The 68,787-nt window shown below is 44.9% G+C and overlaps 3 protein-coding genes and 1 long non-coding RNA gene across 10 annotated transcripts in view; 2 read left to right on the forward strand and 2 right to left on the reverse strand.

The window, feature by feature from the left end:
* Window positions 1-7,770: 7,770 nt before the first annotated feature.
* Window positions 7,771-12,069, forward strand: TRIR (telomerase RNA component interacting RNase). Of its 2 annotated transcripts, XM_085847905.1 has the most exons (3): window positions 7,773-8,474; window positions 9,550-9,624; window positions 10,809-12,069. In XM_085847905.1, the coding sequence occupies exons 1-3, from the start codon at window positions 8,019-8,021 to the stop codon at window positions 10,917-10,919; spliced, it is 642 nt and encodes a 213-aa protein (XP_085704031.1). In that variant the 5' UTR covers window positions 7,773-8,018; the 3' UTR covers window positions 10,920-12,069. The 2 variants fall into 2 exon arrangements, with proteins under 2 accessions (XP_085704033.1, XP_085704031.1); XM_085847907.1 differs by lacking the exon at window positions 9,550-9,624 and having other exon boundaries at window positions 7,771-8,474.
* Window positions 8,654-9,563, reverse strand: LOC147016727 (uncharacterized). Its single transcript, XR_015049657.1, has 2 exons — window positions 9,232-9,563; window positions 8,654-9,171 (listed from the first exon to the last, which is right to left on the reverse strand). It is a non-coding gene; the product is annotated as an uncharacterized LOC147016727 (long non-coding RNA).
* A 2,845-nt stretch (window positions 12,070-14,914) lies between the features above and the next one.
* Window positions 14,915-46,198, forward strand: UROD (uroporphyrinogen decarboxylase). Of its 2 annotated transcripts, XM_085847901.1 has the most exons (11): window positions 14,916-15,268; window positions 26,495-26,607; window positions 29,430-29,588; window positions 30,760-30,839; window positions 32,551-32,613; window positions 32,807-33,004; window positions 38,135-38,296; window positions 43,356-43,493; window positions 43,639-43,739; window positions 43,917-43,983; window positions 45,720-46,198. In XM_085847901.1, exons 3-11 carry the CDS (start codon window positions 29,525-29,527, stop codon window positions 45,885-45,887), a joined length of 1,041 nt encoding a protein of 346 aa, XP_085704027.1. In that variant the 5' UTR covers window positions 14,916-15,268; window positions 26,495-26,607; window positions 29,430-29,524; the 3' UTR covers window positions 45,888-46,198. The 2 variants fall into 2 exon arrangements, with proteins under 2 accessions (XP_085704026.1, XP_085704027.1); XM_085847900.1 differs by lacking the exon at window positions 29,430-29,588 and having other exon boundaries at window positions 14,915-15,268.
* A 14,780-nt stretch (window positions 46,199-60,978) lies between these two features.
* Window positions 60,979-68,787, reverse strand: part of LOC147016729 (3',5'-cyclic-AMP phosphodiesterase 4C-like) — a 171,456-nt gene continuing 163,647 nt past the window's right edge. For all 5 annotated transcript variants that reach the window (XM_085847863.1, XM_085847861.1, XM_085847860.1 and 2 more), the window contains one exon: window positions 60,979-62,800. In XM_085847863.1, coding sequence (XP_085703989.1) covers window positions 61,862-62,800 — 939 coding nt within the window. In that variant the 3' untranslated portion in view covers window positions 60,979-61,861. The remainder of the gene's footprint in view (window positions 62,801-68,787) is intronic.

Consider the following 68,787-nt stretch of genomic DNA (forward strand, 5'->3'; position numbering starts at 1 on the left):
ATATGGACTTCATCACTTCTGAGACCAAGCGATAACTGGAAGAAGGTATTATAGAACCGAGCGATTCGCCATGGCGCGCGCAGGTGTTGGTGACCAGCAGCCAGAACCATAAGAAACGAATGGTTGTCGATTACTCTCAAACGGTCAATCGCTTCACCCATCTCGATGCTTACCCTTTGCCGCGCGTAGACGAGATGGTCGAACGCGTGGCCAATTACAAAATATTCAGCACCATCGATTTGCGAAGCGCCAATCATCAAATTCCCATCCGAGAGGAAGACAAACCTTACACCGCGTTCGAGGCAGGTAGACGCCTCTATCAATTTAGGAGGATTCCGTTCGGTGTCACTAATGGAGTAGCTTGCTTCCAACGAGTTATGGACGACTCCAGTAAAAACGGTTGAGAGCAAGTCCAAAACTGAGTGCCCCGTTAACGTCTTCACCAAATCGGTGGGAGTCCAGACTGAGATGAAAGATATAGAATGCCAAACCGAGAGAGCAACCACCGACGTGGCCATGAGTTCTACTAAAGAGGGATTCATTGGCTTCATCACTGACATAGTAAATTGTACAGCTCAAGGAGGGAGCAGATCCGAAAAAATCCACATCATCTCTCTTGCAGCCTTCAAACATCTGGGCTGGGAGGAGTTTACTTTCAAGACGATCAACGAAATCATCAGTCCCTCTCTATCGAGTGCAGCCAGTGGCTGCTGGTTGCATCATTGGTTGGGACATGGCTATGCCGCTGATGCAGTGTCCCCCTTACCAGTACACTGGTGCTCATTTTGCCGACCTCGGAAGGATGACAGGTTGAGTGAACCTCCTGGTGTATTTTAATTCAGTGGCCAACGGGGCTTGAACTCAGGACCCAAGGATCCCAAGCCACCACCCTAACCACTGAGCCAACACCAGGCACCCACTCAGGACCCTAGGATCCAAGCCGCCACCCTAACCACCGAGCCAACACCAGGCACCCACTCAGGACCTTAGGATCCCAAGCCACCACCCTAACCACTAGGCCAACACCAGGCACCCACTCAGGACCCTAGGATCCCAAGCCGCCACCCTAATCACTAGGCCAACACCAGGCACCCACTCAGGACCCTAGGATCCCAAGCCGCCACCCTAACCACTAAGCCAACACCAGGCACCCACTCAGGACCCTAGGATCCCAAGCCACCACCCTAACCACTAAGCCAACACCAGGCACCCACTCAGGACCCGAGGATCCCAAGCCGCCACCCTAACCACTAAGCCAACACCAGGATTAATCATCAGTCAATGGACCCATAAATGCAGAGGGGTGGGCTCCAGGCAGTCCCAGGATTCCCTTGCTGATTCATGTAAATCATCCAATGATTAAGACGAAGTGTAGTACAGGGCGGACAGTGACGTCAGCTTCACCAAGGCCCCTCCCCGCTGAGGGAGATCTATAAATTACGAAGCAACCCTGGGAGTAAAGAGCGTTGGTGTAAAGAGCGTTGGTGTAAAGAGCGTTGTAGTGAGGAGCGTTGGAGTAAAGAGCGTTGGAGTAAAGAGCGTTGGAGTAAAGAGCGTTGGAGTGAAGAGCGTTGGAGTAAAGAGCGTTGGAGTAAAGAGCGTTGGACTGAGGAGCGTTGGAGTAAAGAGCATTGGAGTGTAGAGCATTGAAGAGAGAGACAGTTCGTCGGCTGGTAGCGAAAGAAAGGAGGAAGGTCGTAGAGTGGTTGCGCTCTTTGGGGTCATTCGTTTTGAGTGTGAGAGAGCTAGCAAGACCTCGACCCGACCTTGACCGGGTCTCTCGTTGGGTCCTGTCTGCAGCCCTGATCCCCGCCTCGGACTCCGCTCTACTCGACCCGGGCTCCTTCGCAGGCACGGTGTCCACGCGTGCGGCCGTGGACCGAGCCGCACGACCATTGAGGGGTGCCGCACCATGGAGCATCCCTTCCCTCCAACATTCAAGTACCCGAAAGAATTGCGACCTCAGCTCACCTCCCTCTCTGGCCGCGGGGGTCCTTTGCCATACATCTGGGTTTAATTTTGTCTGAGTGCGCGTCTGAGTGTGTGGTGCCGTCTTTAAGTTGAATTGCATGTTTTTATTTGATCATTGTAAATCTTGCCTGTTTTATTCCCTAATAAGTCTGCTCTGTGTCCTTCTTTTGTAAGTTGATTGTAAATAAATTATTGCAGAAATGTTCCCAGTTCGTTCTTGTCTTTTCCATCATTGGTCCAGCGTGGTTCGGATCTGAGTTTAGCCGGGTCTTTATGCCGGATAATGTGTTCATTCTAGCCGGTACGTCCTTGGTAGTTCCGCTCGGCTGCATCCGATCTGGAGTTGGTAGTTGGTACTCTACCGTAGTTGGTAGAGTGATCCGGTTCGGGAAAGGTGTACCGAGGGCGTGGTTCTCCAGTAGTCGAACCGCGTGGTTAATTAGGTAAATTGATTCGAGACAAAAAGACCCTACGCCACGAGGTTGAGTTATTGGCATCCACGGTCGGTTAAGCGACCCGCTGCCTCACGGAATTACCCGTGAGCGACAGCCTACAATTCTGGGAGTCTGGTGGGAGACGATGTAACTTCCCCACCGAGTGGTCGTTCTCGCCATCAGACCCTGGCCCGCAACAGTATTATCTGAAGCGTACCAAATACACTTTGCTAACTGAGCCAGATGTACCTTCGATTCTTTAAATTTGTCTGAAAATTAAAAACGGAAATGAAAATTCAAAATGTGAATGGCGCCGCAGTGTGAATTGAGGAAGGAATTCAGGCTTTTTAGGTTAGCGGAGGGCGGAGAAACTATAAAGGAAGGAACGGATGAAGTAATTGGGATGAGTAAGGCCAGGCAGGAAAATATAATTTCAGGAAGGGAAAAGTTAAACATATTCCATATCAATGCCAGAAGTTTAAATAATAAGATGGAAGAGCTTGAAGCCAAAGTAGATGGCAAGGAGTATCATTCGGTTGCAGTGAGTGAGAGATGGTTTAAGGAGGAGAGTAACTGCAGGACGGGATTAGAAGGCTACAAAGTGTATCGGTGTGATAGGAAGGAGAGAATAGGAGGAGTAGCAATCTGGGTGAAGGACAGCATTGTATCAAGAGAAAGGGGTGACATTTAGGAAGGAATAAATGTTGAAGATTCTGTGTGGGTAGAGATTAGAGATTTTATAAACAGTAAGATACTGGGAGGATGCTTTTATAGGGCTCCGGGTTGGAAGGAAGAGGAGGAAGAAGGAGTACATGAAGAATTCAAAAGGACATGTGGTAAGGGAAGAGTATTGATTATGGGGGATTTTAACTTGCCAGGGATAGATTGGGTCCAGGAACAGGGAAAGGGCAGAGCGGATGAGGATTTCCGAGTTTTAGTCCAGGATTGTTTTTTAACCCAGTTTGTAGATAAGTCCAAGAGGGGGGAGTGCAGTGTTGAACTTCCTTTTAAGTAACGATTCCAATATGGTGGAGGAGGTGGAGGTTTGGGAGCATTTTGGAGCAAGTGACCATAACATTGTGTGTGCAAAGATTCTGTTGAGGGTTAGAGTTCAGGATAGTAGGGTAAGGCTATTAGATTTCAGGAAGGCAAACCTTGAGGGTATGAGGAGAGAGTTGGGTGATGTAGCTTGGGAGACTCTAACAACAGGACAATCAGCATCAGAGAAATGGGAAACCTTTCAGGACCAAATGTGTAGAGTGCAGAGTAAGTACATTCCAATGAGGTGTAAAACTATAAGTAGAAAGAGACCAGGGTGGTTGAGCAGTGAGATAAGGAATGCTATAAAGGAGAAGCAGAAGGTATTTATTGGGTTTAAAATAACAGGACTGGAGTTAGATTTATATCACTATCGGAGTAAACAGAGGCAAGTTAAGAAAATAACTTGGCAAGTCAAAAGAGAGTATGAGAAGGACATGGCTAAGAATATTAAATATAATAGCAAGGCTTTCTTTAAGTATATCAGGGGAAAGGAACAGGTTAGGACCAGTGTGGACCTATTGAGGAATAGCACCGGGAGAGTGGTTAGTGATGAAGGTGAGATGGCAGGCTTATTAAACAGGTACTTTGCTTCAACTTTTACACAAGAACAGTCAGGAGAATTACCAATAGCTGAGAGTATCTATCAAGGAGGTGAGGAAGGGCTTTTACAGAAGATCCAAGGTGGAGTGGAGGAAGTAAAGGAACAGCTCGGTAATCTAAGAGGAGATAAGGCTCCAGGTCCAGATAATGTGCACCCGAGAGTATTGATGGAGGTGGATGAGCAAGTAAGCAGGATGTTAACGGAAATTTTCAACAGCTCACTGGAGTCAGGACAGGTACCGGAGGATTGGAGAGTAGTAAATGTAACACCATTACTTAAGAAAGGATCCAGAGAAGAATTGGGAAACCGTAGACCTGTTAGTGTGACTTCAGTTGTGGGGAAGGTATTGGAGACATTAATTAGGGACCAGATGAGGAGCCATTTAAACAAATACAAACTGATTAAAGGTAGTCAGCATGGGTTTACCAAAGGTAGTTCCTGTTTAACAAATCTTTCAGAGTTCTATGAAGCAGTGTCTGATTTGGTGAATGAGGGAGAGGCCAATGGACATCGTATATCGAGACTTTAAGAAGGCATTTGATGAGGTACCACATCGGAGGTTGTTAGCCAAAGTAAGGGCTTGTGGAGTGGCTGATCAGGTAGTTAATTGGATTGAAACCGGCTTCGTGGTAGGAAGTAAAGAGTGGCTGTGAGAGGGAGGATGTCTTGCTGGGAGGATGTAAGTAGCAAGGTATCTCAGGTATCAGTACTCGGACCATTACTATTCATTATTTACATCAACGATTTGGATAATGGGGTGAAGAGTAAGCTTTCCAAATTTGCAGATGACACAAAGCTTGGAGGTAAGGTGGATAGTGGAGGGGGTGGTGATCAGATCCAGGAAAGTATTGATACTTGCATAGATTGGGAAAAATATTGGCAGATGGAATTTAACCTGAGCAAGTGTAAGGTGTTGGGGATGGGAAAGAACAATGAAAATAGAGATTACAAGATGCAAAGAGTAATTTTTGAGCATGTCACACAGGAGAAGGATCTGGGGGTGGTAATAGATATGGGAGGTAAGGAGGCAGCACAGTGCCAGGCAGCTAAAGGTAAAACAAATAGTGTTTTAGGTTGTATTTGGAAGAGGATCATTTATAAACCAAAATAGGTGGTGTGAACATTGTACAGGAATTTAGTGAGGGCCACATCTAGAATAGTCTGCAGTTTTGGTCACCTCAACTCAGGAAGGACAGAGATGCCAGAGAGGGTTCAGCGCAGGATGACGAGATTGATTCCGGGCCTCGCTCGACTCAGCTATGAGGAGCGGCTGAAGGAGACGGGGCTTTATTCACTAGAAAGGAGGCAGCTGCGAGGAGATATGATGGAGATGTTTTAGATAATGAAAGGTATAGATAAAGTAAGTGCAGATTAATTATTCAGCAGAGTAGACAGTGGTAGTGTTACGAATCTGGAACCCATCGCACACAACAGCCAGGGTCCCTATAGAGCAGTTATATCGGTAAGTGTGTGTTTATAGTTAGGGCCCCCTACCTGTGTCTAACGGGAATTACGTGTGTGCGCTGCGGAGATTCATTTACAACAACACGCATTCACCTCGCTTCCTTACACCGACGCCATTGTCTACGTGCGTTCGACCACGTACGTGGGTAGAGTTTCCTCGGCCACCAGAGCTCCGACTCTGCCCCAGAGAGATGGAATGTTCCCTGCGACCAATGAGAGGTGAGATGTCTCAGACATCGACTTTCTCATGAACGCCGGACCAATGGGAGGCGAGACGTCTCAGACGGCAAACTTTCCCACAGCCTCTCGACCAATGGGAGGTGTGAGTCATTTCAGACACCGATGTTCCCACGAACCCCGGACCAATGGGAGGAGAGACGTCTCAGACGGCGAATTTTCCCACAGCCTCTCGACCAATGAGAGGCGACACGTCTCAGACGGCGATCCTTCCCACGACACCCCAGCCCACAGGAGAAATGCAATATAAGGAACGCCAGGGCCTTGGAAACAGCGCCAGGGTTGGGCGATCGGGTCTGAGGTGCCGGAGATCGACTCGTCTGGTCTGGTCGGCTTGGCAGCGATCGGGCTCGAGGTGCCGGAGATCGACTCATCTGGTCTGGTCAGCTTGGCAGTGGTTGGGTCGTCTCTCGTCTCTCGTCCACCTGGCGTCCGACGTTTTTCCTCCATCCTTGGTGCTTGTAGGGGCATCGTGTTGTGGGTTCAAGTCCCGTCGAGCCGGGTCGTTGAAGACCACATGAGGTGGACAGGTCCAAGCGCAGGCTCTGGTCTCCAGCTCCCTTTCCTCGAGCTGGAAGACTTCAATAAAGACCATTGGGGTCCATTTCTGTGTGTGGGCCTGTCTATAAGTAGCAACTGTTAAGTGCTTTTTGCTTGTACATTGACTGCATTTCTTATAGTCGGATAACTCTGCCCTTACATGCTCCCCTCATTTCCCTATTGTTTAATAAATGTCCCCATTTGTGAAATGTATCAGCTCGTTCGTGTCCTTTCCTCCACTGGCTTAGCATGCTGCATGTTGGAAAATTAGCAAGGCCGTTGTGCCGCCATAAGGGGACATTTGGACCAACGGATCTCGGTGACCATCCGCTCGGGTCACACACGGTTCGAGTACCCTCGCGGCTCGTTCCGTACGGGTGCTGTCGAGCGTGTGAAGACTCGGTAAATCGCCACGTGGATCTCTCGGTATTTTGAAAATTGGTAAATAACCCTGTACCATGTGGTATAAATATTGATGCTTCACGGTCCGATAAGGGACCCCTCCTTTTCGGAGTTTTCCGAAAAGATCCGATCTAAATTCCGGGTGATCGGCGGAGCCCACTATACTGCTGCACTTGGTGGTCGTGCTCGTCGTCGACGCCCGGCCCGCAACAATAGAACCAGGGGCCACAGCTTGAGAGTAAAGAGGAGAGTTAAGATGGTAGTCATGAAGGGGACTTTCATTCAGAGAGTAGTTAATGCATGGAATGGTCTCCCTGGAAAGGTAGTGGCAGCAGAAAAAGTAGATCAGTTTAAATTAGAATTAGATAGATACCTGGAAGTTATGGAGATAGAGGGGTATGGGGATGTTGGCAGGACTTTTAGGTAGTTTGAGTATTGATGGGTGATTGTGTACGGAGTGCTGTCGGTGGGGGTCTTGTCAAGGGGGGTTGTGTGGTTGATGTTATGTGTTTTAAACCAAGTCCATGCCCCTCCCCCGAGGAGAAGAAAAATAATAATAATAATAATAATAATAATAATAATAATAATAATAAAATAACATAATTTCATTAATTAAAAACTTTTTTTTTTTTACATTTTCTTCCTTGGATCTTGTGTGGATGGGTTGGTGTGGTGTTCGCGCAGGTACGATGGGCTGAATGGCCTCCACCTGTGTTGGATTTCCTTGTTATTCCTGGTTGAAATCGGGTGGACAGTATTTATAAAGTTGTTATTGTTATTATTATTATTATTTTTATTTTCTATTCTTTACTTCCATTTAATCAATACGTTTTCCGTTTTTGGTTGTAACCTTGAGTTTGGGTGCGTGGCATTTACAGAGCCTTGCGGCTCTGACAACACCAATAAACAACAAAATGAAAGAAGAAGAAGAAGAAGTCGACGATATGAATAGGAAGAAGGAAACGAAGAAGAAGAAGAAGAAGAAGTCGACGATATGAATAGGAAGAAGGGAACGAAGAAGAAGAAGACCATGTGAAGAAGAAGAAGGATAAGAAGAAGAAGAAGAAGAAGCGTTTCTTTTCCTGACGCGTTCACGTGACGTAACGATATCTCAGATTTTTTTTCAGAGGCTCTGTGCGTCAGGTGTGGCTGAAGAAAAGCTTACATGGTCTCGTTATTATTTATTTTTGGAGGCAGTTTGTTTGGAATCAGTGATTTTTAATCGCTCCGTTTGTCCGGAAGGACGGCAGGGTTATTCGAGGTGCTGTGTGCGATACAACGATTGAGTCGTTACTGAGAGGAAAGCAGTAAGCAAGAGAAAAGAGAAAATGGCGGAACGTACATCGAGGCCTAGACTCGACAGACGTTACGAATTCGATGAAAACAGCAATAATAGTAGTAGCAGTAGCAGTGGTGGTAGTCGAAGCCACAGTCATCACAGCCATGGTCATGGTCATAGCTATAGTCATGGTAGCAGTAGTCGGCGACGCACTGGTGGTGGTGGAAGTAGTAGCAGCAGCAGTAGTAGTAGCAGCGGTAGTCGTCGTCGTAGCGGTCGCAGCGCCAGTAGTAGGAGTAGCAGCAGCAGCGAAGACGGAGGCGGGAATGGAGGCATGAATGGCGCCGCAATGGGCCTTGTGAACGCCTTCGCAAATGACGGCAGCTTCATGGAGCTCTTCAAACAGCGAATGGCGCAGGAGGCGATCGCCGCGGACGCTGCGACTCCGGGAGTGGCCAAAGAAGCCGAGTCGACAGACAAGAGCCGACAGCCCTTTGCGAGCCTTGTAAGGGCCCCAGGGAATGTGCAGTTTGTGGAGCCTTGTTCCGTGGCGGTGGAGCCTTATCGCGCTCGTAATAATTGGTGGCGCGGGTTGTTGCCTCTCGATGATGGGACTGAAAAGTAAAGTGATGCTGGGGCTCTCAGATCGGGGAAATTACTTTTATTTGCAAGGCAGCGTCTCGGCGAGGTTTGTGTTTCGCCTTTGGGGGTTAAAGTGCTCTGATGTGATCCGAGTGTGACGTAATATTCTGATTGTATGTAAGTAAACAAGGAGGAAGCAGGAAATTCGGCGCGAGGGCAAGCGGCCATTCGGGCCCACCGTGCCTGTGCCACATTGCCGACTTGATTCCTGTTGTCGAGATCCGGAACCTATTGTATTGTAGTGATGTAACTTTCCATTTGGAATTATCTCGGCGGAAAACGCTTGGGTGCACACAGTCGCTTTGACCGTGCAGTGTAAACGGGCTTCAGAGGGGTACCTGGCGAGAATTTAAACCGATGGGTACCTGGCGAGAATTTGGAACCGATGGGTACCTGGCAAGAATTTAAACCGATGGGTACCTGGCGAGAATTTGGAACCGATGGGTACCTGGCGAGAATTTGGAACCGATGGGTACCTGGCGAGAATTTGTAACCGATGGGTACCTGGCGAGAATTTGTAACCGATGGGTACCTGGCGAGAATTTGGAACCGATGGGTACCTGGCGAGAATTTTTAACCAATGGGTACCTGGCGAGAATTTGGAACCGATGGGTTGGTACCTGGCGAGAATTTTGAACCGATGGGTTGGTACCTGGCGAAATTTGGAACTTGCGGTTCTCAACTTGAAATCAGACTTATTCGTAAACTATTGACATAACTTTTTGTCTTTTATATGCTTGTAAACACCAAAACGGTTTTGTTCTGTGTGTCTATAGTTACATACATATATTATGATGCAGTAGAAACGGACAGGTGTAGTTCATTTTACTACTTCCTCACCAGCTGTGAAGGTGCATCGGTTTGCAGGTAAGTTGACAGGTATGTATCTCGGTGTTTGCGCTTTCGGCGCTAATAGGGAAAGTGTCTTCCTCGGCCAGGTGGGCCGGCGAAGGGGAGCCAAGCTCGTACTAAAGACGGGCGTGGTGGCCAAGAAACTACGTGTGGATGAAGAGGTGAGACCGTCGTTGACTTTAGCGTGGGACAACCTCCAAAGCTTTCTTCCATTTCCCTTCATTACCTCCACCACCGATGGTGGATGGAGGTTGTTTTCGCCCCTGTCTGTCTCTGTCTGTCTCTGTCTATGAGCAGGCTATATCGTTGTGGGTGGATTCGGACTAAATTTTGTGGACAGATTGGGTGTGTGACAAGGACAAAATGATGTTTTGGTGGATCTGAATGCTAGAATTAAAAAAAATTTATTGAAGTGATTCTTCACCCTTGAGAGATGGGTTGGAAAATGATATAACATGATGTTTCAAAAAGTTGTGGACAGATTATAATAAGACTCAAAACTTGGTGGATGAGTTGGTAGGTGATGAGAACAAGCCAATTTGATTTTTGGGTCCGGATACAGATCCAGCCTATCAGTGGAATACCCAACGTAAACTGTTTTGCTTGGTGGGGGTATGCACTCTACCAAGTGCTGTGCTAGTTTGGACTTTGCTTTATGCTCTCAGGCTGGTTTGCCCAATACCAAATTTGAACAAAATTCAGTGATGACTGATTCTTCTCATTCAACTTCTGCAAGTACTTGTGGGTTGTTCTACCCTTGGTTTTTTTCAGAAAGGTGAGTTTGGTGACGGTAGCAACACGTGCAAGAGAGTAGATGGAATTGGTATTGCATATGAATGAAGTGAGCAATGGGGTGTGCTTAAAGTGAACAAGCTTGGGGAAATGTTTGAATTTTGATTACCCAAAAGACACACCTGACTGGTCTCATGGTTAGAATGTGAACCCTGAGTCTGGGAGGTTTGTGGTTCAAACCTTCCTTTCTTGATGCCCAGTATTTAAAAGGATAGAGCATGGAAGAAGGATGGGAAGGCAATGGTAAACCACCCAGTAAAACCCTTGCTAAGAAACTGCTTTGGCAACACGAACACTCTGTAAAGAGTATGATACAGGTGTTTTTTTTTTATCGAAAGAGAAAATATGGGGGGGGGGATGACGAAAACAGTGGGGATTATGAGCTTTTGGGGATTGGGGAAGGGTGAGAGGGGTGCTAAAACAGTTGGAAGCAATTTGTGCTGTTATGGGGTGAGTGTGGTAAGTTGAGGCTATGGAGTGTGTTTGGAAAAAAAAAAAAAAGAAGAAGTTAAATGGACTTGGGTGAGTAGGTAGAGTGTGTGTGTTCCAACAGGCAGCGGCGGCCCAGAAGGGTGATGCTTGGGCCAAGTACATGGCCGAAGTGAAGAAGTACAAGGCGCATCAGTGTGGGGATGATGATAAAACACACCCGCTGGTGAAATAACCCTTTCCCTGGCTCCATTGCTGGCTTGTCCTTCCTCGAGTCTTTTGCGCTCATTACACAACCGTTGTATTTAGTGGACTCTCCTCACGTGCCATTTTTTTTTTTCCCCCCTTTTCTCACCCTCTCACTTCCTCACACTTCCTGTCATACCTTTCCTCATACGTTAGTTTTCACCCCCCTCCCTTTCATCCCCACGTCCTGCCTCATGATTGAGTGAAATATTCACATGTACCAAAATGTTGTCTCATCTTGCTCTTTCCATGATTCATTCTTTGTCTTTCTGTAGCCTGTCTTGCATAAATTTAAATTATTCGAAAAAAGTGACATTAAGGCATGATCCTGATGCTCAGCTGCCAACAACAAAATGGTTGTTTGACAGTGAGCAATGGTACTGTATTTTGATATCTGGCAATGCATGACTGCTCTTTTGAGTCTCTTTGATCCTGAAAATCCACCCCACTCTTGGTTCTTCATCATCCATCAATTTGGGCTTGGTGGAAGTTTAACTTTTTTTTTTTCTCCATAAAGTAACATTATTATCTGAAAAACAAATGCCTGGTTGTGATGATTATAAAAGAAACTAATCGACACTCACGCATTCTGCTGCAAACCTTGTAAGTAGCTTATTTGCATGTCTGCTTTTTATTATTATTTTCTATAAAGTCTCTTCATTCATTTGTGCTTTGCACAACCATTGTGGTTTGTTTTCTCATGTCTGAGCTTGTTCATTTTTTGGGGTCTTATAATTTTTTTTTTTTTGGTGGAGGTGGGGGGGGGGTGTTGCCCTTTTTCAATAAACAAGGTCCACAACCAGAACTGCAGTAGTAAAGGTAACTGAATTTGTAGTGTGCTTGTTTGACCCTCGTAGTGACAGTCCGGTTTTACAAGGTATTGTGTCGTAAATGGTAATTGGATTACTTTTGGGGAGCGAAGGGGTTTAGTTGATTTGAAACCAATTTGTTTGACCCATTTTTGTTTTGCGGCTCCACTCCACACCTTGCACTTGAATTTTGGTTCTTTGTGATTGAGTTCTTGCTTTGGAAAATAACTGTCACTTTAGTTTTAAATCACTTTGAGATCTTCCATTGGTGTTGGTTTTCACATCCCCTTTCGTATAGGTTTATTAAAAATAAAGAAATTATTGATGTAATCAGCAATTTATTTCTTCAATGCAATGTTCTGAGAGCCTATCGTATGTTTGTAGCCTAGTTGCTTAACTACGATGACATATGTTGTTTGACAATTTGAATCTTTTAAAATAATTAACCCATCCCCCCTCCCAACCTCTGATGCCAGGAGTCACTGATTACTCTGTAACATGTTGCAGATCTGCATCATAATACATTCTCCGTTTGATTATTTAAATTGTTGCATGTTTGCCGATATCAGGAGCTGTACATCCCGTCAACCACCATAAGTTGATGGACGTTAAAGATGCCAAGGTGTCCTTCATGAACAGTAGGCGAGTTATCGCCAGCACCATGAACAAGTTAAAAATTCTTGCTGCAACTTACAAAGGGCACTGGAGCAGTGCAATACCCATGCTCTGACCAATGATCTTAAGAGAGGCCACTGACATATTTAGGGAGGTGAGAAATATCAGCTGAGCCATAATTTACGCTGTAAATATCACCCAATTTACGGACTTTGTTTTAATGGATGGTTTTATAGATGCTTCGATCATTTCAGCACCGTTTGCTCAAATTTACCACAGGGACATTTCAAATTGAGATTGTTGATTGAAGTGAACCATTTATCAAATTCCTTCAAAATGACCTTTGGCCTTTATGCTCATTAAAAAAATGCATTAAAGTATTTTGTGCTTCTTATTTGTAAAAGGGCTCTCTATGACAATTAGATTCCAAAAAAACAATAGCCACTTAATGTGTGTCCAGTTAAAGTAAACGTCACATTGTGCATGTGGATCAGACATTCTCTTTGCTTCTCACAACCTCAGCAGACCCCATTACTCCCATCATGGGCGGTTGGCCGTGGGGAACTCTTCTGTCCTAGGTCGTTCTGCAACTGCCTGGATGGGTTTGACGTTCGACTGGCTGAAATTCCTTCCGAATGCCGATGATAGCTCGCCGACTCTTCACGAAGAACACCGTGGGCTGACAAGACGTGACGCTCGTTTAACATGCATCCGAAGGATGGCATGATAAATCACCCTGCCTGTGAAACACAAAATCGCCAGTTTATAGCTGTGTCGGGTCCACGCTAAACACTTGTTTATGGGGGGGCACTTTTGCCAATAAGACATCAGTGTGAGAGCCTCCCACGTCGCTTGCAGGGACGTCCCACATCCTGAGAGCCTCCCACGTCCCACATCCTGCCACCGTATCCTGATCGTGGTTGTGTTACTCTCATGCTTCGCGTTGGAACACTCATTTGAAACCATTGGGTCAATTTGATACCATTTATGGTGGATTATAATGGCGCATTTTCACATTTGTGTATTATCGGCCACACACACACACACACGTCAGGGTGGCCAGTAGCTTTAGGCTGCCAGTAGCTCGTGGGCCTTGCAATGAAGAACAGGGCTTTAAACAAACATGAACAACAAAAGCGATTTATCTGGGATAGCACACAGGTTACGACGAGAGAACCTTTTTTTTTTTACTTGCGAAGTTTATGCTCGATAAATAGTTGTACCAACTGTTAGATCGACCAACTATTTGGAGATGGCCGACAGTCTTTCACTACACTTTCACTACGACAGTCTTTCACTTGGAACTTTTTCCAAGTACTATGTGGAAACGTACACAAAGTACGTACTTTATGTACGTGTACCAATGCCAAAACGAAGGCCAAAATGGATGATTTCCGGAAGAGCGAGAAACAGAAAACAAATGGACGTGGCGTAAAATGATTGAAAAAGCCTTGGCCTAAGAGCGTTGACGGATTCGGTTGAGAAATGAAAATTTCAGGGAAAAATAAATGTGCAGATGCGGTTAAGTATGCACGAAAGGATGATATAAAATCAAGATTGAAGAGAAATCGTTTTTTTTTTTAATCTCAGTGTGGGGCCGATATAAAACAAGGACAAATGTGTCCACAAGCAACGTCCTCAAGATTTTGTCGGTTAAAATAAAAAAAAAACTTCCGATATTTCGTCACGTGCCTTGTTTAAGCCAATAGCAAAACGCGTCATAATGTATTTACGTATTTACGATATATCGTGTATTTACAAAATAAATAATGTATTTACGAAATTACAATACGATAGATGGAATAATCTTTAAATAGCAACGTGAACTTTTCGAAACTTTAAAGCAAATGTCCGAATATATTTAAAAGTTCATGATAGACGCTCTCAAAAGGCACCGTCTATGTGAGGATGTGTACATGTGCTCAGTATTTAAGGAGATCCGGATGTTGTATATACAAGAGCCGAGTCTTCGAGATTAAGGTTTTGTCTGAAGAAGAAGAAGAAGAAGAACAAGAACAAGAACAAGAACAAGAACAAGAACAAGAAGAAGAACAAGAACAAGAACAAGAACAAGAAGAAGAACAAGAAGAAGAAGAAGAAGAACAACAACAACAACAACAACAACGCCAAGCTCGTAGTCAAGATAAGATCACGAGGTCAATGAATTTGAAAATGAAGGACAGATGCAACGTTGCCCGCACTGAGGTCGTGACGTCATAAAGCGCAGCATTATTTATTTATTTTACACATTATTTTTGCGACGATCCGAAGACGCACACTCATGGAAATCATTTAAATAAACAATCAATGGCATGAGTCATGAACGGACACGGCAAATTTCACGTAAACCTGCAACGTCTGACGTCACGCCTAATGTTTGAAGTCTCGTCGCAGTGAATGACTGGTCAATAAATATCGCGAGATTACGATAATGGTCGATTTATACTTATTGTTTGCCTCATTGAACGTGTCTTAATTTTACAACTCTGAGAAAATTAATAGTGATAACAGCTTTATATTTTTAGATGAGAAACACACGCCTGAAAATAAACCCGACGTTCGAGCTTTTACCCGTCCGCCACGTTCTTGTGGTGTTTGATGTGGATCACGGGCCTACATGATTTTTTGGTCCAAAGAGGTCGATATAAACCGTCGGGCTGTTGTTCACAGACAACACGATTAGCTGGACGTCTCCTTGAAAGCGTTACAGCCGATAGTGCGCCATCGAAGTGTTACTTAACGAGTCCCTTACCCAACACTGGAGTATGTCCCAATAACGAGCCGATATAACACGTGCGCGTGCGACTTGACGAGGGCAGTTTTCGCTTTGAAAGGCCGAACACCGTTTCGTGTTGGGTTACATGACGGAACAAGCGGACATGTCGACGTGCGGCCAGCACGGAAATCCCGATGTGTGAGTGGAAGGGAAAATTATTCAAAGAACTTTTAATGGCCGTCGTTTTACTAATGTCTTGTTTGTATTCCGCTCCGCTCGTCTTGTTTTCATTCTCTTTTCAGACGACATTCGAAGACGATACCTCTTTATATTTGGTTGGAATGTAAAATATATTAAATCGAACGAGGCAGATTAAAAAAAATACTTTGTCCTCATAAGTATGTAATAACACCAAGGAATACCAGATGTGTCTGAGGCCAAGTCCCGAGCCAATTCTCGAGTGTCTGAGGCCAAGTCCCGAGTGTCTGAGGCCGTCTCAAGTGTCTGAGGCCAAGTCCCGAGTGTCTGAGGCCAAGTCCCGAGTGTCTGAGGCCAAGTCCCGAGTGTCTGAGGACAAGTCCCGAGTGTCTGAGGCCAATTCTCGAGTGTCTGAGGCCAAGTCCTGAGTGTCTGAGGCCAAGTCCCGAGTGTCTGAGGACAAGTCCCGAGTGTCTGAGGCCAATTCTCGAGTGTCTGAGGCCAAGTCCTGAGTGTCTGAGGCCAAGTCCCGAGTGTCTGAGGCCAAGTCCCGAGTGTCTGAGGCCAAGTCCCGAGTGTCTGAGGCCAAGTCCCGAGTGTCTGAGGCCAAGTCCCGAGTGTCTGAGGCCAAGTCCCGAGTGTCTGAGGCCAAGGCCCGAGTGTCTGAGGCCAAGTCCCGAGTGTCTGAAGCCAATTCTCGAGCCAAGTCCCGAGTGTCTGAGGCCAAGTCCCGAGTGTCTGAGGCCAAGTCCCGAGCCAATTCTCGAGTGTCTGAGGCCAAGTCCCAAGCCAAGTCTCGAGTGTCTGAGGCCAAGTCTCGAGTGTCTGAGGCCAAGTCCCGAGTGTCTGAGGCCAAGTCCCGAGTGTCTGAGGCCAAGTCCCGAGCCAATTCTCGAGTGTCTGAGGCCAAGTCCCGAGCCAATTCTCGAGTGTCTGAGGCCTAGTCCCGAGCCAATTCTCGAGTGTCTGAGGCCAAGTCCCGAGCCAATTCTCGAGTGTCTGAGGCCAAGTCCCGAGCCAATTCTCGAGTGTCTGAGGCCAATTCTCGAGTGTCTGAGGCCAAGTCCCGAGTGTCTGAGGCCAAGTCCCGAGTGTCTGAGGCCAAGTCCCGAGTGTCTGAGGCCAAGTCCCGAGTGTCTGAGGCCAAGTCCCGAGTGTCTGAGGCCAAGTCCCGAGTGTCTGAGGCCAAGTCCCGAGTGTCTGAGGCCAAGTCTCAAGTGTCTGAGGCCAAGTCTCGAGTGTCTGAGGCCAAGTCCCGAGCCAATTCTTGAGTGTCTGAGGCCAAGTCCCAAGCCAAGTCTCAAGTGTCTGAGGCCAATTCTCGAGTGTCTGAGGCCAAGTCCCGAGCCAATTCTCGAGTGTCTGAGGCCAAGTCCCGAGCCAATTCTCGAGTGTCTGAGGCCAAGTCCCGAGCCAAGTCCCGACTGTCTGAGACCAAGTCCCGACTGTCTGAGGCCAAGTCCCGACTGTCTGAGGCCAAGTCCCGAGTGTCTGAGGCCAATTCTCGAGTGTCTGAGGCCAAGTCCTGAGTGTCTGAGGCCAAGTCCCGAGTGTCTGAGGCCAAGGCCCGAGTGTCTGAGGCCAAGGCCCGAGTGTCTGAGGCCAAGGCCCGAGTGTCTGAGGCCAAGTCCCGAGTGTCTGAGGCCAAGTCCCGAGTGTCTGAGGCCAAGTCCCGAGTGTCTGAGGCCAAGTCCCGAGTGTCTGAGGCCAAGTCCCGAGTGTCTGAGGCCAAGTCTCAAGTGTCTGAGGCCAAGTCTCGAGTGTCTGAGGCCAAGTCCCGAGCCAATTCTTGAGTGTCTGAGGCCAAGTCCCAAGCCAAGTCTCAAGTGTCTGAGGCCAATTCTCGAGTGTCTGAGGCCAAGTCCCGAGCCAATTCTCGAGTGTCTGAGGCCAAGTCCCGAGCCAATTCTCGAGTGTCTGAGGCCAAGTCCCGAGCCAAGTCCCGACTGTCTGAGACCAAGTCCCGACTGTCTGAGGCCAAGTCCCGACTGTCTGAGGCCAAGTCCCGAGTGTCTGAGGCCAAGGCCCGAGTGTCTGAGGCCAAGGCCCGAGTGTCTGAGGCCAAGGCCCGAGTGTCTGAGGCCAAGGCCCGAGTGTCTGAGGCCAAGTCCCGAGCCAAGTCCCGAGTGTCTGAGGCCAAGTCCCGAGTGTCTGAGGCCAAGTCCCGAGTGTCTGAGGCCAAGTCTTGAGTGTCTGAGGCCAAGTCCCGAGTGTCTGAGGCCAAGTCCCGAGTGTCTGAGGCCAAGTCCCGAGTGTCTGAGGCCAAGTCCCGAGTGTCTGAGGCCAAGTCCCGAGTGTCTGAGGCCAAGTCCCGAGTGTCTGAGGCCAATTCTCGAGTGTCTGAGGCCAATTCTCGAGTGTCTGAGGCCAATTCTCGAGTGTCTGAGGCCAAGGCCCGAGTGTCTGAGGCCAAGGCCCGAGTGTCTGAGGCCAAGGCCCGAGTGTCTGAGGCCAAGGCCCGAGTGTCTGAGGCCAAGGCCCGAGTGTCTGAGGCCAAGGCCCGAGTGTCTGAAGCCAATTCTCGAGCCAAGTCCCTAGTGTCTGAGGCCAAGTCCCGAGTGTCTGAGGCCAAGTCCCGAGTGTCTGAGGCCAAGTCCCGAGTGTCTGAGGCCAAGTCTCGAGTGTCTGAGGCCAAGTCCCGAGCCAATTCTTGAGTGTCTGAGGCCAAGTCCCAAGCCAAGTCTCAAGTGTCTGAGGCCAATTCTTGAGTGTCTGAGGCCAAGTCCCGAGCCAATTCTTGAGTGTCTGAGGCCAAGTCCCAAGCCAAGTCTCAAGTGTCTGAGGCCAAGTCCCGAGTGTCTGAGGCCAAGTCCCGAGTGTCTGAGGCCAAGTCTCGAGTGTCTGAGGCCAAGTCTCGAGTGTCTGAGGCCAAGTCTCAAGTGTCTGAGGTCAAGTCCCGAGCCAAGTCTCGAGTGTCTGAGGCCAAGTCCCGAGCCAGTTCTCGAGTGTCTGAGGCCAAGTCCCGAGTGTCTGAGGCCAAGTCCCGAGTGTCTGAGACCAAGTCCCGAGTGTCTGAGGCCAAGTCCCGAGTGTCTGAGGCCAAGTCCCGAGTGTCTGAGGCCAAGTCCCGAGTGTCTGAGGCCAAGTCCCGAGTGTCTGAGGCCAAGTCCCGAGTGTCTGAGGCCAAGTCCCGAGTGTCTGAGGCCAAGTCCCGAGTGTCTGAGGCCAATTCCCGAGTGTCTGAGGCCAATTCCCGAGTGTCTGAGGCCAAGGCCCGAGTGTCTGAGGCCAAGGCCCGAGTGTCTGAGGCCAAGTCCCGAGTGTCTGAGGCCAAGTCCCGAGTGTCTGAGGCCAAGTCCCGAGTGTCTGAGGCCAAGTCCCGAGTGTCTGAGGCCAAGTCTCGAGTGTCTGAGGCCAAGTCCCGAGCCAATTCTTGAGTGTCTGAGGCCAAGTCCCAAGCCAAGTCTCAAGTGTCTGAGGCCAATTCTTGAGTGTCTGAGGCCAAGTCCCGAGCCAATTCTTGAGTGTCTGAGGCCAAGTCCCAAGCCAAGTCCCGAGTGTCTGAGGCCAAGTCCCGAGTGTCTGAGGCCAAGTCCCGAGTGTCTGAGGCCAAGTCCCGAGCCAATTCTCGAGTGTCTGAGGCCAAGTCCCGAGCCAATTCTCGAGTGTCTGAGGCCAAGTCTCGAGTGTCTGAGGCCAAGTCTCGAGTGTCTGAGGCCAAGTCTCGAGTGTCTGAGGCCAAGTCTCAAGTGTCTGAGGTCAAGTCCCGAGCCAAGTCTCGAGTGTCTGAGGCCAAGTCCCGAGCCAGTTCTCGAGTGTCTGAGGCCAAGTCCCGAGTGTCTGAGACCAAGTCCCGAGTGTCTGAGACCAAGTCCCGAGTGTCTGAGGCCAAGTCCCGAGTGTCTGAGGCCAAGTCCCGAGTGTCTGAGGCCAAGTCCCGAGTGTCTGAGGCCAAGTCCCGAGTGTCTGAGGCCAAGTCCCGAGTGTCTGAGGCCAAGTCCCGAGTGTCTGAGGCCAAGTCCCGAGTGTCTGAGGCCAAGTCCCGAGTGTCTGAGGCCAAGTCCCGAGTGTCTGAGGCCAAGTCTCGAGTGTCCGAGGCCAAGTCCCAGGCCAAGTCTCGAGTGTTCGAGGCCAAGTCCCGAGCCAAGTCTCGAGTGTTCGAGGCCAAGTCCCGAGCCAAGTCTCGAGTGTTCGAGGCCAAGTCCCGAGCCAAGTCTCGAGTGTTCGAGGCCAAGTCCCGAGCCAAGTCTCGAGTGTTCGAGGCCAAGTCCCGAGCCAAGTCTCGAGTGTCCGAGGCCAAGTCCCGAGCCAAGTCTCGAGTGTCCGAGGCCAAGTCCCGAGCCAAGTCTCGAGTGTCTGAGGCCAAGTCCCGAGCCAAGTCTCGAGTGTCTGAGGCCAAGTCTCGAGTGTCTGAGGCCAAGTCTCGAGTGTCTGAGGCCAAGTCTCGAGTGTCTGAGGCCAAGTCTCGAGTGTCTGAGGCCAAGTCTCGAGTGTCTGAGGCCAAGTCCCGAGCCCAAGTCTCGAGTGTCTGAGGCCAAGTCCCGAGCCAAGTCTCGAGTGTCTGAGGCCAAGTCCCGAGCCAAGTCTCGAGTGTCTGAGGCCAAGTCCCGAGCCAATTCTCGAGTGTCTGAGGCCAAGTCCCAAGCCAATTCTCGAGTGTCTGAGGCCAAGTCCCGAGTGTCTGAGGCCAAGTCCCGAGTGTCTGAGGCCAAGTCCCGAGTGTCTGAGGCCAAGTCTCGAGTGTCTGAGGCCAATTCTCGAGTGTCTGAGGCCAAGTCTCGAGCCAATTCTCGAGTGTCTGAGGCCAAGTCCCGAGCCAATTCTCGAGTGTCTGAGGCCAAGTCCCGAGCCAATTCTCGAGTGTCTGAGGCCAAGTCCCGAGCCAATTCTCGAGTGTCTGAGGCCAAGTCCCGAGCCAATTCTCGAGTGTCTGAGGCCAAGTCCCGAGCCAATTCTCGAGTGTCTGAGGCCAAGTCCCGAGTGTTTGAGGCCAAGTCTCAAGTGTCTGAGGTCAAGTCCCGAGACAAGTCTCGAGTGTCTGCATTTGAGCATTTGAGGACAGGTCTCGAGGCAAGTGTCATGTCACCATAGTATTACTTCAATTTGTGTCAAGTCCCACATTTACTTATAAACCTTGGAGTACAAGCTATCAAGGAATTAAGACACAGAGCTTCTATTCATTTATCCCAGTGTATGTTCTGAAAAGCTTTTTAACTGGTGTTTGTTTTTTGTGAACTTCATACTTGGACATTTTAAAAAAACTTTGTTGCCATCAAAAATAAATTTGTGTTAAATTTACTTCTCACATAGAGTGTATCGACTTGAACATCTGTGCATGAGACCACTGTAACCTCAGCTTATGTTTAAATGGTTTACACGTGGAAACAAAGCTTTCAATGTGGAACAGGTGAGGAGATTTTAATAATTTACTTATATATTTATTATGTACGTTAGAATGGAACGTATAACTTATTAACTTCATTGTTGTCTTTTAAGATACCATATTTTTTTATGTTTTCTTTTAAAAAAAATATGTGATATAATTTACAATTATTGATGAAATTTAATTCATCCAAGTCAACTGACATATTTCAATCCTCACGAGATATTTTTGTTGTGTCGTACATGGCGTTCCAGATCAGGGGCAAAGTTTCTTGGACTCAGCAGTCAGTGCGAATGTTCATTCTTTGTTTCTTTGTTTCCCATGTTGGTAAGATTGGTGCTTGCTGCTTGGAAATGGTGCCATTATGTTATAAACATAATATTACATGGTGTCATTATGAACTCAAGTTGCAAGCGAGTCGCAAGTCACCAGACACCCAGCAATGCCAACCCTCCCGATTTCATCGGGAGGCTTCCGAAAATTCACCCAAACTCCCGCCCTTACGATCACTATCCTTATCCTCCCGAAATTTTGATATTTTTGCACTGTTCACTAATCAGAATGTACTAGTATGAGAATTGAATGAAAAGCATCGTCTGCTACGTAGAGCATGTGGTAACTCCATAACGTTCGCTGCTACCAAATTGTACGTAAAAAAATGCAAATTCAAATGAGGAGCAGCGAAACATTGGGTCTGGATCTCGCTTATGCGATCATGCACTGAGATTTAGTGCATGCGGTATGTGTGCAATACAGTGCATGCAGTATGTATGCACAGTGTATATGCATGCGATACGCTCACTGCATGCAGCTGGGCCCCGTACCAGCCCGGCGGTCGCGACCACCGTGCGGTGTTTAATTTAACAGCCGCTAGAGTTCTACTAGTCGCGCTGCAGCTGTGGAACATCGACTTCGAAGTTACCGATGCTTCAAGCCCTCGATGTTGATTACGAAATGGCAGAAAAGAAGCTTACGAAGACCAAGAAATGGTCTCAGAAGTACAAGACCGAATACAGTCTCCAATACCCGTGTATTCCGAAAGTGTGAAAGAGGAATTCATCATGCGTATTGTACAGTATGCAGCGTTGATATTTCAGTTGAGCACGGAGGTCACGATGATATTCGGAAGCACGTTGGAAGCAAACGGCACACAGACATTGCAAAGGAGAGATCTTCGAGCACGAGTACCGGTACACTTCTGAATTATTTCACCAAACAAGGGACAAAGCGAGGAAGAGGATGTTACCCGGCGGAACTTCTCTTTAGTGGATTTATTGTGGAACATAACTTGCCCATATCAGTCTCAGATCATGCTGGACCTCTATTTCAAAGATGTTTCCAGATTCAAAAGTTGCTTCAAAGTATGGATGTGCAGAGAACAAAAACTTGCAAGATGTGCAAGATGTGCAAGAACAAAAAAAAAAAAAAAAAAAAAACAAGAACAAAAAGCAAGAAAAAAAAAGAAAAAAAAAAAAAAGAACAAGAACAAAGAAGAGAAAAAAAGAACACTGGTCAACAATTTTTACTTTCTGAATGTTGTCTCGATTTCTACAAGTGAATTAGGGTATTCTGGCACTGCTGAATCAGGAAATGGCATCCGTTTCTCTCCATCAGGTCAGGTTTTTGTGCTAAGTTGATTTGAAAAAAATCAGATCTTGTGACAAAATCAATTACATTTTTGGCATTATCAGCTGATTTTTGTCAACACATATCATCCTAAACATGTTTTTAAGAAAAAAAAAATGTTTTGCCAACAACATTTATTGATTACATGATAGAAACATCGATTACTGTCATCTGAATGGTGGGCATTGATAAAGGTAAGTACAAGTAAATTGCATGTTGCGTCACCACTGTTCAAACTTCAGGGCTTGAACTTCCGTTTCTTGAACTCCTGGAATGTTCAGCGGCAGGGAGGTCTCTCTTCAGATTCCAACAGTAGTCAGCCATCATGACTGCGTCCCAGCGACCCTGATACCTGGTCTCCATCTCCTTCATGTCCTGATGGAATCTCTCCCCCTGCTCGTCACTCATTGAACCCAGGTTCTCAGGAAACCGGTTCATATGTGAAAATAGGTAGTGCATCTTGATGCTCATGTTGCAGTCAGGTTTCTGAAAGCAGTCAGCATGTTGTTGACAAGTTCTCGTAGTTTCTGGCCTTATTGTTGCCAAGAACGTTCTTCACTACCAAAACAAATGTATTCCACGCTTCCAGTTCCACTTCGTTCATTGAGTTTTTGAACTCTGGATCTCTGATGAGCTGACGGATCTGAGAACCATCAAAGATGCCAGCTTTCAACTTCTCCATGGTCAATCCTGGAAAAGCCTGGCACAAGTAAGTGAAGCAGTCACCATCTTTGTCCAGAGCCTTGGTGAACTGCTTGATTAAGCCGAGCTTGATGTGCAGCGGTGGGAAGAGTATTCTGTCTCTGTCCACCAGAGGGTCGTTGATGACGTTTCTTTCTTTGCATGGCACCAATTCCTCCCGCACAGGCCAGTCCTTCTTCGTGTAATGCTGAGCACGGTCCCTACTATCCCACATGCACAGAAAACATGGGTACTTGGTGAAGCCAGACTGTTGTCCCAACAAAGTTCACCATCTTCAGGTCAACACAAATAAACCACTTATGCTGATCATAACCAATTTTCTCCAGCACGTATGCTTCACCACTTCATACTTCTCCTTCAGTGTAGTCGAGTGAGCGATGGGTACAGAGGCAAACTGGTTGCCGTTGTGTAGCAGAACACATTTCAGTGATCGCTTGCTGCTGTCAATGAACAGTCTCCAATCTTTGGGTTCGTACTGTGGCACTCAAGCTTGAGCAGAAGCGCATGTCATAAATTGGCGCATGTAGGTATTGTACATTCTTCAGAGTTCGTTATTTCAAGAAATACAACTTTTTTGTATCACATTATTACAAAATCTGCCCCATTAACTTTAGTTTTGATCCACGAACTTTATGCTTTGCCTCACCAATTTTTGGAAGATTTTGAGGTTTTATGACTTCAAACTGATCCCTTTTCGACATAATCACCTAGAACTATCGTACCTGAATACTTCTTGTCATTAAAATAATTATTTCCAATTAAAACAATTATTTGACATGACATTTTACCCCCACCAACTTCTTCTAAAATGCTCCACACATGCGTACATGTGAACAAAAATGTAAAAAACGACATGTGGCCATATCTCAAAAACTTGACCTGATTGAACAAAACTAATGTGAGTTTTGGATTCAGCGCATCAGATTCGTCCTAAATCAGCTTAAAAAATGCAGACAACAAATTTGTTGTTGACCAGTGTAATTGGTGAGTTGTCAAATGTTACTGCTTCATCTATTGCCGATATTGCTAGACTAGCTCCATTTAGCCTAGCGACAGACGGTAGCAATGACAGTGGTGAGGCCCAGCTATATCCTGTCCTGATTTCGTACTATGACAACAGTGCTGGGATTGTGAAGCAAGGTTTGCTAAGTTTGCCTGCGTGCAAACAAGATTCCACTGGAGAAAACATTTTCAAACTGCTTGATCATGAGTTCAGTGACAGGAAAATTCCGTGGGGAAATTGTGTTTCCTTTTGTGCTGATAATGCCTCTGTCATGGTGGGCAAGCACAAAGGAGTCGCTGCTTATATCCACAAACAAAATCCAGAGTGCTACATCATGGGATGCCCTTGCCATATGATGCACAATACGGACAAGAAGGCGGCTCAGGCCTTACCCATTGAATTAGATGACTTTCTCATCGATATTTACTACTACTTGGACAAAAGTAGTAAACGCGTCAAAGGAGTGAAAGCACTGCAAGAACTCTGTGATGCCCCGACACACAAGATTCTGAAGCATGTCGCAACAAGGTGGCTGTCCCTTGGTCAGTGCCTAGACAGGCTGATTGAACAGTGGGAGCCACTTCGCCTCTTCTTCAAGAAGAAGTACGAAGAAAAATGCAACCAACTGTAGCCAAGACTCTAACAACGAGCAAGAAGGACGGCACTGTATCTACTGCCAGTACTGGCACTGCAGGATCAAGCACTAGTGGAGCAGCATTCACCACTACCACTGCAGTATCTGCTGCGAAGAAGACAGCAGGGACAGCACCAAAACCAATGCTGAGAGCAGGTAGCATCACCGGCCCTTCATCACGTTCATCTACAAAGCAGATCCCTTCAGAGTCGAGAAAGACTGTGATAGTCCCATCTACAGGCAAAGAAGGACCCAAGTTAAGTTCTGCTTTTGCCAAATCACTTGATAGAAGCTCAGCAAAACCTTCGAATCAGAGGTCTTCTTCCTTGGCTGCACCTACCTCAAGCTCTCTCCTCAAACGTAAAATTGGATCTGGTACTACGAGTCTGACCTCTTCTGCTGGCAGTAAACGCAAGTGTGATCGCCCTGCGGCTAAGTGTACTACGAGTTCTACAACTAAAAGCGCATCTTCCTCAAACACTGTGCAGGAATCTAGAGAAAAACGTGTCAACAGGATGTTCTTGTCTCCACAAACAAAACTCTATTGTTTCTTCCTTCGATATGCTAACAAGCTTTTTGAGAAGGGGAATCTTCTGCTCCAAAGAGACAGAACCCTGTATTCATCTCCTGCACGGAGAATTGAATGGTCTTCTGAAAGATATCTTCGTACGGTTTTTGAAACCATCGGTGTCATCGGTTGCTCTGGTAAATGTACCCTTCTCTGACAGAAATCATCAGAAGAATGATGAGGACCTCATGATTGGGAATGATGCCAAACTGTATATAAGGGAACAAAGGAGTCTCAAGAAATCCACCTTCACTCTGAGTGAGTCAGACATCCAAGGTTTCTTCAGTGCAGTTCGCTCATATTATGTGAAAGCCTGCAATTATATCTTCAAAACCTGGCCGCTAGATGATGAATTAGCCAAGCATGCTCAGGTGCTGGATGTTAAGCTACACCAAGAAGTGGGGTTTGACTGTGTGGAGTTTTTCATCAAGAAATTCCCCTGTCTGTTCAGTGGCGGTGATAGTGACATAGACAGTCTTGAGAGTGAATTCGCTCACTACCAGGCAGACGCCTCCATAGCTACAATTGCTACTGAGACAGTGAGAGTGGATGAGCAGTGGCATCGGATTTCACAGCTCACAGATCCCTGCACTGGTGCCTGAAGTAACCTAATTTGAGCAAAGTGATGAAGGGAATCTTGGTCATTCCTCATTCGAACGCATCATGTGAGCGGGCACTCAGTCTTGTACGGAAGAATCATACTGAATTTCGTCCCAATTTGAGTGTCAAAACCCTGGAAGCTCTCTTAATTGAAAAACTAGCTCATAGCACCCCTTGCTACCAGAGAGAATACAGCAAAGACATAATCAGAAGGGCTAAAAGAGCCACACAGCTGTCACTCAGCAAAGCTGCCATGGAAAAAGCAAGCAGCAGTAGTACCAGCCAGTAAGGTAAGAAAAATATTGCTTCTTTTGTGCTTTTTGTTAATCTTTGATTGTCCCCTAACTTACTAATATTAACATACATGTAACATTAAAAAGTGCACAATTTTCCCCTTTTTTTGTTCAAAAAGTGGGAATTCTTAACATGTTAAATGCTCCAAAATAGGGCTCAGAGGGCACTAGAGAGCGTCTAGAACCCCAGAGCTTGCAGGGCCCTAAGGCGGGCCCTGGACCCCGCCACAAGGGTCGAGCGCTCCGCGCTCGAGATGTGCGCTTCGCGCACATTATTTGGTGTCGGTTGAAAATCCTCCCTAATTCTGATTTCCAAAAGTTGGCATCTCTGGACACCAAGTCCCAAGTCCGAGTCGCCAACTTTGAAGAATGCTGGGATATTTGTGGTTTGCGTGATTCCACGTACCCGCAATACTCTCAATATGTGCTCCTTGGTGCACCACACATGCAGTCGATTGGTGCTCCGTGTCTCCACAGGCCAGACGTGTTTCCTGCACTAAAGAATGATACCTTTTTGCGGGCGGCTCGGGGAGAAGCCACAAGTTACGTCCCGGTGTGGTGCATGAGGCAAGCGGGGAGGTATTTACCAGGTACACCTCTTTGCAATTTCATTGATGCACAGCATATAGATGTCACTTACTATCAGTTACGGTTATTGGATAACTGGATATCTCTTATGTGGGAATGGAAAATTTTGATCCTACGTTTTTAATATTTGGTCTTATCCAAATAAAATGCCGACGTGGGAAACGGACACCGTGGGTAGTCAAATAACTCGTAACTGAACGGTTAATAAACCAGTACATGAACATATTGATGCTAATCGTGCAGCCTTTTATAATTGCAGGTAATTATTTGAGAGTCTGCCAGGATGTTGTAGAGGTAGTGCACTTACCTTTGAATTGTCTTATCTAGTTTTGATTCTCAATCCGACTATAAACTGTCAGATTGGAGTTTCACAACCAGTGTGTTGCGTCACAGTTTGTCATCCCTCAGATTGTTTTTTAGGGGGTTGTATACAAGGCTGAGTCTCGTGGAACAACTAGAACGACTGAGAACTGAACAGAACAGAACAAAGAGACTATATTGGAAAAGGGGGAAACACCAACAGCATTGTCGAGGGACATAACAGAGGGACCTTTGGAGGAAGAGTGAGATCAAGGGCGTTGGGGGAGGGAGTACATGTGGGGGTGAACAAGCTGGATACAAACCCAAATGCAGCAAGAGGAGGAAGGGAACATCATGGATGAAACAGAAATGGAACAAAGAGCTCGTACTCTAGGTCCCCTGCCTTTTGGGTGCAATGAGTAATAGATTTGTTTACGTTGAAAGGTAAATGTTGAATGGTTTTTGAAATATCATGTACACAAGGCAAGGTACCGAGAGGGCTGCCATAACAACATAATTCAATCAATCACTGCCGTGAACTAATCAGGTTGAGATAATGCCATGAGGAATAGGTATCTGCAATATGAAAGCTAAATGTTCAACAGTTTTTGAAATATCGCAAACACAAAAGCACAAATAGCATAGGATTGGTCCGTCGTTCAGAGCTCGGTTTAATGTCACCCATCTCCAACCTTGTTAGAGGGGTGGGGGACCAAAAAAGCAAAAGAGAGAGGGGATAAAGCACAATAACCTGGAAAGGAACAGGTGTGCTTAGGAAGGGTTAATGAGAGTAGAATAGATCAAGAGTTTTAATGGGGGGTGACCTAAGGTGGTGGTGAACAGCCACCTTGAAGTGCTGGAGGGAAGTTTGGCATTGAACAGACTAAGACAGTTTGTTCCACAGGTGAGAGAAGAGAAACAAATGAATTGAGGTAAGCCTGGATTTTGGGAGTTTCACCAGAAGTGGGTTACTGGCATATCGTGTGTGCCATGTAGAAACATGGAAGGGGGTGAGGAAGGAAAAGAGCAAGGAAAGGTCAGAGGGTTCAAGACTAGAAATGATGTGGTGGAAGACAGAGGCCACTGACCTTTCTGTGATGCGAGAGTAACAAATTCAGCTTCAACCCGGGAGATTCCAATGATTTTGAGTGTCTTCATTTCCACATCATCAAGAAGTGCAAGTTGTGAGCTCAAAGGGGAGAACAGTAGTCCACTGAGCTGGAGCTGCAGATGAAGGTCTTGTAACTCGATAAAAGTTCATATTTGCCAAGGAAAAACTTTGTAAGACGGAAGGTATCTACTCGGCGGCTTGACTTTGAAGCCAACTTGGATTTATGGTTTGCCCAATAAATATCACGGCTGATGGTTAGGCCTAAAAGTTTGAGTGACTGAACGTCTTGGAGAGCTTTGTTCGAAGATGGGAGGGTTTGCCAGATGGTCCTTTTGGAGAGACAGAGTGAGAGTGTGGAAATTGTCAGGGTTAAAAGAGGTATTCGAAGTGTTGGACCAGTTTTTGATTCTATCACCGTCTGCAAACAGGCAATAATCTGCTTCCTGCCTATCTGAAGGATGAGATGATATGGAAAAGGGTGGCGTCATCAGCAAAGTAATGAGCAGGATTCCCCAGAGAATCAGAAAGGTTGTTGATGAAGACGAGGAATGGGACTGGGTCCAACACCCTTTCTTGGGGCTATCCAACTTCACCAAAACTTGCGATGACTTTTATACAGCCTCCACACTTGTCTCAAATGTTGATCCACCATGCTTTTTGAAGCATTAATACTCTCAGCTTCCACAGCCTCAACTGGTAAATTGTTCTAGTGATCTATTACTCACTGAGAAAATGTACACTTTCTCAAATCCAATTAGCTTGGAAGAATGTTGTTGATTCAATTGCTTCATGACCCTGTGGTAGTTTTTTTTATGAACTTCTATCAGGGCCCCTTCTAAGTCTTTTGCATTCCAATGTGCTCAGCTTCAGTGCTGACAGTTTCGACTTGTCGTCCTTGGTCTCCATACCCATCACAATTTTGTTTGTCTGCTGTTGTACACCTTCCAAGAGATCTATATCCTGGAGTAAGTGAGGCCTCCATGCTTGAAAACAGTGGTCCAACTGTGGCTGAACTAGTTCCTTGAACAGACTAATTCCGTTAATAGCCACATACTGACTGCAAGAGTCGAGGAAGTCGGTAAGCTATGAGAGGAGTTGGCCTTGGATTCCATAGGCAGAGAGTTTGGAGAGCAAGGCGGGATTCCAGGCTGTATCAAATGCTCGGGATCTGTCCAGGGAGACTCTCCTAATCTCATGCCTGCGATTGAGGGCTGCAATTGATTGTCAGGATTGTAGAAGCGGCATGTCCAGTGTAGGTTGACCGGGTGTGAATACGAGGCATTGGTCAAAAGGAAGGATTTGGTGTCGATTGCAATGACCTATGTTATAAATGGAATGAAGTTAATTGGCCTGTAGTTAAGAGAATCTGTTTTTGCACATGTTTGTGTAATGCAATGTTGTCTGATTTCCAAGTGGATGGAAGGTGACTGAAAGAAAATGATAGGGTGAACAGAGCAGAAAGAGGATGAACAAGAGTGGCAGAGCAGGTTTTTAGGACACGAGCACTGATGCCATCCAGTCCTGTTGCAGAGTCAGAGTTGGGGAATGCCGGAAACCACTCTACTTTTTCAGGTGAGGAGAACACAGAGTCCAAGATCAGTTGGGTATGAGAGGGTAGCGTATGTACAGGGAGTGAGGGGTTGGTTACATGCGATGGACTTTAAACTGGGTGTTCTGTCTGCTTGTGTTTGTTGGTGGATGGTAAATATCCAACAATGTCTTACAGCACCCTGAACAAATTCCAAATTTTTGTCACCTTTGGTTGCATGTTAGGCCTTGCCAGCCAGTTTGTGAAAGACTAGAGCCAAAGCTTCCTCAGCCAACCCCACAAGAAGAGGGGTATATTTGGAAGGAGAACAAGAATAAGTAGTCGTAGTGGTATTTGAGAACGGGGTGCAGTAAAATATATGCGTGGGCTTTTTCAGCATGGATGTTAATCTGTAAAGTGGTATGTGTGCCATATTTTCTGAGATACTAAAACTGCCCTCGTTTCTTGGCAGAGATTGATTATTATTGTCATTCAATATATTTGAGGAGCTTGTACATATACAGCGGGTCCTCGACTTACGAATTGTTGTGTTCCAACAATGTAAGTTGGAACTCGATTTCCCATTGACTCAGTGTTGTAAATGGCGGTTCGGTTCTACGACCAAGCCAAGAAAGCCTAGTTAACACAAAATTAAGGTAAAGCAAACGACCAATTTGGGAGGGACATTCACATTTCATCAGAATGCAGTTTCATCTCCAGTGTCAAGGTTCTGCATTTCTTCATTGCAGACACTGGAGATCACTAGCAACATGTTTATCAGTCATTGCTTGGGGTCGTTATAATCTCACTAAAACAGTAAAAAATAGCACTATGAACGCAAGAATGTGTGCAAACAAAATGGCTTCATACAGGACAGTACACTGGATGTTGTAGACCATGTGATGCTCAGATTCCTTACATCTAGCGGGAGAAATATTCACGCTCTGCCGAGCCAACTCATCCCGAGTTGCTCCACCCACGATATTCGGTTCGTAAGTATGAGCAAACTTTCATATGTCAGACATTGGAAAATAATATATTATGGGCGTTCATTCGTAAGTCTGGGTGTTCGAAGTTGGACGTTCCTAAGTTGGGGACCCACTGTATTGTATGTAGGACAGTGACATTTGGAGATGTCACGAGAGGGTAGGGTAGGTACAAAGGAAAACCTGCAGTTGCATATCCAAGGTGACCTTTGTTGTTTGGTTGTGTTAGAGTTTAGGATGAAGAGAGCTGGCCAGGATTTCTTTGAAACGTGTCGTAATCCTGCAGCTTGCTGTGAGCTCACATTGCAGGTAAGGTTCAAATACATATGTTTCATCTAGTGCCAATTTCATAATCGTGTTGCTTTATAAATATATGAACAAGCAAGGTCCTCTTGTGCCTTGTAGCTGATTTTACATCTTCATCCCCACCAAAAATCCTGTTTTAAAACTCACTATTTTCTTTTCTTATCTCTTTGGGAGCAAATCAAAATTGATCAGGATCGTCTCTCTGGACAGATTCCGAGCATCTTGATGCCAGATATGAGATCGGAGCCATCTCCATAGACATATTGTGTGCTTTTGATACAGTCTGGCACCCCGCCCTGCTCACCAAACTATTTTCCTATAGTATTCAAGGCCGTCTCCACTCTTGGCTTGCAGACTTCCTCTCCTGTCGCAGTCAACTTGTGGCCCTTAATAGAATTCTCTCATCCCCTCTTCCTGTCCAGGCTGGAGTTCCGCAAGGCAGCGTTCTGGGCCCTGTTATTTTTCTCGTTTTTATCAATGACATCTCCGACTCCCTGGAAAGTCCTCTTTATCTGTTTGCTGATGAATCCACCCTCTGCTGTATCATCTGACATCCCTCAGATCAGCAATCAACAGCCTCTTCACTCTGCAGATTTGGATAAAATCACAAGCTGGTCCAACACGTGGAACATGTCTTTCAATCCGGACAAATCTCACACTCACTCTGTCTCACCGAAAGGACCGTTTGGACCCCACCCCCCAACCAATCTACTTTCTTAACAATCCTCTTGAGTAAGTTAAGTCACTCACACTCCCCGGTCTCACTATCAGCCACAATCTTTCTTGGGCAAATCACATTTCAAAGTTGGCTTCCAAAGCCAGTCCTGATTGGGCATCCTCCATCGTGCAAAGTCTTTCCTTGACACACCTGAGCTCGTGACCACGTACAAAGCTTTCATCCACAGCCTGATGGAGTACTTCTCTCCCCTCTGGGATTCTGCTCCCGCCTCTCACCTTTCTTGGTTTCACGCTATGGAAACCAAGGCATTTATCATTTGAAAACCAAGGTATCTCCCACGGTGAGGCTGTCTTTGGGTCTCTCACTCTTACCACAGGCAGGTCGGTAGTCTTTCTGTCTTCTACTGTCTCCTCTCTGTCCTCGCCCCTCCCCCCGCTCTGTCTGCGATATGCACCCCCCCCATATTTCCTCAAGGTCTGCCCGCAACCTCCTTCTGGTTAAACTACCAAAATTACGAATCACTGCTCACCTTCACTCTTTCATTCCCCCTTTTTCCCCACCTTTGGAACAAACTCTGACACACACTTCAATCCCACTCTTCCCTCCAGGTCTTCAAAACAGTTGTTCACCACCACCTCTTATCTTCCCCCATTCAGAACCATGATCTTTTCTACCCCCACTAATCCACCCCAAACCCACCTCCTTCATATTCCCTGCTTCCCTTCCTGAAAGTCCCTGTCATGTCCATCTTGTTTACCTCGTGTACCCTGGCCATCCTTCTCCCTTCCATAGATCTCCTCATGTGTCTATTCCCCACTGTTTTGTGCTTCCATCTCCCACCCCTCTTGTCTCCTGCTCCCCTTGTTATACGTTCTGTGTGTTAGTTCTTATACGAGCCTTGATATTGTATATAAAAAAGAAAGTTTTGTTACTTTACTCTAATATTAGATGACGATGTTTTTGCAAATCTATATCCTCTAGATTTTGTCTTTTTTACCAACATATTGCAAGATTGTTCCTGTTTTTCTTTTCAAGCCATTGCGAAGATTTGACTTGGATGCAGCAATAATTTTCTCCGACATTCTCGTGGTTCCCCAGGTGTGTTTCTGTCTTCCCCACTCCTCATTTTGTTTTGCTTTTACATAGAAAGCTTGGAAGTGGACATTTTGTGCACACCAAAGTGATGAAGTCAGCCATGATGTCTGGATTGTTAACTTGGTGGATTTGATTGGTCAGTTTGCATGACTTGTAGACCTTGTTGGGCTGATTAATAGTGCAATTGAATCCGCAGGCTCTAGGGATGGATGCAGAGATGATACCGGGCAAAGGGCCCACATTCAAACAACCACTCGAAGAACCATCACATCTGCAGCGGTTGCTCTCACCGCACGCTGCCCGTTCTGCCTTGTTCTACGTGCATGACGCGCTGCGTCTTACGCGCCATCAGCTTGATGGCCTTGTACCTCTAATTGGCTTTGCTGGAGCACCGGTACTTTGACTCGCAACTATCTTTCTTCCTTCGCCGTTTTGTGGTTCTTACTTTCCCACCATATCTCATTTCCTTCACTCATTCTGTTATTTGCCCCGCCTTCCTTCATTTGCTGCCACTGCCCCTGCCCTCCCCCCCATCCTTCCCACCTCTCCCTTGTTGATTTACTTTTGTCCTTCTGAAAACTCAATCCCTTTTATCCCACGACCCCACTCTTGGAAGCCAATTTTTTTTTTTTAATCCCGGTTATCCGTATTTTTTACACCCCATTTTACTCCAGGCATCCACTTCTTTTTCCCTCTCTATTCTGTGATGTTAAGCCCTGCTCTTCTTAATTTATCCATAATCTGCCCCATCGCTGTCTTAAATACAAATTTTCAATAACGGCACGGAATAACTCTCGATTTGGCAGTTATTTACTTTTAGCAAATGTAAAGTTCTTGGATGACTTGTAGGTTTTGTGTGAAAGAAAAGATTTTACAAAATGCATGACCCTTGCCATAAAAAAGTAAATATGTAGAATCGATAAGGCAATTATTGAAGGACTGTTCTCTTGTACATCAGACGTTCCTTTTTTGGCACGAAGGATGCGTAGTGCATCTGATTGCAAGTTTACACATAAAATAATTGCCTCGTGTAATAATCGTTCAGCGCATCCAACTCGTGCACCCTTGGGTTTTTAGATGTGACGAGGCATTCGAAGCAAATTTGAAAAGGTCTTTCTAAGATGCCAGTGTGTGGATCATCCAAAAAAAACACACTGATTACATACCTCTGCCAGGTTGAACAGTTTACGTTTTGTATCCCACTGATAGGCTGGATCTGCATCCAGACCTTAACCAAAATCGAATTGGCTTGTTCTTGCCACCTATCCAACTCATCCACCAATTTTTGTCAAAACATGTCCACAACTTTTTGAATTTTTTTTTTCATGCGATATATCATTTTTGGCTCCATCTCTCAATGGTGAAGAATTGCTTTAATAATTATTGGATCCGGATTTGTATGCATCTTCACCGAAATCGGTTCAATTCATTCTTGTCACACGCCCAACCCGTCCACCAAATTTTGTCAAAATCCGTCCACAACCTTTTGGGATATCCTGCTCACAGACAGACAAACAAACAGGAGTGAACACATAACCTCCATTCACTTTTGGTGGCAGAGGTAATAATCCATTACAGTTCCATGCATGTCAGAAAATGAGAGGAATCAAATCATTGGACACTTTCAAGGAGGGTCCTCCATCAGTCATGTTGTAAGGCTCTTTAACGTGAGGAGAGGAACTGTTTGTCAACTCAGAAGACGTTATCAAGCCACTGGATCAACAAGAGATATGCCAAGAAGTGGTCGTACCAGGAAACCAACTCCCACCCAAGACCGATATCTGTCCATTGCATGTCCCATCGAAGCAATCCGTGTCAAACTGCCCAGAGTACTGCAAACATACTCTGTGGACTTCAATGTAGTGATTGTTGCAGAGGTGAACACACCCGCTATTGAGATTGTTACTTTCACGTTGGATCCCGATGTGAAAACATTCATTTGAAGTGAGAACGCAGCATTAGTTGATGAGCTCACAATGGAATGAACATGTAATGATTCAGCATTGGTCTGTCAGAGATTGGCCCCTCATCTGACTCCCATGATGTCGCATAAATAATCACATTGACATCAACAACAATCACATGTTCGGTTTATTTTATTTCATTGCGGAGAGTGTATTATATCGTCTTTGCTGTTTTCTTCCTGCAATTTATAAATGAGCGTTATTGTAATAATCTAGTTTCGTACTGTTGGAACAATCGCTTCTCATTTTACCTTGATTACTCGGTAGATCCCGCATCGTATGTAAACCGCAGTTTATCCATCGAGCGACGTGCACGCTTTTCCATGTCAGGTATTACCACTTACGTAGTTAACCGCAATTAAGCAGATGAGCTTTAATAACCAATAACATCTTTGATTTATATTTGTCATTTATTGTGAGGATGCTTCGTTTTTATGGCAATTTGATGTTTCTTAGTGTGACCTGAACTATCCGAGAATGCCTCCGTAATGTGGGAGGGGTGAATGTTTTTGTAAGTTTGCTTCTACCATAACATTTGTCATTGTACATGGGGTAAAAAAAATCTACTGGTCATCTTTCTATTGGTGGTCTTCTCCTCTATCTGGTGTCAGAAGGTGGAGGGCAGCCCTAGCGGTACCCACAGTTTCTGTAGACTCTTTATGAGGATCGTGGTTTCGAGGACCAAGTTGTGATATTTTCAAAGCTCGTTCTGTTCTCAGAACTTCGTTCCACAGGCTCATTTAAGGATGGTCATTGAACCACAGACAGCTTTGAGCTATAGTTCATTTATTGTACTATTTCCTGGTATCTCTTTCAAAATCTGTGAGGTTCTGCTTTATCATTCTAGGTACTCCAATTATATCAATGGCACAACATCGACACTCCTCGGCTTGCAGGTTCTCTCCACGTGTTTTTTTTATTTATTTATGTGTGCCTCCGCAACCGAAGGCGTCAGTCATTATGTTTTCGGGTTGTCTATCCAGCTGTGTGCGCGCATTTTTTGCATAGCAGATGTTCGTTACCGTGATAACTTGTGAACTGCTGAAGTGATTTTGACCAAACTTTGTACAAGTATCCACAGATTCGATTTTAGGTTAAGCTGATTCGATTTTTGCAAAGATTAACTGATCCGATTTTGGGTTAAAAAGGTCTCTGGTTATGTGACCTTTGGTTGAACGATAACTAGTGAACCACAGAAGGGATTTCAACCAAACTTGGTACAATTATGGGCTGCGCTACAACGATGAACTGATTTAATTTTTGGGTTCATAAGGTCAAAGGTCATGTGTCCTTTGAAAATGATTTTGCTGATCATAACTCCAGTTAGAAGCATCTAATATTTTCAGTCTTGTACTTATGTCTCTCTTTCTGTCGCACTCTCTCATGTGACCTGTAATTGAGATCAAACGTAACAGTGGGTTGGCATCTAACATGGGTGGTGTCATAGCCATTGATGCATTCGTGCTTGTTGTCATTTCAGGTCCTAATATTTGGCATTTTCTTCTTATTTTACACATTATTCAGGCCACAGTCACTGGATATTGACATTTAGCAATGCTGCACCTTTATCCATAAACAGTGGGGAGAACAAGTATTTGATGCACTGCCGATTTTGCAGGTTTTCCCACTTACAAAGCACGTAGAGGTCTGTAATTTTTATCATAGGTACACTTCAACTGTGAAAGATGGAATCTAAAACAAAAATCCTGAAAATCACATTGTATGATTTTTAAATAATTAATTTGCATTTTATTGCATGAAATAAGTATTTGATCACCTACCAACCAGTAAGAATTCCGGCTCTCACAGACCTGTTAGTTTTGTCTTTAAGAAGCCCTCCCATTCTCCACTCATTACCTGTATTAACTGCACCTGTTTGAACTCGTTATCTGCATAAAAGACAGCTATCCACACTCAATCAATCAGACTCCAACCTCTCCACAATGAGCAAGACCAGAGAGCTGTCAAAGGACATCAGGGACAAAATTGTAGACTTGCACAAGGCTGGGATGGGCAACAGGACAATAGGCAAGCAGCTTGGTGAGAAGGCAACAACTGTTGGCGCAATTATTAGAAAATGGAAGAAGTTCAAGATAACAGTCCATCTCCCTCGGTCTGGGGCTCCATGCAAGATCTCACCTCGTGGAGCCTCAATGATCATGAGAAAGGTGAGGGATCAGCCCAGAACTACACGGCAGGACCTGGTCAATGACCTGAAGAGAGCTGGGACCACAGTATCAAAGAAAACCATAAGTAACACACTACGCCGTCATGGATTAAAATCCTGCAGCACACGCTTGGTCCCTCTGCTCAAGCCAGCACATGTCCAGGCCCGTCTGAAGTTTGCCAATGACCATCTGGATGATCCAGAGGAGGAATGGGAGAAGGTCATGTGGTCTGATGAGACCAAAATAGAGCTTTTTGGTTTAAACTCCACTCGCCGTGTTTGGAGGAAGAAGAAGGATGAGTACAACCCCAAGAACACCATCCCAACCATGAAGCATGGAGGTGGAAACATCATTCTTTGGGGATGCTTTTCTGCAAAGGGGACAGGACGACTGCACCGTATTGAGGGGAGGATGGATGGGGCCATATATCGTGAGATCTTGGCCAACAACCTCCTTCCCTCAACAAGAGCATTGAAGATGGGGCGTGGCTGGGTCTTCCAGCATGACAACGACCCGAAACACACAGCCAGGGCAACTAAGGAGTGGCTCCATAAGAAACATCTCAAGGTCCTGGAGTGGTCTAGCCAGTCTCCAGACCTGAACCCAATAGAAAATCTTTGGAGGGAGCTGAAAGTCTGTGTTGCCCAGCAACAGCCCCGAAACCTGAAGGATCTGGAGAAGATCTGTATGGAGGAGTGGGCCAAAATCCCTGCTGCAGTCTGTGCAAACCTGGTTAAGAACTTCAGGAAACGTCTGATCTCTGTAATTGCAAGCAAAGGTTTCTGTACCAAATATTAAGTTTTGTTTTTCTGATGTATCAAATACTTATTTCATGCAATAAAATGCAAATTAATCATTTAAAAAATCATACAATGCGATTTTCAGGATTTTTGTTTTAGATTCCGTCTTTCACAGTTGAAGTGTACCTATGATAAAAATTACAGACCTCTACGTGCTTTGTAAGTGGGAAAACCTGCAAAATCGGCAGTGTATCAAATACTTGTTCTCCCCACTGTATTTAATTAGTATGTCCAGTCACTGCTTTATTTTCAATGTTCACATTCGATGGAGAGGTTTGAAGCTGGAGTGCCCTGAGGATGATGATCAAGTCGTCCTTTTCCCTTATGATGTCTTTTGCGATCCATGATTTGTGAAAAATATAACGAGTTCGGAAAGGTCTGATGACACAAATACACCCTTTAAATATATCACCAGGAAGTGAACTGTTTTGTAGTCCACTGAAGCACGCATGCAGATATTGTGGAACTATAAGCCTTTGGGTTATTTATAAAGTAAACATATTTTGGGAACACTTGTTTTTGATGAATAATTGCTAACAGGTACAAAACCTCCTTTTCTCATTCATCTATCTCTCCCCCCCCCCCCCCCCAGTGGACATTAATGTGTTATATGGTAGAGGGGGGTGGTTCTACCACAATGTCACGAGCAAAACGGTGGCTGTACCAATATCCTGAGGAAAGCCACAATTTGCTCAAAATCCTTACAGATACAGTGGTGGAATATCTGGTTGACCAAGTATCTGCTGGAGCACAGGTGAGCTTCACTTTTCTGTTTTCTTTGACCGGGTTGATGGAGATTGCTTTATTTGTATTTCTCCAAGGATTGTCAGGACACACAGATTTGTTCTTGCTCGTGAAACACGAGAAATGCTTTATGCAGTATCATCTTAATTGCAGCATCCGTGTCCCCGTTCTGATGAACAACTGTTATCCTGGTGTCTCACAGGCAGAGCATTGCATCAATGAATGTGTGGCAACTGTTGCATGGGACATTAAGTTACCATTCTCTTCTGCTCAGATTCTTACCACAATGCCACAGATTTCATGGTAGTTTTAAGTTGACATAAAGAGCATAGAGAAGGTAGGAAAGTTGGCTAGGAAGTAGTGTTGTGGGCCGGGGTTCGGTGGCGATAAACTACCACGAGGTGGAGCAGTAGTAGTCTCCCACCGAACACCTGGAATTTAGGTCGTGACTCTCGGACAACTCCGAAAGGTCACGGGTCACTTAAAGACCGTGATCGCCAATTCTCTGATGGCGAGGGGTAGGATCAATAGCCAAATTTCAGTATACCTAAGTACCCACGTTGTCAAATTACCGGGGAAGTCACACCCTCGGCCAACTCTGTCCGAACCGAGTCGCAGGTGTACCGACTTGGATCCGGCGTAACCGAGCGGAGTTACCAGAGCCACGCCAGTCCCAATGACAACTTACGGCACCAACGGCCTTACTATTTCTCAAGCCCGAACCATGCTAGGTCAATGAAAGAAAACACGGACAACAAACTGGAACGTTTAACACGGGGTTTTATTTATAAACAATAATCAGGGAGGGGAGCACACAAAGAGCAGAGTTATCTGAATAAAAGAAATGCAGGCAATGTACAGTGAACGAAAAGCACTTAACAGTTCTACTTAAAAGACTGGTGCCACACACACACACACACACACACACACACACACACACACACACACACACACACACACACACACACACACACACACACACACACACACACGCACACGCACACCCAAATAAATGGTGGCCGCGGCCTTTATTTAGCCCTTCAGCTCGGGAGGGAAAGGCGAGCTGAGTGCAGGTGCCTATTCTTGCACCTGTCCGCCTCGTGCGGTCTAGTCGAGCTTGTCCGGTGGTGGGACTCGAACCTGCCACCACAACCCAGCACCCAGCACCAAGCACCAGGGACCAGGGACTAGGAACGACGCAATGGACGCCAGCCAGCACGGGAACGGACCAGACGAGACAAGCACCCGCGGGTAGACGAGAACGTCAGCAGGCAAGACGAGGCTTCTTCTTCCTCCTCGACGGCTCGCCACCTACTCTTATCCTTACCCTCCCCTGCAGGTCGAGGGAACCGCTCTGAGGGACTCTCCTCCGGATTGGACAAGGGTTTGTCGGGCGACGAGTGACCGCCCCTCATTGGTCGGGCCGAACACTCCATCTGGCTAAGGCGGAGCCAGCTTTGAGGTGGTCAGCCTCCTGATTGGACAAGGGGTGGTCCGGTGGGAGGGGGCAACGACCACCCTCCCCCCGTGCGTGTCTGAGAACCCAGACGGAACAACCAGGGGAGCACCCTATTCTCCATCCACCCTTGTAGCGGGGAGGGGCGATCTCGGGTCGGCTGTCGGGCCGGCCGCCGTCGATTGGACGAGCTCACGGGCGGAGGGAACCTCATCCCTGTATGTGACACGCTGCGCGTGGGGGATGGATGGCGATGGTGCGAAAACGAAGGATGATTGATGATGTAAAAAACCTGACGAAGAAAGTAACTCGTAGCACACACATGTAATTAACCCATTAGACAGAAGGACGAGACCCTGATTATAAACACATACTTATTGAAATAACTGAACTGTGGGGGCTGCTGTCTGTCTGTGTGCAAATGGCTTCCAGATTCGGAACTGTAGAAGGAGATTGAAATAAGGGACGGACAGGATGTATGAGGCATGCATCGTGAGCAGCAGCGAATGTGGTTAAAGAAAATAAACTGCAGTTGATTTGCATTTTGGTCAGTTTCTTTCACCTTTCTGGATTCGAGTTGATGTGTACAAGCGTAAAGAGGTTAGTTGAGGATGTTCATTTAAGATATTAGCCTCCCTGTAATGACCTTCAAACCATGAGCATTTTGTTGTAAGCATGCCCATCTTTTCCTTTTTTGTTTCAATCTGAGCACTTCGTTCATATTGGTGGAATCCCAAGTGTATTAGCATAGATTGTATTGTGTTGATTTTGTCTCTCGTCTCTTAACGTCCTTGTAATTATTGTAAAAGTACACTGTCTCCTTATGTTGATGTTCTTGTCCAGCATTTGATATGTATAAGCTTTTACATGAGCCTTTAACATGAACAAAAATTTGAAAATAACTCCCCGAAAATGCTCTCTTTAATTGGCATGTCCCCTCACGCACCGGGAGACGGGGTTTTGTAATCACTTCTCTGTGTTTCTGTCTGTCTGCCTGTCTCCCAAAACTGTTTTACTGTTTGAGCTTTTGTCATCAAATTTTCAACAAACCTTTATTTTGAGAATATGGCGAAATTATTAAAAATTAGGTCAAAATGTGAAAGTGCAAAGTCGTAGTAACTATAAATTGCCCTTATTAACCCAGCCGTAGCGCTTTCAAGCATGAGACTGTGAGGTTTTTTTCACCCTGGAGACCAGTTGTGAGAATATGGTCGCTCAGGGGAAGGAAAGCCGATTACGCCGAGACCTCTCCCTGTGAACTGTTTGATCGTTTCTCGGCGCGCAAAACAACTAATAGTGTTCCGGGCTTTTTCAATAAATGCAGATAACGCGAGACCTTCACAGCGGTCACATCAATCCAGAGCATGCAATGGAATACGTCGGCGGTTTCAAGTGCGCGATCACAGGGGAGTTCAGTTTTCGGTCTTCTTTTAAAAAGCTCTTGGTCTTGGAGTACTGAATCGGAAATTGTTGACAATCATCCCTTTTTCAGTCTTTCTCGGATCTTCATGTTCAAGATTTTAAAATTTAATTGCATCTATCATTTAACCCTCAAGCGGCTGGGTTTTTATTTTTATGACTCTCGAACAACCAGGTGGAAGGGAGGGGAAGGGCTGCCTGGAAATCCACCTCAGAGTTCCGCCGGTGCAACAAAATCCAATTGCTGTATATAAAACAAGACAAATCTATGTATGTGTGTGTGTCTCAAAATCGTCGACAACAAAAACACAGCTGGGCCAATCTCCACCAAACTTTGCATACATGCTGTGTGTGCAGTGGCATATCCAGACCTTGGCATCAAGCGCGGCGAAATCCTGCCAAATTATATATCTCAGCAGGGAACCATATATCGCATGTTCATTTGGCCACATTGTTACCCTTATTGTTCTCAACCATGAACCACCTAGGCGAAGGCAAAATAAGATCATTATGGAATGAGTACACTAATTTGCTGTCCATCAAAATTTTCTATGTCTAAACAATCTATAGATTATTATATGGCATTATTGAAGGCATGGGTGGAAGAATCGATTATCCAGTTGGAATTGATTCCCTTGATCGGAGCTGGGAGTTGAATCCCAAATTATATGGAGTCTTTTACCTGCTTGTAGTGGTTCCAATCCCCCGGAGTCCATTCCTACTCTGCCTTATCTCTTAACTATTCGTCAGCATCGTTTATTATGCTGAATTCTAACACCAAGGACCCCACATCAAACCTTAATCCGAATTTCATTTGCTGAACACAAAAAAGGAAAAGTAAGACTTCATTGCTTGATTTCACCGAATCGGTTCATGATTTCACAATCAAAATATAAGAAGGCCTGAATGGATATAATCAAAATGGATAAACACCGGAGGTGGGAGGCCATCAATCAACACTTCATGAGACACAGATAGAATAGAATATTATAGGGGATTAAGTGATTAACTCAGGAATATTGACGGACCAATGGAAGCTTCTACCTGTTGCTGCGTTTGAGCCTGGGGAGTGACTGCTGAAATCTATCTGTCCTGGTTTTTTCCCGACATCTTTGTTCTTTGTTGCTTTCATACTTCTTTCTACTTTTTTTTTTCATATTTCTCTCTAATTCATTCTAATTATTGCTTTTTAGGTCATCTCGGTAGAGATGACCTAATAAAGCCGGACCAAATGTCCGTCTGTCCGTCAACAATTTTTCTTTCCGATCTTTATGAAACTTAGTATGTGGGTAGAGGTCGATGAGTGTTGCACAACGATATAACTTTTGTCAGGGTCAAAGTCACGAGGTCACGTAAGTTATAAAAATCGCCATTTTCAAAACCTATCTAGTCTGCCATTCGATATCGGCAAGTGTTTATTGATTATGATAGTAAAAAATATTATCTTGTATTGAACCGGACAGATTTTTGAATTTCCTTCCCGTTTGATCGTCACGTGATCTGGAAGATGGCCAAAAACGCCGATGCGATTCGCAAAGAAGGAAGGAAGGAGAAATGAAATATAAATATAAAACACATTTTTTAGCCTTTTATATTTATACATTTTCTGCCGAAGGTGCAAAAGTTTCAAAACCCGAAATGTAAACGTCGGCATTTATTTTCAAAATATAATTTCGTGCGCGCGCCAATATGCCAAGTCATCTTTTACCAAACTGCACAGTTCGAGCTGCGCAGTCGTCTTCGGTCATAACTGAACATTGAGAACTTGTGGTATTATAGAGATGACCGTCACCCCCACACGGGGGTAATTTTTCTTTTTCTATCTCTTTTACTCTTTATTTATCTTTTTATATATCTGTCTTGGGAGAAGTGAATTCTTGCAGAAAGTTTTCTGTATGGCTCACTTGGCTGCACCTTGATGGGTTTGAGGGTTGTGGAGTAGCGCCTGAAACCCGAATCCTATCGAGGTTCCTCCTGATGACTCAATCTTTGCTCTTTACTTATCTGGGTCCCTTCTGATGACTCCAATGCAGTATTTGGTCTTCTGTTTGATTAGCAGCTAAATTATGTTTCATTGAGGGGTTGGGGGTGGGGGTTAGGATTAGTTATGTGAATCACTGACCTTAAACTGACCAAATAATCACTGACCATCTGTTTGCTCCTGAAAGTGACTACCTCCGTGACTCTTTCATAGGCTCTGCAGCTGTTCGAGTCCCATGCTGGATGCCTGGGTCCAAGCCTTTTCATGGAATTTGCTCTGCCGTGTCTCAAAGATGTGGCTCGCCGTGTACAGAATGGCCTTAGGCAGGCGGATTTACCTGCTGTTCCCATGGTAACAGGTTAAACATCAAAGTCCTCATTGCAATAAATTTCAAAATGATGTTGGTCCAAATACTTTTTTTTTTTCTTTTTCCCTATACTTGGCTGCCAGAACAAATATCTAACCGTCTGTTCTCTGTGGTGTTTTTTTTGTTTAGATTGTATTTGCCAAGGATGGGCATTTTTCTCTGCAGGAGTTGTCTCAAGCAGGTTATGACGTCGTTGGTGTTGACTGGACCGTGAGACCAGAACTTGCACGGTTTGTTTTCTTTTAATTTTAGTTTCTGTGTTATTTGGACTTGCTTTTGTTTTTTTGTTTTTTTTAATTCTGATCATGTTTTGTTTTTTTGTTTTTAGTTCACAATGTGTCACACTTCTCATCATGCCTTTATTTTGACATTACTTGTCCAAGAAAGCACCTCCTCTTTGTTCTCAGGGAGCTAACGGGCGGAAAAATAACACTCCAAGGAAATCTGGATCCTTGTGCTCTGTATGCACCAAAGGTGAGGTTCCACTAACAGGAAACTTCTTGGCATTTCTCTGTTGTCATTTTGTTTGCAGCTTGTGGCTACTGGTTGTATCATTGCTGGGAGTACAGCTGTGCCACTGATGCAGTGCCCCTGTTTCCAGTAAGCTGAAACTCATTTTGCCGACCTCGGAAGGATAACAGGCTGAGTCAACCCACCTGGTGTGTTTTTAATGGCATGACGAGCTTCAACTCCAGACCCTACAATCTTAAGCCAGGCACTTTAACCATCAAGCTAACACCAGGCTTATTTCTCTGTTAATAATACAAACTAGACTGCTCATTGCAGCATTATTTGCAACAAATTTTTTTAATGATATATTATTTTAAAAAAATAATACAAAAATGATTTTAATAAAAAAATTCAAAGCTATTTTGTTGTATAATACATTTTTGATTTTGTTGAATCAATCTGCTGCTGCTGCAAACCAAATATTTGGTGGATGACAAATGCAGAAAGCAACAACATATAGTTGGTCATGTGTGAAAACTGGATCACACAAGTACACTCCAACTGTTTGCAAAGTTTGACCTTGAGCTTCATTTATTGTCATGCCAAATGCGAGCTGTACTGGGAACTGACGTGGTTGCCAAACAAATGGGAAGGACTCATCAGTGGGCCGGGAATTCAATGCCGGGAATTCACAGTTGTCTGCAGTCATTGTTCATTGATGATTGATGGGTGACACTTATTTTTTCTACACTATTCATCCTTGAGAACTCGGGCTAAAACTGAAATAATGTCCAAGAACATTCATTTATTATACAAATTGCTCATCACTTTATTTGGGCGGTGTATTGGCAACAGACTATTGCCCCAGTCGCTCACAAAAATAAAAAAATAACATGGGATTACGTACATGAAGAAAAACATGTCTACCGCTTAAGTGCATATACAATGCATCGTGGTTATATTGCGATTGCACTGGCCTGTCGGCTGAAACCTAGGGTCTGAGGCCTAAGGCCTATACATACCATCACCTGCTCAAGACCCGTGACACATATCAGCTCCTACCTTTCAATATTTGATGAGGCTTTTAGCACTCATTTTGGTTGTTTTACAATGATTGGAAAAGTTTTAGGACATGGCGGTTGTAAATATGAGACTTCCGAAGACCTCTTAGGTTTACCAGAGTACCAAACTTGTTGACCTATGATTTTTTTTTTCCTGCTGACAATTGTGGGTGGATTCAGGCCAGCTGTCCAGCCAATGGGGTTGAAGGCTTGCTACGCATGCTGCTTCATTACATTTTTAATATTCAAGATTAGGTTGACTTCTCAGAGGGAAGCAAACTCCCAAAGATGCAAATTAGGTTGATCATGTGATGTGACATCATGTTGGAGGCACTGCCATTACAGCTGTGAGAAGAGCAAAGTTACAAACAACCCTTCCTCATTAATCAGTGACTTGTTCCAAAAGCAAGCCATGGATGTTTGTACGCCTTATTAGCATGGTGGAGGTGGTTTCATACTATTGGCATCGTCTCAAGACATCCACAGGGATGTGGTTCAATCTCTGATTCCTGGGAGTTGTGTCAACCCTCCTTTTTCTTTTTTTTTTCCATATCCATTATCTTCTTCTTCTCAATCCTCACTCCCTCCCTCCCTCCTTTCCCCTTCCCACACCGCCTGTACATAATATGTAGATGGCCCTTATTATCCTGTGACACAATAGGAATCTCATGTATTTTTTTTTCTTTTTTCTTTTTCTAGGAAGTTTTGGAGAAGAAAGTAAATAAGATGGTGAGCGAGTTTGGCACCCAACGTTACATCGCCAACCTCGGCCATGGCATTTATCCTGACGCACCTCCAGAGGGGCTGGGCACCTTTGTGGATGCTGTGCATGCCATTTCCCGTTCTTTGAACGCATGCACAAACTAATGTAGATACATATGTGTTTTTTTTTTGTTGAGATGGCTGTTTGGCAGTTCAAATTTTTCTTTAAACTTTGCTCTTATTCTGAATATAATTTCCTTGACTGAAGCTCTATTGATGTTTCACTTTTCCTCTTTTTATTTTCATGAGAATTATGTTTGACACAAAACAATTGATAAACGGCAGAAGACCAAATATCTAAATAATAATGGAAAAAATTGCAATTATATTCTACTTGGTTCAAAGGCCATTAATTTTACACACTGTTTGATAACAGTAACAGATTTAATAAAAATTGATAATACTCCATTACAAAATTGTATTATTATTACAAGGGGGGCTAGTAGGATGGTGTCGAAGTATGTATACTCACCTATGAGCCGTCTCGCCTGGGTTTAAATTCCGACCCAGCTACAAACCTGTCATCTCAGTGTTTCACAGGCAGGGTGATTCATCAATATGTGTGCCGTCCCTCGGATGGACGTTAAACGGGGCAGCCTGTCTGCCAGTATTAGTGGACGTTAAAGATTCCATGTTGACCTTTGTCAAGATTAGGTGACCTATCTCCAGCACCGTGAACAAATTCCTTCCCTAACTTGAGTCAGATCGGCGACCTGACTTGGATTGTAGCCCAGTAACTGTCGGTGGCAACAATGCTCCGCAGTGGGAATGGTACATGATGATGACGATGATGATGACTCGCTGCTGTGTGAGATAAAAAAAAAAACTTTGCTAAGAGTAGGCGACATAGCACCAGCACCATGAAGTATGAACAAATTCCAAATTCCTGCCCTGACTTCTTGAGTCGGAGTGGCGACCTCACTAGGATTGTAATCTAGTAACAGTTTTGGTGGCACCAATGCCCTGCATAGGGAATGGTACGTGATGATTATGAATAGCTACTGTTTGATGTAAAAATGACCTCTCCCCCCCCACCCCCCCCCAAGGAATGTTACGTTGCTTCAACTTTTAGACTTGGTGCTTTCAGAAAGTATTCACACCCCTTGACTTTTTCACATTTTCTTATTGTTACAACCTGAATTTAAAATGGATTGAATTTTAATTTATTGTCACCGATCAACATAAAATACCCCATAATGACAAAGTGAAAACATGTTTTCAGAATTTTTTACAAATTAATTAAAAATGAAAAGCTGAAATGTCCTGTGTCAATGTGTATTCAACCCCCCTGAGTCGATACTTTGTAGAAGCGCCTTTGTCAGTGATTACAGCTTCGAGTCTTCTTGGGTATGTCTGGGTCAGTTTTGTACATCTGGATTTGGGGATTTTCTCCCATTCTTCCTTGCAGATTTGCTCAAGCTCTGTCAAGTTGGATGGGGAGTGTCAGTGAACAGCGATCTTCAAGTCTTTCCACAGATTCTCAATGGGATTCAAGTCTGGGCTTTCCTGGGCCACTTTAGGATTTTCACATTCTTGTTCTGAAGCTATTCCAGTGTTGCTTTGGCTGTGTGCTTGGGGTCATTGTCCTGTTGGAACGTAAATATTCACCGCAGCCTAAAGTTTTTTTGCACTCCAAAGTAGGTTCTCCACAAGGATTTGCCTGTATTTGACTTCATTGGTCCCTGCCACTGAAAAGGCTCACCGTAGCATGATGCTGCCACACCATGCTTTACTCTTGGGATGGTGTTAGATGGTGATGAGCTGTGCTCGGTTTCCACCGGACGGAGCGCTTTGCATTCAGTCCAAAGAGTTTAATTTTTGACTCATCAGACCACGGAATCTTTTGCCTCATGCTCTCAGAGTCTTTCACATGACTTTTTACAAACTCCAGGCACGTTGTCAGGAGTGGTTTTCGGCGAGCCTCTCTCCCATAAAGCCAAGATCTGTGAAGTGCTGCAGAGGTCACCTCCCTGACGAAGGTCCTTCTTGCTCAGTTGCTCAGTTTGGTTGGACGACCAGCTCTCGGAAGAGTCTAGGTAGTTCCATATTCTTTCCATTTTCTAATGATGGAGCTCAATGTGCTCTTGGGAACTTTCAACACTCTCGAAATGGTTTTATAACCTTCCCCTGATCTATGTCTCCTCACAGTTCTATCTCAGAGTTCTATGGACAGTTTCTTGGACTTCATGGTGGAGTTTCTGCTCTGACATGCACCGTCAACTGTGGGACCTCGTATAGAAAGGTGTGTTTCTTTCTAAATCGTGTCCAATTTTATTGAATTGGCCACAGGTGGACTCCATTCAAGTTGTAAAGACTTCTCAAGGATGATCAAAGGAAATTGGATGCACCTGAGCTCAATTTGAAGTGTCACAGCAAAGGGGTTCAACACTTATTGATGAAAGACATTTCAGCTTTTCATTCTTAATTGATTTGTAAAAATTTCTAAAAACATGTTTTCACTTTGTCATTATATGAGGTATTTTGTGTAGATCAGTGATAATGTTTTTTAAACTTTAATCCATTTTAAAATCAGGCTGTAACACAACAAAATGTGAAAGTCAAGGGGTGTGAATACTTTCTGAAGGCACTGTAGGTCTGTTCACTTGACTCGTCCTTATAATTATGGTTCATTTGAATGATCCCATGCCTGTTGTTGGCTTCATGGTTAGGGTGGTGGGCTTGGGATCCCAGGATCCTGAGTTCAAACCCCCTCAGCTGTTGAATTAATACCAAGTGGGGTTGACTCTGCCTGTCATCCTTCCGAGGTCGGCAAAATGGGTGCCAGCTTGCTGTTATCATGTGTTGGAGTGGTGACCCGTCCAGGATTGTACCCAATAGCCAGGGAGACTGCTTAGGCAGCACCAACGCTCTGCACAGAGTATGGTCCCAATGGATGGATGAAAGACCCCGTGACCCTGGTCTGCAGGTTCATTGCTGATTGGATTGCATATTAATGTTCCTGTAATGGTTGGGATTTGCTTGAAATAATCAGTATTGGTCCTTGTAACATCTCTGGCTTTCAATCTCACTCCAGCACATTTCCATTTCCTCTAAAAGGTGTGCCTGAGAAAAAAAGGTTCATGATTTTTAAGCTCAGAATCATCTACCAGGCTTTCATCCACAGCTTGATGGAGTACTGCTCTCCCTCTGGGCTGGCTCCTCTGCCTAACATCTTGCTCAGATTGACACCGTGGAAACAAAGACCTTCAAGGTCGTTGGAATCTCTCGCGATGAAGTTGAGTCTACGGGCCGATCACTTTGCCATTGCTGATAAGTCGATGGTCTCTCGCTTCTTCCGCCTCATTTCCGGTCTTCCACCCTCTGCCCTCTCCATGCCCCCGCCCCCCCCCCCAAGGTATCTGCAGGATGCACGTGGTCCATCAGAAATCCCCTCAAAGTGAAACTACTCCTGTTTACCTCCACTCATTTATTCCTCTTTTCCCACCTGTGGAACTGCCTTCCACAGTCTCTTCGATCTCATTCTTTTTTCCTGATCTTCAAGACAGCTTCATACCATCATCTCGGGTCATCCCCCGTCCAAAGCCATGATCTTTTCTTCAACCGTTAATGGTGAAGTTGACGTTCACCCGTTAACCCCACCCCTCCCAAAATTTTGCTTATGCATCCATCTTGTCCACCCCTTGTGTTCTTCGCTAACCCTCATCATTACCTGTATCACTTGTTTGTCCATCTCCATCTACCTTCTTCCTCCATTGGTGTTTTCCCTTTCTCCTGCTGTTCCCTTTGTTAACTTACAGTAGAATCTGGATAATAACTGTATGTGATTATTTTTAGATTTAGTGGAACACATATGCGCTTATTACCTCCACCACCGAAGGTGAAGGAGGTTATGTTCTTACCCTTTTCTGTCTGTTTTTTACTTGCAAAATCGAAGATTTTTTCAAGTACAGTATATTGATTAGTCGATTTTGTTATTCTGTCTGTCTGTCTATCACCTACAGGTCACAATTTTAAACCGATTGTCACGAAACTTCACCGCATGGTAGAGTTTGTCATAAGGAAGAAGCTTATTGTTTTTGAGGTCAAAAGGTCAACAACGAAGATGGTATTTCTAAAATCCTAAATTTTCATCTGATTGACTTGAAATTTGAAGAGGATTTGCATATCAGGTCACTGAATTCAACGACCAATTATTTTTGAGGTCAACATCGGCTGAATTTCTAAAATTGTCAATTTTCATATGATTGACTTGAAATTTTGAAGAGGAGTTGCATATTTGGTCATTTAATTCAGCCATCAATTATTTCTTAGGTCAAATTTGTTTAATGGTTTTTGCAAGTATTGTTCGTGCTCTACCTGACATCTTTTTGTTACTTGCAAAATCAAAGATTTTAAAAATATATTGGTTAGTCGATTTTGTTATTCTGTTTGTCTGTCTGTTTATTGCCGACAAGTCACAATTTTAAACCGATCTTCATAAAACTTCACCACATGGTAGAGTTTGTCATAAGGAAGAAGCCTATTGTTTTTGAGGTCAAAAGGTCAACAAAGGCCAAAGGTTAACAATTTTGGTGGTATTTCTAAAATCCTCTTTTCATCCGATTGACTTGAAATTTTAATTGGATTTATATTTCAGGTCACTGAATTCAACCAGCCAATTATTTTTGAGGTCAACATAGGCCGCATTTCTAAAATTGTCAATTTTCATCAAATTCACTATAAATTTGAAGGAGTTGCATATTTGGCCATTGAATTGAACCACCTATTTTTTTGAGGTCAAATATGTTTTATGGATTTTGCAAGTATCGTGCTCGGCACGGCGGCGTCTTCTTGTTTGTCTTTGTTTGTTTGTGTGCAGGATGTCTCAAAAACTTGTGGACGGATCCGGATGAAATTTTGTGGACAAGGACGAACTGATTATATTTTAGTGGAGATCCGGATCTGTGTCCGGCTACAACAATTTTTTTAAGTGATTCTTCACCATTGAGAGATGGGACCAAAAACGATATATTGCACAATATCTCGAAAGGTTATGGATGGATTCACACAAACTTGGTGGACAGGCTGGGAGTGCCACTCGAAAGAATTAATTCAGTTTTGGTGAAGATCCAAATCCAGATCTGGATGCCAAAATTATTTAGTTTTTAACTGATTCTTCACCATTGAGAGATGGGGCTAAAAACAATATATTGCACAATATCTCAAAAGGTTATGGATGGATTCACACAAACTTGGTGGACAGGTTGGGAGTGCCACTCGGAAGAATTGATTCAGTTTTGGTGACGATCCAAATCCAGATCTGGATGCCAAAATTATTTAACTTCTAACTGATTCTTCACCATTGAGAGATGGGGCTAAAAACGATATGTAGCATAATATCTCAAAAAATTGAGGACGGATTCGGATGAAACTTGTGTGGACAGGTTGTTTAGGTGACAAGAACAAGTCGATTCGATTTTGGTGAAGGTCCGGAATCTGATCCGACGTATCAGTGGCGTACAAAATGTAAACTATTCAGCCTGGCAGAGGCATGTTCTCTATGGAGTGCCATTCCGTTTTGCCAAGTTGTCACTCTGTGAGTGATATATTTTTAATTTTATTTTTCATTGAACTTTTGACCAATTTAATGATTCCAATGATTAATTTATGACAAATCAGGTTAGCATGGTTTTGTAAATAAATATTTGCAACACAATTGACATGAGATACAAATCCGCCATGCAACACACTTATCGAATGATAGAAACCCATCCCCAGCTATGTCCACAAATCCGTACAAATAGAGGATGTTTGAGGATTTGTGGGGATTAAATGTTTGAGGATTCGTGGGGAAACAAAATGGCAGGGGAAAGAATAAATAAAAGAAAACTTGCCCCCAGCGAGAAGATTGTGATGACCACGTGTAGTCTACCCAAGGGTGACGTTGAATTGCAGGGAATAAATTAAATAATAAATGGGATGGGGAAACAGGATCTGTGGGACTTTTGTCCAACTACTCGATCCCCATTATATTTGGTGCACACATGCCCATTCACAAAGTATGTATACAGATATGGCATTATGTATATTAACCAATACACAAGGGAGGGTTACCACTCCACACGCAATTTTCACCCTGTGCAAAGTGGGGTTGAGCAATTGGTTCATTATTGTTGTCAGTTTGTCTGCAGATGGAAGTCCATGATCAAGGAACTACTTCATTTAAATTACATTTTATATTTTGCACACTCAAGAACACGAACCTGCAGTTTAGCAGTACAGTGCTTTGGTTCTGAATTTGGAAAATTGTATGGAATGTCATCCCGATTGTACATGTGCACAGAGTAAGGTAATTGTTTGTCTGCCTGGCAGTCAAACTAAAAAAAAAACATTCCAAACAGGAGACTTGCTGTTTTTAGCGACATCATAAAGGACAAAAACAACAGGCACGAAGAACGAATTCAACGTGTTAAATAATGTGGTGTAAAAGACGCTGCATCAACGACGATTAATTTCCAAAAATAGTTTATTGGTTTTTTTTGGCTTTTTTTTTTTTCTACAACCTTTAAAGTTTTATTTCATTTCATTTTGATTGATATACTTGAGCACTGTAGAACACAGTTACTACTTCCAAAACGTTCCAGTTTAGCAGTTCATGGACAGAATTTTACACCATCTCGACCGATCAAATTTGTCGCTTGCGTTCTCAGCGTTGGGGAATATTGAGGTTCAGACAAAATTGCAGCTCGTGGGAAATATAGATCGTGCTCGGAAACGCAAACAACGCATGAGTTTAAAAGATCCTTCTGATGTCCTTTTTCTTAATTCTGTGTGGGGTTGTGTTCTATAAACTCTTTAGTTAATTTTGTAGAAAACAACATGTGGCATTTCGACTGTTTTCCTTTCATTGGAGCAAAAGTGACGTGGCGAACATTATAAACCATGAGCCTGTTGTTCATTCTGCTCAGTGATAAAATAAACTTTTTTGTATTAACCCTAACTCCAATGGGGCGGGAGGGAGGCGTGCATGCCCCACACCTCGACATTTTTGGTTCACGAAAAATATAAGTGACCACTTTATTTGTTATTGTTGTGTGTCTGTCTGTCTGTCCCCGAGCATAGCTCCGTGGGTTTTGATCCGATCCTGATGAAATTTTGGTGGGAGGTTTATATCATGATCTAGTTGTGTTTTCCTGAAAATGTGTGTGCTCCACCCATTATGGGCAAAGCTGTTAGGTCAGGTTAGATCTGTGACCTGCTACAGGTACCATGTAAACCTGTACTAACCTGTTCCATGGTCGGGTTGTCGGCGACTAAACCGTCTCCCCCATCAGGTTTTCTGGTGAGGAGGGTGTTTGGATATGGACACCCAGCAGGATTAAAAACAAAACCTGTCAAAGGGCGGAGGAGCTCCTTGTGAGCCAATGACCATCCATATCTAGTGCCCAACTGTGTCTGCGGACGTCCTCCTGCATTTGGGTTACTTTTTTATTAGGAGGTTGGTGGCAGGATTTGCACTCCGGCCACCGTAAAACCCTTCATTCCACAAAACACAAAAACGCAAAAAAATCTGAAAACCCACTCCGTGGGAGTACCACCTGTGCAGCTTCCCTTCGCAGGGCAGCTCACCGGATGACGGGATTGGGGCAAAGCCTTCGGGACCCCCAATCTTTGATGATAGGAGGGAAACCACGGGGTAACATCCCTGGGTCAGATTGCCGGAGAGTGTGTCGGAGTGGTGCTGAGGTGTCGTCCACCAGACGGCGGTCTCCTTGGGTTAACCTGAGGCGGTCCCTTCGGGTGGGTGCCTGGAATGTCCTATGCCTAAGAGAGGATGATCACCTGTCTCTGTTATCTGAGCTCAAGCGTTTGGACATCGGGATTGCAGCTCTCTCTGAGGTTCGGAGACCGGATTGCGGTGAGATAATGGTGGGTGGTTACACCTACTATTGGTCTAGTCGCTCTGATGGTTACCATACCCAAGGAGTTGCTGTAGCTGTGTCCAATAAGCTGACCGCAATGATAATTGAGGTAACACCGGTCAACGAGCGTATTATGAGATTAAGGATTCGTAAATTCCTTCGGTGTCATTTCCCTGGTCTCTGTTTATGCTCCGACTGAGGCGAGTGATCTCACCGTGAAGGACGCATTCTACGCTACGCTAGAGCCTGTGGTTGATCAGTGCCCCAGACGAGATACACTTCTAGTCTTGGGGGATTTCAATGCATCGACTGGAACTGATAGGGATGGTTATGAGGTGTGTGTTGGTCCCCATGGGTCAGGAACTATGAACCAGAATAGCACCAAGTTCCTTGACTTTGCAAGAAGTCATGGACTTAGGGTGGCTGGTTCATGGTTTCAGCGCCCACAAGCTCATCACTGGACTTGGTATTCCAACGCTGGCGGTGCGGCAAAGGAGATTGACCATGTCCTCATTGTCGGTCGCTGGAGGATGATCCAGAACTGCAGGGTCTACTGGAGTGCTCAGTTCCTCAATACTGACCACAGGCTTGTTGTAGCAACTCTAAAGCTGCACCTTAAATCCTGGAGAATGGTACCATCCCAGCCGACGCTGGATGTTGGCAAGCTCAGGGATGAGAGAGTAGCTGAGGAGTTTGCGAACAGGCTGAGTGGCCACTTGGGGGGTCTGGGTGCTTTGGGGGGTCCTGAACAGTTGTGGAGTGCCTTCAAGACCACCATCCTTGATGTTACCGGTGGATGTCTTGGAGCTCACCGCAGGGCAAAGAAGAATTTTGTCTCTCAAGGGACACTGGATACCATTGACCAGAGTCGCAGGGCCAGGCTGAATGGCAGAGCTGAGCTGTTCAGGGAGCTGAGGCGTAAAACTGTATGTGCACTGAGGGTGGACAAGGAGGCCTATGTGCGAGGAATCTGTGAGGGGGTAGAGCATTACCTGTGGACAGGTGATTCTCGTCCCGCTTACAGGGGAATTCGCGCATTACGTTCATCCAAGCCCATCCGTCGGAGCACTGCAGTGAGAGCAGAGAGTGGTAGGCTCTTGACAGAGGAGTCCGAAGTGAAGGCCCGCTGGGCCGGTTACTTTGAGCGGTTGTACCAGACTGATCCCCCAGCTGTCGAGTTGGATGTCAAGGGTGTTACAATCCCTGTTACTGACCCTCCAATCAACTGTGGTCCACCTTCGCTTGTGGAAACACGGGCTGCGGTGAACCGGTTGAAACGGGGCAAAGCTCCAGGGATCTGTGGCATCCATGCTGAACTTCTCAAGGCTGGTGGAAATGCTGCACTCGTGTCGTTGCATGCAGTTTTGTGCTCTGCCTGGAACACAGGCATCATCCCAACTGACTGGAAGAGGGGCCTTGTTGTTCCTCTCTGGAAAGGGAAGGGTGATGGCCAAGACTGCAACAACTACCGAGGGGTGACGCTGCTCTCAGTGCCGGGCAAGGTCTTTGCTCAGATAATTCTTGATAGGGTTCGCCACCATCTGCTTGAGCACCAGCGTCCAGAGCAGTCAGGCTTTACACCAAAGATGTCAACGATTGACTGTATCCTTGCTCTTCGTGTCCTCACCGAACGCAGACGAGAGTTTCGGCAGGGGCTGCTTGCAGCCTATGTTGATCTCTGTAAAGCATTCGATTCAGTGAATTGGGATGTCCTCTGGAGGATTCTTGGTCTTCGTGGGGTGCCACCAAAACTGATCGATCTGATGTCTGAAGTCGACTCTGGTTCTGAGAGTGCTGTGAAGTGTGGTGGTACCATCTCTGACTTATTTCCATTTGTTACTGGAGTTTGTCAGGGGTGTGTACTGGCCCCCACACTTTTCAGCACTTGTATGGACTGGATTTTAGGGAGGATGTCGGAGAGATCAAGCTGCGGTGCATCGTTTGGGAATGTCAAGATCTCGGACCTTGATTTTGCAGATGATGCAGTCATCTTTGCGGAGACTTTAGATATCCTTTTTGGGGCCCTCGAGGTGCTGAATGAGGAGTCTGAGCCGCTGGGATTATGGGTTTCTTGGGTCAAAACTAAGATCCAGGCTTTCGGTGACATCTTGGATGCTGCTGTCCTGTCTGTTTGTGGTGAGGATGTTGAGGTCGTGGAGAGATTCACTTACCTTGGCAGTGATATTCATGTCTCTGCTGGCTGTGAGTCAGAGGTCAATAGACGTCTGGGTCGGGCCTGGGGAGTCATGGATTCACTGGATCATGGGGTGTGGCGCTGTCGGTACCTGTGCGGGAGGACGAAAGTCCGAGTCTTCAGGTCATTGGTACTTCCAGTCTTGCTCTATGGATGCGAGACTTGGACTCTGACCAAGGATCTGAGACGGAGACTTAATTCCTTTGGTACCAGGTCTCTTCGGAGAATCCTTGGCCATGGCTGGTCGGATTTTGTGTCCAATGAGCGGTTGCTGAGAGAGACTCTGATGAGATTTGTTACCTGCATAGTCCGTGAGTGTCAGTTGCGGCTGTATGGACATGTGGCTCGTTTTCCTGACGCTGATCCTACTCACCAGATTCTCTCAGCGAGGGAGTCTCGTGAGTGGAGGAGGCTAATGGACCGACCACGTGCCTCGTGGTTGCAGCAGGTTGATCAGCATCTTGAGATGGGGGTGAGCCAGGCTTCTGCCTGGGGGGTGGCCAGATGCAGACCCTTTTAGGACTGGCGGAAAGTGGACGCAGCAACATGTTGCTCTGCCGAATGCTCCCATACCTGACCTGACCAAGCCCAAAAAACGTGTTTTTAGGGGGTAGCAGATTTCAATTTGCATCTTCTCCTAGGGGGTTTGTCGAATCTGACAGAGGTTTCGGTATTTGGTTAGCCCAATGACACCTGCATAGCCCCACGGAGCTCGATTTTTCATTTTCGTCCCAAGGTCACGAACTTAGAAAATTGCGATTTTGACATAAAAAATTTCTTCTCCTTGGGGGTTTGTCGAATCTGGCAGGGGTTTTCGGTATTTGGTTAACCCAATGGCACCTGCATAGCCCCACAGAGCTCAATTTTTCATTTTCGTCCCAAGGTCAAGGCCGCAAGGTCACGAACTTAGAAAATTGCGAATTGTGTTTTTAGGGGGTAGCCGATTTCAATTTGTATCTTCTCCTTGGGGGTTTGTCGAATCTGGCAGGGGTTTCGGTATTTGGTTAGCCCAATGGCACCTGCATAGCCCCATGGAGCTCGATTTTTCATTTTCGTCACAAGGTCACGAACTTAAATTTCGAATTTTGACAAAAATCAGATGACCACCCAAACTTTGAGAGCGAGGATGACTTTTTTATGCATAATCTTGAGATCATTCCCCACCTAAAGACTTGAAACCATTTTTCTCTATCTTGAACACCTTGCCCGTGGCGCCCCCTTCAAATTTGTTTTTACGCTGATTTCATTAAAGTATGGATAATCGGAAGAGTGTGAAATGCCATATAGCCTATATGACGTTGTATTGTACCTGGAATGTTCCAGAGGAAGTTTTGCACCAAATGTCATAATCCTTGACCTTTGACCTTTAAAGTTCACAAAGGTCAAATTTTCAAAGTTGTGGGAATCGAACCGGGTTTTCGACCTTCTTCGACGAACTAACTCCATCAAGCTATAGCACGCATCCTGTTTCCTTATTGTAATGTCCACAACATTGTTTTGGGACCTTTAAAGGTTATGCAAAGGTGAAATTTTTAAAGTTGTTGAACGAAACCGGGTTTTTGACATTTTGCAGCTAATAACCTGTCACTCGTACCACATCATGTTGATCATTTTTATAACTTGGTCAAACATTATCATCCTTGACTTCTGAAACAATCTACATCGTCAAATACCGCTTGTGAACCATCGTCGTCTTCAGACTTGTTCACAATTTTTTTTCGCAACCGCTGGGGATTTCAAATTTTCCTCTTGACTTTTTTTTTCTCGAGGTTCTTGTGCACATTTTGATACCACATACTGTTGCGAATCTGGAAGCCATGAGCACACAGACAGCACACAGACTCGCTCTGCTCGACGCCATTGTCTACGTGTGTTCGATCACGTACGGGGGTGGAGATTTCCTTCACCTCAGATCGAGACTCCGCCCAGAAGGGCAGGAGCATGCCCCTTGTCCAACCAGGAACCTCTTCACCTCGGATTGAGACTGCCCAGAAGGGCAGGGGCGTGTCTCTTGTCTAACCAGGAACCTCATCACCTCAGATCGAGACTCCACCCAGAAGGGCAGGGGTGTGCCCCTTGTCCAACCAGGAAGCTCAGCACCACAGGCTGGCTCTGCCTTAGCCAGATAGAGTGTTCGGCCCTGGCCAATCGGGAGGCCGCGACGAGTCGTCCGAGAACGGACCGTCCAATTAGAAGGCGAGTGGCGAAAAAAGGAGGTCTCTCGTGCCTGAGCACAAACAGCAGGGGTGGTCTGGACGAGGGAGAGGGAGAGACGGTGTGCTCGTGCCAGCAGCATTCGCGAGTTCAGAGGATCGTGTGTGAGACATCCCTGTTGGGAGAGGGTGTTTCAGTCGAGGCAGTTTCGAACCTGGCATCCAGGGACAGTGAGTGGTCGTCGACGAGGGCCCTGCAGATGGTCGTGGTTGCGAGTTCGAGTCCCGTCCCCCACAAGATCGCGAAGACCACGCGAGGTGGACAGGTCCGAGACAGGCCTCAATAAAGACCACTTTTGGTCCGATGCTTTTGGGTGTGTGCATGTGTGTGTTTGTGGAACCAGTATAGTAACTAATGAATTGTTTAGTGCCTTGCTGTACATACGTGCTTATCAATATTCGGATAACTCTGCCCTTCTGTGTTCCCCTCCCTGCCTATTGTTAATAAATACCCCCATTTGTGAAATGTATCAGCTCATTTGTGTCCCTTCCTCCATTGGCTTCGGGTGCTGCATGTTGGAAAATTAACAAGGCCGTTGTGCCGCCGTAAGGGGATACTTGGACTGACAGGACTTTGGTGATCGTCCGCTAGGGTCACACGCGGTTCGAGTGCGCTAGCGGCTCGTTCCGTACGGGTGCCGTCAAGGGTGTGGAGACTCTGTAAACGCCACATGGATATCTAGGTATTTGGAAAATTGGCAAATAACCCTATACCACGTGGTAGAAATATTGACGCTTCATGGTCTGATAAGGGACCCGTACTTCTCGGAGTTTTCCGAAGAAGTACGATCTAAATTCCGGGTGATCGGCAGAGTCGACTCTTCGGCTCCATCTCACGGTCGTGCTCACAGCCGACACCCAGCCCCGCAACAATACATCCAAATCACACTTACCTTACCGTTCAGGTGTCATGACAATTAGTAATCACATGTCCTTAAAAAAACACTTTTTGCATATGTTTATGGACAAGAACCACATGTAAATAAGGGTTACATCCATTAAGACACTGATTGTGTAAATTAATTGGCCTGTAATTTATTCTGAGTGTTATAGCATGTTGTTTAAGACATACTGAATAATTATAGAAAAACAAGAAAATATAAATTAACATGAAAAAAAAACTTTTACCATTACGTAATGATCAATGTTTGTGCAAATTTTCAAGTTCATCGGAGCATCGATGGCCAAACCCAGTCAGGGAAAGCTCAAAATCACCCAGTTCAGAGTTAAACTTTGTCAGCAAACATGTGTGAAGTTATCTTGTACTTGTTGAAATATTGATGTTTAACTCTTGTATAAACTACCATATTTTAATATGCTGGAAAGTGTTGAAAGGCATCAATTGCTACTTGCAATCAGTTATTTGACCTCCAAATGTTGGGTTACCATTCGTTCCTGCCATATGAGTTGGAGACATCATCTCTGATAGCTTGGAGGTATTCTGAGCTCTTGAGTCTGGGTTTGAATCCCGACCCAGCTAAAAACTGTCACCTTGCTGTTTCACATGTTGGGCGATTAATCAACGTGTGCACCGTCTATCGGAAGGACGTTAAGCCGGAGAACCTGCTGGCACTAGTCGTTGGTGGACGCTAACCCCACGCTGCCTTTCACATCGAGTATGCGAGTTACTACCGGGACCATGAACAAATTCCTCCTGAAAACAGTGAACAAGTGGTCTGGTCTCCTTGGACATCCTTTGGCATCAGAGGTTACACTGCCTGACACCTGCAGAGCTAAAGCAAAAATCATCACATTTCCTGTTTTCATTGAATTTTTAATTCTGTAAAAAAAAAAATCATGGACTCAATGGGTGGGGAACACAACACAAGGATTCAATAAATACTCCAGAAGGGTAGTGAGGAGGAAAGGGCGGTTGGGGGGATAATATTTACAAGGTATACAATGCACGGTTTTAAGACTTGGTGTTTTGTAACAAAAAGAAAAATAAAATCTCTCCATCTTAGTTTACATCCAATAAAAACGATTCCAGTTTCATTGTCTTGTTGGCAGTTTCTGTCTCTCACTGCGTATGCTGTCAGGTGATGCGGAGATCCAAACTTTTACCTGCCTCACAAGTCGTGTGCTCGTTCCAGCATTTCGGTCCACTCAAAATTCCATCGATTTCAACTCGGTTTTCAAAATTAGATTTCTTTTGCTTTCAACTCATGTGTCTTGCAGCAAGAAGCATACAATTTGTGCTGACTTCACCGCTTTGACCAAAAAAAAAAAAACCATGTACGTTTTGTCATATTGTGTGAAACAGCTATCTGTCGGACCTCTGGTCGTGTTTGCCAAGTTTGATTGGGTTATTAATTGCTGGTCATTGTATCATTATTGGTTTGGGCCACTTTACCCACCAACCTTTCTCCACTTCACTCTTGCACATATTTTCTTTGTGCCTCTACTCGATTATAGAGACTGTAGTCATGATTGTTCATCCATCAACTGAAATTGCACAAAGCTTACTAGCATGGAGGAATTAAAGAAAAGCACTTCATGGTTCATTTTCGTGATGATTTTGCAAAATACAACTTCCATCTCAGAGTGGTCATTAAAGCCTGACATTGATTGCAAGATCGAACCCTAACCATTGGGTCAGGTCAACAGGTGACTTGCTTGATATCGAGACATAGAAAATAGGAAATAAATCTCTGATTTGTCATTCGATCTGGTGGAAATCTGATCAGATTGCATGATTAATTCCAGGAAGGGGAGAGGGAGACTTTCATTTTGTGTAATTGAGGCTCAAAAACCTTCCCATGACGTGTTAACCTTTACAATTTATACGTATTTCCATTCCTTTTAATTGGTGAATAGAGCTTGAATCATATATATATATATATATATATATATATATATATATATATATATATATATATATATATATATATATATATATATATATATATATATATATATATATATATATATATATATATATATATATATATATATATTCATGTCCAGTTGTCATTGCATATCGGCAGCCAATATCCAAATAATACTTAGAGAGTTGTCATGCTAGGAAGTGCTGCTTTGGGGGTCTTAAAATGATCATCAATTACCATCTTGGATGCCATTATGTTTTGTCTCTGTTGTGATGGTTCAGGCCGATTGTGACTACTGCATTTTTATCAATGTTCCGGTTCAAAAGACATCTTCACATAATCTTGTATTTCGGTCTGATTGTTCAAGGAAAGCAGTCTGCAAAACTTCAACCCAATAACACTGCTGTTTCTCTCGAACCTTCATGGGTGGATGATGATGCATGCTATGATTTAGATTCAATTAAATAATAGGGATATCAGTTTGTAAAACTTAAATAAGCAATTTTTTTTTCTACATCAGGAATAAACAACTACAACAATAAGAGGAATGTAAGAGAGAAATCGAGCATGGCTGATATTGAAAAGGGGGAATGAAATGAAATGAGATTGTACTGGAAATGGAGAAGGGGGTTTGCGGTTTTACAAGGAAGGTTGATCATGTGCTCAGTGAAACATCGATGGACTGTAGTCCACAACACAATGATACATCGACTGCCTTGTTTTATGGTTCTGTGCAAATTGTGACTGCAGTTGAGATTCACTTTGAAGTTTGGATCAGGTGTAAAAGCTGGGAAACAACAGTCAAAACCAGAGTTCAAAGAAAAGAGTAATCAGCTGACTCATGTTCAGATGTCCATCCCATTTATACAAGATCCATCTCAAGTGTTTAAGAGATCCATCATTTTCCATTGGAGGGTCTTGACTTGACTGTTATAGCTGCTGTGTTCTATTGCATTTCACACCTCGAAGTTAAACAGTTTTCTTATTCTTCTCCATCCTCCTCCTCCTCCTCTTCTTCTTCTTCTTCTTCTTCTTCTTCTTCTTCTTCTTCTTCTTCTTCTTCTTCTTCTTCTTCTTCTTCTGCTTCTTCTTCTTCAGTTTTATCTTCATCTCCTTCATTTCTTTTATCTGTGTTTTCTCCATCTTCATCCTCTCCTTTCTCTTCATCATCCTCATTCCCTCCTCCTTTGTCCTCACCTCCTTCTTCCTCTCCTATTGTGTCATCCTCTTGCTCATCTACTCCATCTCCGTCCCATCCTCCATCAACTTTTTCCTCTCCTCTTACTCCGTCATCATCTTGACTGTTTGTGTACCATCCCTTGTCTTCTCTGTCCCGACATTCTCCTTTGTCAATGGCCCCTTCTTTGTTATCATCTGCACCTCCAACATCATCTTTTCTGTTTCCATCTACTTCATCATCCTCTCCATCTTTTCCATCGCCATCATCCTCTCCATCTTTTCCATCGCCATCATCCTCTCCATCTTTTCCATCGCCATCATCCTCTCCATCTTTTCCATCGCCATCATCCTCTCCATCTTTTACAGCCTCTCCCTCTTGCTCAGTATATTTTCCTTCCTCTTCCTCTCTGTCCTCAGCCATTTCCCCTTCTGCACATCCCTCTTCATCCACATCAGGCGGTGTAGAAGATGATTCTTCATCAACTTCAAGGTTCAGTTTGAACTTGGTGGTGTTTTCAGGTGAGGTAGAATCCCCTTTCTCCAGAATATCATCTGAGGAATTGAATTCAGGATTTTTTGAGGGGCTTGAATCTGCCGGTGGTGGTGAAGGACTGCTCGGTATCATGGCATGGTACCAGTCCCTGTTTTCTTCCAGTGCATCCAACATTTCCTGTGCATCTGGTTGCACAAGATCCGCCCAAGTCTCCCACAGGGGATGGATGATGTAATCTATAAAGCCCACCTAACAGGGGCATGGAAGAGAGGTGAAAAAGGAAATGTATTAAATGCAATTACTGCGAATAAAATTGCAGTGACAAATGGCAATTTCATAATTGAAGGTCAGTAAATAACAAGCACAGTGACTGCTTTAATATAACATCCGAGTGGTTATTTCAAGTGAATATTGCATCACTAATAATGCAATTATGTTTGATTGCAAGGCAAATAGTCAGAGTGGAATGCAGTGCAGTGGAGTTGATAAATAACACGACATGGCTAATATTTGTTCATTTGCATTGTGCCTCGATCCCCCCTTGCTTGCCCACAAATCTTTGAGTTCCTCTTTCTAATGCTTACATACGTATACATACATACGTACGTACATATATACGCCACACAAAACCCTTGGTTGTGCAAGATTCGACACCATTATTTTAATTCCTGAAATTAAGCAAAGTGTGAGAAACATAATATAAAGCACACATATCAGTAAGAAAAGTGAGATGGTATATTTGTTACTTTGTAATCACCTGGACATTTTATTTGTTATAAGTGTCGTGCCAGAATTTAAAAACCGTTCTGACACACAATTACGGTATAAACTGTTGGACAGCTGATTCACAAGTGGGGGCATTAAATCAATGTTTGTGCTGTCACTCAGATAGATATCAAGCTGTGGACCTGTCTGCTAACATTAGTTGGTTGGTGTTAAACATCCCACGGTGTCTTTCGCAAAACGTCGCAAGTTGTCACCAGCACACTGAATAAACAAGGAAAATGCAAAGGTCGAATAACCCGGTGCAAAACCTTGCGTAACACCGATTTGGCTTTGCAGAACCTGTCTCAGGCACACAAAAGTAAATTTTATTTTGCAAGGTAATTTGTGTCTTCAACAAATTTGCCCCAAGGATGAGGGACATTCACAAAGCCACATGAATGCAACACTCGCACCAGATCGAGGCCGAGGGCTGGAGCGCGCGCACACACAAACACACACACACACACACACACACACACACACACACACACACACACACACACACACACACACACACACACACACACACACACACACACAAACACACACACACACACACACACGATTGTTCCATCATAATCCCACAACAAAAGGTGTCGTGGTGGTAATCTATAAGAGAATTGTGGTGTCCTATTGTGGTATTGTAACATGGTGTCATTCCTTCCTTGTTAGGTTGTTTTTTTGAGATCTCATCCCTCTATGTTTTCACATTTTTTTAAAATGTTTTTTTTGTCTTTATTTCTGTTGGTTGTTTTTTTCAGGGGGAATATATAAGAGTTTATAAAGAAAGCAAAATACACGTATACATATCAGTGAGATAATATACAGACATCAGTGCGGATCACCCACTGCGCTGTAGATATAACTGGAGCGAACGTGCAGCACGCACTTCTGGGACCAAGTCGCCACCATGTTGGAATACCCTTCCCTCGCTAGAACGCGAGAGGTACAGGCATAGCTGAGCATGATAAGCAATGCACTTCGTCGGGTTCCGTTGACAGATTGCTTCAAATTTGTTTCCACATTTCCATTTTTGTTTGTTTTCCTTAAGAGCCTTATGATGGAGCTACGAGGGTGACTGACAAAACTGAGAGTCTGATTTTAGTAAGTCAGAAGTGTCAAGTTGAGTTGGTTTCAGTGTGAGAATAATTTAATTTCAGATCCTCAATGAAATGGAATGAAAGTGGGGGGGGGGGAGGGGGATGTTTGCTAACATGTTTGCCATGATCTAGCTGTGAAGGCATAGACTATAGAGAATATAGATTGACATTTTGTGTTCTGTGGCTTGATATACAGGGTGTGTCAATAAAAGGTTAACCACTTCAAATGACCTTTGTACTTTGTCATTACCATTCATATTTTTTGTTTTGCAGGAGTGATCAATGATGTTTGGGGAAGTCATTCAAGCATAACCAAATTATTCTCCGGAAAAAAATGACGTTTTCTACGGAGCAAAGAGTAAACATTGCCAAGTGGTATTTTGAGACCAAATCAATTGCTTCCATCTAGACGAGGTTCTGTACTGAATATGGAGTGCATCCCAGAAACAAGCCAAGCAAACCAGCCCCTTGGAAACTTGTGAAAAAGTTCGAAAGTGAAGGGACGATTCTCAACATTAACAAGGGAAGGTCTGGTCCGCCCAAGAAGTGTACGGTGTGAAGGAAACGTGGAACGAGTTTGTGAGTCAGTCATGTAAAGTCCGAAGAAATCGCATCGACAAAGATCGGCTGAACTGGGTCTCACTCCCAGCAGTATCAGAAGAATAATGAAACAAGATTTAAACCTCTTTCCTTAGCACATCACAACAGTCCATAAATTGACCGATGGGGATAAAGCAGCACGAGTCACAATGTGTGAGATGCTCCAACAGAAGATGGAGGGAAACCCAAACTGGGTTGACAATGTGTGGTTCAGTGATGAGGCACACTTTCACGTTAATGGTGTTGACAATTCACACAACAACATTTTGTTGGGAAGTGAACGCCAACATGAGTTTGAAGAGAAGTCGCTTAAAGGTCAGAAAGTCACTGCTTTTGTGGCTGTCAGCTACAGAGGTGTGTTTGGGCCATATTGGTTTGAAGACAACAACGGAAGAACAGTTACCACCAATGAAGAAAGATACCGTTCGATTGTCAGCATTTTATGAAAACTTGAAACAATCGATGAGCACTCCAGCCCTCCGGCGACAGTGATTCATGAAAGATGGTGCTACCCCGCATCCAGCCAAAGAAACAATTGCCTTTCTGCATCAAAAATTCGGATGAGCTCTCAGTTTGTGGGTGGAAATGAATGGTCTCCACACAGCCTTGGCCTTAATCCGGTGGATTTTCTTTCCTCTGGGGAGCTTGTAAGGATAACATCGACAAGGAACACCCCAGATCTGAACCTGATCTGAAGGCAACAGTTGAGGCTTATGTGCAGACAGTAACCATTCAAACTTGCAGAAACGTCAATGAAAACTTCACAATTTGTGTGAAGGCATGTTGTGTGCGTGGGGATGCTCACATCGAGATGTGAGTAGCGCTCACATTCACGCTTTTTAGATGTTCACGCTCGATGAGATCATTAGGTCGAATGTGAGCGCTACTTCCATGTTTTCAGTACAGTAAGTCCTCGCTTTTCGCAAGGGTTGCGTTCCTGGAAAACCTTATGATAAGCGAAACTGTGTTAAACAAAACATATTTTCCCATAGAAACCAATGTGTTAAAGGGGGGATGTGTTTTTGGCTCGAAATTTTTTGGACATAAACACAAATAAACAAAACACACTCCTCGAGTCGTGGCGACTTACCCCGAGGCTGGAGGAACGGAGTTGATTGCGGTGGACAAGTCACTTGCGGAGTGGCAGAATCGTCCCCCTCTTCACTTGACACTGTGCTGTCACTTTCTTCACCAGTGGGAACGGTCTCTTGGCAGCTGGTTGAAGGAGCATCCTGGATGGTGGATGGAGTTGGTGCTGCATCTTTTGGCTTGAAAAATGCATGGAGAGTGGGCTGGATGACTTTCTTTTTCTTTGCTGCATAAAGTTCCTTGTAGCAACAAAGGGCATCATTAACAACACAGCTAAAATCAGTGCTCCTTTTAAGATTTGGATCTTGCTCGATAACAAATTCTATGGCATTTTCAAACGAGCTGAGGATTTGGCTGAGGTTTTTCATGGTGAGATGCTTGGATGAAGGTGTCACAGCATCTTCTTCTTCCTCAAGATCCCACTGCTGTTTCAACTCCATAAGATCTTTATTGCTTTAGGGTTCTGCATGAGACTCCAGTAAGTCATCCACGTCCTCTTCGTCAACCTCTTCAAACCAACCTCCTGCGCCAGGTCTACAATTTGACTTGTAATCAACGGAACATCAGCAAACCCCGTGAAATTGTGGACACACTCTGGCCACACTTTCTTCCACACAGCGTTCATTGTGGAGGCACTCGCCTCTGCCCATGAATCCTTAATGTTTTCCAAAGCCATTTTTATGTTGTATGTTCGCCAAAACTCCTTGATTGATAGCTTGTCCTCATAAATTTTTTTGATAAGCTGCAGCATGGTATGTTTAACATAATGGGCTTTAAAAGCAGCAATAACTCCCTGATCCATAGGCTGTAAAAGTGAGATAGTATTTGGTGGTAAAAATACTACCTGCACGTTTTCACACCAGTCTTCCATTTGCTGAGGATGGGCAGGAGCATTGTCTACAAGCAGCAAAGATTTGTTGTCAATGTTGTTCTCCTTGGAGATACTTCTCAACATGATTGGAGAAGTAATTGATCACGTAATCGTGGGTCAATGCCCCAGTCATCCAAGCCTTTGTAGTTGACCGCCATATTACGGGAAGTTGTGGCTTGAGGCAATCCTTTAGCGCTCGTGGGTTTTCAGAAACGTAAACAAGAAGCGGCTTGAGTTTTACATCCCCTTCTGCATTTCCACCGAGTAATAAGGTCAGCCTGTCCTTTGCTGCTTTAAACCCTGGAGCAGTCTTTTCTTCTCGTGCGATGTATGTACGGGAGGGCATTCTTTTCCAAAACAATCCGGTTTCGTCAATATTGTAGACTTGCCTCGGTGAGTAACCCCCCTCCTCAATCATCTTCTTCAACTTTGCTGGAAATTCTGATGCGGCAGCATGGTCCGCACTTGCTGCCTCACCGCTACACTTCAGGTTGTGGAGGTTGGCGCGATGACAAAACCTCATGAACCAGCCTCAGCTAGCTGTGAAGGTCTCTGCGCCTTCACCCTTTCCTTCAGCTTCCTGTTTCTTCTTTAAATCGTTCCACAAACGACGCGCTTTTTCTTATATCACAGCAAGAGATAAAGGCATGCGACGTTTAGTTTGATCTTCTATCCACACACATAATAAACGCTTCATGTTGTGCATGGCACCATCTCTCATTCTCGTTAGTGTCGTTGCACTCGAACTGGTCGCAATCTGTGATATTTTCTTTATCTTTGCCGAACTTTGAACGATCGAATGTACAGTCGATGCAGCGATTGCTGCGCGCGGCCGATTTCCGTTGTCCCTTCACCTCGTTCATGTCTTTTAATTATATCCAATTTCACCTTCAATGTGACAGCCTTTCGTTGTCTCTTGAAACGAGGTGTGCTCGGCAAAAGACTTGCGGGTCGCTTGGGATTCATACTGGAAGGTATGCAGGCGAGCGTGAAGAGAATACGTACAGTACAGCATACAGTACATGCGCAGTAAAGTGAAAGTGTGTTTATGCGCATCCTGTGTGATTGTTGTTTTTTGCAGGCAGTTTGAAACTTTTTTTGCGTTTTTCCTTGCAATGACATTACGATAGGCATAAAATGTTTGCGATAATTGAAAAATTGGTCATTAAAACTAAATTACGAATAATCGAAACTACGATATGCGAACTTCCGGTTAGCGAGGACTAACTGTACTTGCTTTTGGTTCATGTTCCCACAAATTTTCAGGAACTGTAATATGAAAGTTTTCTCTCCCTCCTTCTTTCTCCTGTCACTCCCCCCTTATTGTCCCCGTCAGCGAAGCGACGGGTTGTATTTGCTTGTAAAATAATAATAATAATAATAATAATATCATCATTAACTCGACAATCCTCTTGAAGAAGTCCTTTCATTCAAGCTTTTGGGTCACACTATCAGCCATGATCTTTCCTGGGAAAGCCACCTTTCCAAGCTGGCCTCCAAAGCCAGTCGCCGACTGGCATCTTCCGTCATGCAAAGTCCTTCCTTGGCACGCCTGAGCTCCGAACCACATACAAAGCCTTCATCCACAGCCTGATGGAGTACTGCTGTCTCCTCCTGGCTGGTACTCCTGCCTCGCACCTTTCTCGGCCTCATGCTGTGGAAACTAAGGCTTTTAGGATCATTGGTATCTCCCATGGTGAGGCTGAGTCTTTGGGTCTCTCAATATCTCACCACAGGCAGGTCTGTGGTCTGTCTTACACAGTCTTCTCTCCGTCCTTGCATCCCCTGCCTTTTCTCTGATCTTCCCTCCC

The sequence above is a fragment of the Eptatretus burgeri genome, chromosome 11 (genome assembly GCF_056783735.1).
Source record: "Eptatretus burgeri isolate ZD-2024b chromosome 11, Ebu_testis_v1, whole genome shotgun sequence".
NCBI classification, from domain to species: domain Eukaryota; kingdom Metazoa; phylum Chordata; class Myxini; order Myxiniformes; family Myxinidae; genus Eptatretus; species Eptatretus burgeri.

What these genes read in the sequence shown, in the direction of transcription:
- TRIR (XM_085847905.1), top strand. Translation starts at nt 8,019, where the DNA reads ATGGCGGAACGTACATCGAGGCCTAGACTCGACAGACGTTACGAATTC. An exon ending in GACAGCCCTTTGCGAGCCTT is followed by an intron (nt 8,475 to 9,549) that starts GTAAGGGCCCCA and finishes TTCCTCGGCCAG; the next exon opens with GTGGGCCGGCGAAGGGGAGC. An exon ending in AACTACGTGTGGATGAAGAG is followed by an intron (nt 9,625 to 10,808) that starts GTGAGACCGTCG and finishes GTGTTCCAACAG; the next exon opens with GCAGCGGCGGCCCAGAAGGG.
- UROD (XM_085847900.1), top strand. Translation starts at nt 15,216, where the DNA reads ATGACGGAACAAGCGGACATGTCGACGTGCGGCCAGCACGGAAATCCC. An exon ending in AGCGGGGAGGTATTTACCAG is followed by an intron (nt 26,608 to 30,759) that starts GTACACCTCTTT and finishes TGGTTGTGTTAG; the next exon opens with AGTTTAGGATGAAGAGAGCT. An exon ending in GTGAGACCAGAACTTGCACG is followed by an intron (nt 43,740 to 43,916) that starts GTTTGTTTTCTT and finishes CTTTGTTCTCAG; the next exon opens with GGAGCTAACGGGCGGAAAAA.